This window comes from Lutra lutra, chromosome 4 (genome assembly GCF_902655055.1).
Source record: "Lutra lutra chromosome 4, mLutLut1.2, whole genome shotgun sequence".
NCBI lineage: Eukaryota > Metazoa > Chordata > Mammalia > Carnivora > Mustelidae > Lutra > Lutra lutra.
In genome coordinates, this window is record NC_062281.1 from 8,927,996 (window position 1) to 8,999,290 (window position 71,295).

The 71,295-nt window shown below is 50.0% G+C and overlaps 1 protein-coding gene across 1 annotated transcript; it reads right to left on the minus strand.

Annotated features, from left to right (window-relative positions):
* Nucleotides 1-279: 279 nt before the first annotated feature.
* CCN4 (cellular communication network factor 4) lies at nt 280-33,737 on the minus strand. The gene is made up of 5 exons (XM_047724437.1): nt 33,487-33,737; nt 13,145-13,424; nt 6,348-6,608; nt 2,809-3,002; nt 280-1,183 (listed from the first exon to the last, which is right to left on the minus strand). The coding sequence occupies exons 1-5, from the start codon at nt 33,553-33,555 to the stop codon at nt 884-886; spliced, it is 1,104 nt and encodes a 367-aa protein (XP_047580393.1). The 5' UTR covers nt 33,556-33,737; the 3' UTR covers nt 280-883.
* Between the last annotated feature and the right edge of the window lie 37,558 nt (nt 33,738-71,295).

Below are 71,295 nucleotides of genomic sequence, written 5' to 3' on the forward strand. Positions count from 1 at the left end.
AGTTGGGCTGGTCTGGACAACGACGGGGTCTCCCAGGGCTCTGCAAGAGCAGAAATGCCCTCGGATGCCATTCCCAGGGGCCCCAGGGGCCATCCTAGGGGCTCTACCAACTCCCACGAGCCCCCAGCAGAGAGAGGGTGTGGATGCGAGGCCAAGCTGGCCGGCTGCCCTTGTCCTGTGGGTGAGCATCAGATTCATTGCTAGGGGCCGACACTTCTTCTGAAATTTTCCCATGAAAAAGAGTGAAAGTTATCAGATTGCATTTGTGACCAAAATGAATCCAATTTTTACCCTTTACTGGGCAGAGATGAAGACAGACTTAACCTCCACAAAGCCTAGGTTAATGAACACAATTTTCCATTAAATTTCAAAACCAAACAACCAAACACTTGGCAAATATTTGGTGACTTTAGGGTGCACAGATCTTCGAAATCCGAGCTCCGTGGGTGGGCTATGGTCAGAACTGTCTGTTAGGGTGCCCCTTGGCAGGGCTCAGATGATAGACTGGTCCAGGGTCCTACATCCCATCTGTCCTTGTGAATAGACCCAAAGAGTCTCATGGCTCCTGATCGAGAACGGAAATGAGTGATATTATTGCCTAGCTGATGCTGTTCCTCGGGACTCCGGCGAGATCCAGCAAGACTTCCGGTGACTTGGACAGGCTTGGGTTTTGTCCAGAATCTTTGGAGACGGGCGCTTTGTCTGGAGTGTCTGCAGCATGGGATATTCGGGTAGATGGAGACAGGACAGGGGGCCAAGGATCTGGACCAGGATAGTTAGAAGTCAGTGGGAAGTGGATGAAGAAGGCTCAAGTGTGGGCCTCAGAGGGCTGGCTGGTTTGCAAACGCTGGGCCAGGCCCCGAACTCTGTGTTTTGTGTCTGCCTAATTGGCAATTTCTAAGAAGTCAGGGTAGGACTCTAAGTCAGCAAAGATATCGTTGGGATTCCTACAACTCAGGTTGCAGAAGCAAGCATTAATCCACAGGACCTGGCGGGAGAAGCCGGGCCCATCGGGACATTGGAAGGAGACATTGATGGTCTTGGACTTGTAGGGGATGCAGCACCTGCTGTCCGTGCAGACCCCACAGTACTTTGGCCGGTAGGAGCGTGTGCTGATGCAGCCGTCGAGGGTGAAGTTCATGGGTGCCTCTGGCTGGTACACGGCCAAACACTTCTTCCCTTCCTGCAGAAAAGGTGGTTGCTGCTGGGCTGCTCAGAAGATGAACAGCCACCATCCTCCCCACCAAGCTCTCAATTCTCCCTCTGCACTCACCATGTGGGACCACTCCACCTTTCCTTCAGGTCTGTGGCTCCTTCAAGCTGGGAAGGACCTCCCCAAACACAGCAAGGCCCATCCACACTATGCAGGACTAACTGTGGACCTCTCAGGGCATTGTGTCATGGGGGGGTCCCCACAACCCCAGTGTCCTCTTGCCTACATTTCCTCGCCAATGCCTGAGACTCTGTCACCAACAGAGAATGCCTGTGTTGCTTTTCCAGTCCACCCAACACACCAGCTAGTGAGTAGCAGACCCATCCCGGGGCTCCATGACTGGGGGGATACACTTTCCCCCAACCTGTTCCTCCTCCATTCCACCTCCAGCCTCTCACACATACCCTCCTCACCTAATTTGTCCAACCAGCGTGTGTTCTGTCTCTCCACTGGGATGTGGGCCAGTCAAGAGCAGGGCCCTTTCTATGACTCTACAGTCCAAGTCCGTGCTTGGTACACAGTAGGCACTCACAAAGCTCATTGCAGGAATGGCTCTACTATGGACCGGTGCCATTTCAGAACAGGGAGGGTGGTGGTGCAGAGCCAGGCTCCGTGGGGGCTGAGGCATATACGGTTTGAGAAACCATCTGAGGTTCATAATTGTAAAACCAAAATTGGGTGGGAAGTGTGAACCAGCAGCAAGGACTTGAGATGTTGGGGTAGATCCTCGAGAGCCCCAGGCAGTCACCAGCTTAGGACCTTTGCTCCTGTTTCTCCTGCTGCTGGTAGCCTTTCCATCCATGCTCTTAGCAAAGCCATATCGGCTGAGTGCCTACTGTGTACCGAGCATGGCCAAGGTCACTGATCGGACAGGGAGAAGAAGAGAGAAGGGGAGAAGGAGAAGGACGAGGTGGAAGGATCCCGTTGGCCAGCACGGAGATCATGGGAGCAGGGGCGGGGGACAGCCAGCGAGGAGGATCTGGGGATGCTGAGTTGTCTTGTCTACCAGGCCCCCCTCTCCTCAGCAACCCCAAGACATTATCAGTGCTCCAAAAATGGAGTCAGTGCTGAGTTTTTCTTTTCTTTTTTTTCTTTTCCCGTCAAGGCAGATAACCAATCCTAAGACAGAAGTGAGGAGGCCTCGAGAGAGGCCAATCAGACTCATTTCTAACTGCCGTGACCTACTCTATCCCAGATCCTTTGTTTTAAGGATCTTAGACTCTGCAAGCTGGAGGAGATGCCTGAGACCAACCCCACGTTTTACTGATGAGGGGCCTGGGGCTCCAAGACGTAGAGAGCGGCCCCTGTCATGTGCATCGAGCAATAGACGGGCACTGAACCCCCACTGTCCTGAGCCCTGTTTTCAGCTCCCCGACTGCCCAGCATGGCTGTCATGCCTGTGCCGGGGGCCGTGTGGGCTGGAACAGGAGCAGAGGGGGAGCGGCAGTCAGCGAGGGTCCCTCCCTGTTACCACACATCTTCCCATTTCACAAAGGGCCCCCACAAGGAAGTCCAGGGGCCAGGCTTGAAGCAGGCTTGACTGTCTGCAAGTCCAACATGGGTCCCCCTTCCCCGCCCCCGGGAGGCGGACTGACCTTGATGTGTGGACGGATGTCCACGTCACAGGGCCGCAGGCTGCACAGGCGGCTCTCTTGCTCAGGCCAGCAGTGGCTGTTGACATTGGAGATGCGGCTAGAGACCCCCAGGCCGCAGGTGGTAGAGCAGGGGCTCCAGGGGCTCGTGTAGGTGAGGCAGTTCCTGAGCCACGACTCCATCTCACCCGTGGCCGCTGAGGATAGGGACCAGACCGCCCATGAATTTCCAGCTGCTGGCAGCCCCTCTCTCCCACCTGAACCTCCAAGGGGAGTGGGGAGGGCTGTCGACCCCCAGCCGGAAAGGGCAAGTCCGCTTCTAACCATCATGGGTCCCCTGGCAAAGGGGGACACTTTCTGAGCTCCTGTAGTTCTCTGGAGGAAAGACCATCTTACAGACAGGTGGACCGGAGTGCAAATCCTACCATCCTACTCAACTACCTATAAGCTATCGGGTTCCAGATAATTTCCTCTGGGTCTCAGTGTCCTCACTGGAACAGCCTTCCATGGCTGGTGTGACAATGAAAGGACCTGTTGACTGAGTATATATCAGGCATCTGCAAGGCACTGGGATTTGAAGAATGGAGGGTAATGGCCCTGTCCCTGCAGAGGTCAAGTTTAGATAGAGGAAATCAGAGGGAGCGTCTATACGATGGTGCCTGATATCTAAGCAGGGTGATGCTGAGAGCAGAGTGGATAAGGACACACACAGCCACGTCCCCTGGGTTCAACTCTGAGCAAAGCCACTCAGTAGCTGGAACTTCCTTAGCGCCCTCCTGCCTCCGTCTCCCCACCTGCAAGCGGGGTTTGGCGATAGCATCTTCCTCCCAGGGCTGTGGATCGGAAGACGCATTCACACCTGTGAAAGCCGGGAGCCATCCCTGGCTCAGTAAATGTGAACTCGTATGGTTTCTTGACTGTTAACTACAAAAGTCTTGTTTGGCTCTATTTTTTATTTTCTAAACTTTTTTTTTTTTTAATTTCTTTTCAGTGTAACAGTATTCATTGTTTTTGCACCACACCCAGTGCTCCATGCAATCCGTGCCCTCTCCAATACCCACCACCTGGTTCCCCCAACCTCCCACCCGCCGCCCATTCAAAACCCTCAGGTTGTTTTTCAGAATAATTAACATGGAGGATATGGGGAGTTGGAGAGGAGAAGGGAGTTGAGGGAAATTGGAAGGGGAGGTGAACCATGAGAGACTATGGACTATGGATTTGTCTGGCTCTATTAATGTATGAATCACAGCATCTAGAACGTGGCGAGTAGTCTCTGAATAATGGAAAAATGGACGGAGCTTGAGACGGAGGCAGATAAAAAGCCAGGAAGGTAGAAGATGGATCCCACAGAAAGACCATGAGATACACAAGAGGAGGGTCTGAAGAGGACATCAGTCAGTCCAGCCCTGACACATGCACATGCACGCAGCAGGTGGGCACTCACGGGAAGCCGAGAAAGGGACAGGCAGAAGGAGAGAGGAGGAGAGACAGAAGGTAGGGTACAGGAGACGGGGAGGAAGGGGGAGAAGGAGAGGGAGAAAGCATGCTTTGCATAGTTTATGGGGGAGAACAGGAGGGGGCAGGAAAGGAATAAAAGAATGGGGAAGGGGCAGAGAGTGGGAAAGGGAAATGTAGGAAAGAAGAGACCCTAATGGAGTTGGAAGGTGGGAGGAAGGGGAAGGGGCAGTGCTGGATACCCACCCCCACCAAGGTAACAGGCCTGCAGGGAATAGGGCTGGATGAAGGCAGGAATGAATGCGTGAGGGGAGCTTTGAGAGACTTGAGAGATGGAAGAAAACAAGGAGAAGCATTTGAGGACAGAGGAGAGTGGGGCTGGGATGAGCGAGGTGTGAGCGCAGAGGAGGGAGGTGGAGGGAAGGATTTGCCTGGGAGGATAAAAGGGCTTTGGTTTCTGGGTCGCCCACAAGCAGGCGGGGGCCCTGCTTGTACTGGGTCAGAACGGGGTCACTGGGCCACATACAATGGGCAGACAGCCACTGCCCCGCCCCCAGTGACCCATATGTGGCTCTGCCAGTTGGGGAGTGTGGCGGGCCTGCTAGGGACAGAGCTTCCCCTGCCACCTCCTCCATGGACATGGGACGGCCTCTTCATGGGGCTGGCTCAAACCCTGGGAGCCACCCCAAACCCCTCCAGAGAGACTGTGCACCCCTGAAGGGCGGGGAGGGCAGGATCACCCTCCTCCCCCGCCCAGGCAGAGCCACTGAGGGCACGCAGCTTGGAGGCGGGTCTCCATCGCCTGGGCTGGTCCCCTCGCACCCCAGCTTTCCAGGGTGTTCTCTGGAACACCTTCTTCACTTGGCTCCTGCAAAACCTCTTTCTCCTGTTTTCATCCTGCCTGTTGGATTTGTCTTTCTTAGCTCTCTTCTCTCCCTCGCCTTAAATGGTGGTATCTCCAGGGCCACACGTGTGGTTCTCTCCCAGACGATTGGGTGCCCCAGGGTACAAACAGCAATGTCTGGAGGTATTGGGGGTTGTTGCTGCTTGGGGGGGTGGTGAGGTAGAGGCCAGAAGTGCCACTAAACATCACACAGTGCACAGGGCAGGCCTCCCCACAAAGTCTCAGGTTCGAAATGTCTGAACCCAGGCTGAGAAACGCTGCTCAGCACAGCCTCCTGGAGCAATCTCATGCACTTACTAGCTTTTTAAAAAATTACCAGCACCCTCAGAACTCCTCTGGGCCATGCCAGCCTCAAACTCAAGCTGTTTCAAACAGTGCAATTCTTCATCCCCAATGTGTCCCTCTCATTTTCTCTCCCAGGTCACAATGAGCCCCGAGAGTCACTGTCTACCCCTCTCTCTCCTTCATTCCACAGAGTGGATTGAGGCCATGGCCTCAGGCTTACTTCTCACGCAGCGTCTCTCACTTCTGTCCCTTCCTTGCCACTTCCACTTCCATTGCCCTAGCTCAGATCCTCATTGGCCCAGCCATCCATCCATCCATCCATCTGCCCATCCATTCATCCATTTATCCATCCCTAAGACAACTATGGATTTGGTACCTGCTAAGAGGCTGGCATTGGGCTACTGCAGCAAGCATCGGTAAAACCAGTGGGCTTGTCCCTGTCCTTCCTTTCCAGGACTTCCCTCTGGCCTGTGTACCTGGCTGCAGCCTCACCTGCCTATCTATCCTCCATCGTGAGGGAAGCCACCTACCCCCTCTCCTGCTCTTATACCTTGTATCCCTGCTTCTCCTCCTCGGGTGCTGCACACGCCCCAGTCTAATCTCTTAAGTAGGATAACAATGAATCCCACGGATCTGGCTTTGTTCTTTATAAAGCTCTTCCTCATTTTGTGTTGGGAGGACCTCATGGAACAGTTGGGACACATAGAGAAGTAGGGTCGCAGAGGACAGGTGGCTTTGCCAAGGTCACACATCTAGTGGGCAGAGGTCTGGGGACTGGGAGTCATTGCACTTGCGTGCCAATCATAGGGAGTCAGGGCCCCGCCCTCTCCTCCCCCTCCCCTCCCCCCTTCTATCACCACCCGCTCCTGAGCTCTGTCCAACCACTCCTCGCACCCACCTAGAGCACCGGTGTGGCGCTGTGCTGTCTTGCGCGGCCTCCTGGCGTCGTGGTCGCATACCCACTGCTGGCAGCAACGACCAGGGATGCTGACCCTCCGGGGACGATGGCACCAGAGGCGCGGGGGGCGTGCGCGCAGGCACAGGGGTGTGCAGCCCACTGCGCCATCCACGCACGTGCAGTTGTACTTGCAGTTGGGCTGGAAGGACTGGCCGTTGGTGTAGCGCACCCCATCCAGGACGCAGCCCACGCCGACCACCTCTGCAAACATATGTGCCACTCGGGTCAGGCCCGCTGGGCATCGTGCCCTCACAGGGACACGGCCCACCCCTGGACCTGGCCCCAACCCTGGGGAGTGCCCACCCTGGGGGCTGGCAAGCCAGCAAGGCAGGCAGGGCCCAGCCAGCTCCCCTTCTCCCTCCCAGAGTGTGGGGTGCGACTCAGCCACCAGCCATCAAGTGACCCTGGGGCCAGGCTGGCCATGGTGAGAAGACCGAGTCTGGTCGGGACTGGAACCTGTGCCACCTGTCCTGTCTCACCCGTCCTGTCACAGCACATGGCACAGAGCTAAGCACTGATGAAGACCTCCAGGGCCAGGGTTCTGAGGGGCCAAGTGTAAAACCTATCATAACTTGGGAACAAAGATCCCACTCATTCAAGGCAGGCATTTATGGAAGGTTCTGGGCTCTGGAGATACAGTGAACAAAATGGACAAAACCATGCCCTCATAGAGCTTCCCGTGCAGTGGGTGCCACTCAGGAAAGATGAAGAGATCATACAGAGAACTGAAGGCTACCAGTGTCAGGGAGAACAACGAAAAGGAGGGGTGGATGGGGCGGGAGGTAGTGGCTGATTAAGGCAGACCCCTTGCCTGTGTGATGCTGCTTCAGCAAAGGGGGAAGGAGGTAAGGAAGTTCGCTGGCACTGGTGTTGGTGGGGGGATTTTTTAGGGAGGGAGGGAAGAGACCTGGGAGGTTAGGGGGTAGCCAGAGATGAGGTGAGAGAGGTATTCCTTGGTAGCTCAGAACTGTTAGCAGCTAGATGTGCAGTATGTGCTTCGTAAGGAACTATTGAGTCAACTCGTGCTTCACAAGAGCCCAGGAGCTACTGAACAGAACAGGGAGTACGGACAGTCAGGAGGCCGCCCCTATAATCCAGGCTGGGGGTGGCCGTGCTCACACCCTGGAGGGACTGGGAGCTCAGCTTCTGGGTGTGTTTGGAAGGAATCACCGCTGGATGAGATGTAAGGAGCAGAGGAGATGAGTCAGGAGACACTCCTCATCCCATAACCTGAGCCCCAGCAGGGAAGAGATGGATGCTCTGTCCTTGGAGGAGCTGGTTGTGGGGCGAGTGACCTCAAGAGTTTTTCCTTAGACATGAGGTCTGGTTACAGAAGCCTGGAGGGCGGGAGGGACCTGGGGCTGCTGGGCCTGGGCAGCGCTGCCCCCTGGATGCCATGTAGCCTTGAGGACAGTGTCTGGAAATACAAACATAGGGCTCCCAGGCAGCAGGGGTATCCACCCAAGGAGGGCTAGTTTGGAATCCTAAGTCTGCCCAAAGCTCCGGCGTATCTTCCGGATTTGCTGGCAGGCGGTCATTGATAGTAATAATCCCAGTATCTAACAGGAGTGAAGTGTTCCTAAACTCTGTCTCTGTTCTTGGCCACCTGACCTGCTCTGTGACAGACTTTCATGCATTGCTGATTTCGTCCTATAAGGAAACACCACCCCATTTTCACATACAGCAAAACTGAGTCTCAGTGAAGTTGAGTCACACTCCGAAGACGACACAGCTAGACGCAGAGTCTCAGCGTGTGGGCATGCTGGCATGATGGCTGTTTGTCCTGGGAGGTGATTGTGCAGGGAGGAGGCCGAGAAGGAAAGGCACTACCGCTTGCAGGCCATCTGATCTGATCATCATCATGATATGTTATCTCATTCAGTGCCAGGCACCATGATATGTTATCTCATTCAGTTCTCCCAGTGACTTCACCAGGAGAGTTTTCTTTTCCCCATTTGATGGACAGGGAGGTCGAATGATTCATCAGCTCAAGGTCACCCAGCTGGTGATGACAGAGCTGCACCTCGGTCACCGGGGATCTGACTCCACAGCCCATTTCCTTCCACCAGACACCAGGAAAGGAGGGGAAATTGGGAAAAAAACCAAACCAAGGCAAAACAAAACAAAGCAGAGGAAACACTGGGTGAATCACTCATCCTTTTGTTCTGAGTCACACACCGACCACACCCTTGCTCTGGGAAGGTGTGAGCACATGTGTGTGCACATGCATGAGCACGCTGGTGGATGGGGAAAAGGGAATGTGCTGAAGCCTGGTCTCTGCCCCTGTTGGGGGAACTTTGGGTGGGCAAGGCAGTACCGGGTGCCCGGGAGCACTTAACACAGTGACATCACCTGGGGAGATTTCAAAAATTCTAATGCCCACACCATGCCCCAGAATATGGGGGTGGACCCGGGACTTGATATTTTTGTAATTTTTTTGACTTCAATATTTTTTAAGATTTTATTTATTTATTTATTTATCAGAGAGAGAGAGTGCACACAAGCAGAGGGAGCAGCAGGCAGAGAGAAGCAGGCTCTCCTCTGAGCAAGGAGCCCTATGTGGGACTTGATCTCAGGACCCTGGGTTAATGACCTGAGCTGAAGTTGGACGTTCAATCGACTGAGCCACCCAGGCATCCCTGGCCTTTGATATTTTTTTAAAGATCTCCAGGTGAATTCAGTTTGTAGCCAAGATTGGGAACCACTGCTTCCAAAAGCTACTCCCAGTCTCCTGGGAATTTGGGGCAGGTGGGGACAGTGGTGGTACTGGTGGCCCTGAGCAGCCTGCCCACCATTGCCTAGAGTGAGAGTAGGGTAAACGACATGTATGGTGGCTGGACCCACGGCAGACTCTAATGCCCCCACATCGCTTACTTTTGAACTAATGGAAGGACCAGCTCCTGGTGAAACACTGTATCCTATGTAATCTCAGGCTTGCAAGTACCAGAGTAGTGTGGTGAGCCTTCCTCTTACCAAAGGACCCATAGGAACTCAAATCCCTGGTTCCACCATCAAGGTCTTCACTTTCCTCCCTTCCCTAATGGACTGTCAGCTGCATGGGAGCAAGAACAAGGGATCATGCCATGTTGTAACCCACCTATTCATAACTGTGTGAATGAATCAAGGGATGGAGGAATGGATGGATGGATGGATGGATGGATGGAAGGGAGGTGGGGTGAAACTTCATCTGTATTGGGCTACCATGTGTCAGGTTCTTGACATCCCAACCACACAAAGAAGTATTATTTGTCACATTTCCTTGATGACAAAACTAACACTTAAAAGGTTAAGTAGCTTGCCCAAGGTCACCATATCAGTTATGACGCTGGGATTCGAACTTAGATTGTCTATCTCTAAAGACCATGCATAAGCTGTCTACTCCTTTGCTCTGGAAGGAGACTGCCTCCTCCTCTGAGGATGACCATGGGCAAAGGTGAGATAATTTTTACAAGGGAAGGTTAAAACAAAGCAAGTAAAACAATGACCCAGAACAGCCAGTCACATTTGAGGTTTTAATGTGGTCCCTTGTTTATTCTCAACAATTGCATGAGGTTGGTTTGATCGAGCTCCTTACATGATGTGCCCAAGGTCACGTAGCTGGCAAATGGCAGAGCCAGGATTCAAAACCCAGTTCTGTCTGCCTGTAAACTGCATGATCCTTCCAGCAAACCACACTGCTTTCAGGCCTGGCCCAGCTGTATTAAAGGCAGAGTAATGTTTGTACAACAAAAATAGCCGAAGAGTGTAATTCAGAGGTCACTCTGCCCATAGAAGTTTAGTTTGGCCTACAGAATGTTTTGAAGACAAAAAAACTTTTTTTTTTTTTTTGGAACGTGTTGCCAACATTTACAAAACATACACAAATCCGAACTTTTGGATTCTCTTGAAAATTGAGTAGACTAGACAAGACCAAGCTCACTTTTCTGCCTGGCCACAGTGTCTGGTGCCCAGGAGCAGAGACCCCTGGTAACCAAAGCTTGCATTCACCAAGTTGCCATGATTCACCTTTCTCTGAGTTACATGTGTTGGTGTTGTGACTGCTCATTCTTATGACCTGTCTTTTCTCAGCCTAGTTACATGCACAGCTCCAAGGACAGGTTTAACCTGTCTTGGGGACCATCCAGTGGTTGAGTTGACCATTTGCCACAAGATTATCTGTGGGACTCTTCTTTCTCTTTCCCCCTCAGACCCTGCCTGCTCCTCCATCTTGCCTTAGGGTCTCATGAACTCAGACACCGTGGCTGCCATTTCTAGGAAGATGTTTCATAGAACACTAGCCAGTTGTGTGTTTGTGTGTATGTGTACACACATACAGGCATGCAATGTGTGTATCTGTGAGTGTGCACATGTGTGGTGGGGTGGGTGAGTGGTAAAAATCTACCTGGACCAAACAATTCCCTGTGCAAATAAGTTTCAAAAACAAGGGCTTCTTATATCTCCCAATTTTAGAATTTTGCAGTGGATGTGAACATTTAAAACATCTCAGAAATTGTGTAACTTTGTTTATTCCACTATCTACAAACTTATATGACCAGGGAAACATTGGCAAGTCTAATACCTATTAAAATCTGTGGACCAGTTTTCTTTCCAGGTAAAAAGGAAAGGAAATACATGGGGGCTCATGGTGAGGTGAAGCTAAGAAGCTATAGTGAGTGAAAGCAAGACCCAAGATACAAGGAGATACATGTTATGGATGGATTGGGAAGGTGGTTCTCCAAGCGTCTGGTGGAGAAGGGCAGGTGCGAGAGGCAGTTCCAAGGCCTGTACAATCTCTGGGTCCATGAGAGAATGTCTATGAAGACGTGGTGCCAGACATCAGTACAGCTTTAGAGATTAGTAAGATCACAGTGAACTTAGTTATCTTTTTAATGACCTTGAAGAACAGCTGTAAAGAAGGAAAGAAATGATGAGACAATCTCCGATAACAAAGGGATTTGAGTATAGGAGGTCTCAGCCAGATTTCTTCACCTGGGTATGATGAGAGACTATATGACTTTCTATATGTATGAGCAGTTAGTCTCAAACTTGTGTGTAAATGAGAATCATCTGGGCATCCTGTTAAAGGTGTAGGTGCCCATCTTCACTTCTAGAGAATTTTATTCGGTTAGTCATGGGTGGGGCTCCAGGATAACATTTTCCACCAACACATCAGATGATTGTGTGCAGCGGTGGTGCAAGTTCTGTCTGAGCACACCATTGTGTGGGGCTAATAGTGAGTCTGAATAAAAGGGGAAAAGTAAGGGATGGGAGGATCAAGCGTGGTTACTTGGAAAGCTAAAGACAGATGACTTCGTATGAAAGTTGAAGCATGAATCAATGATAAAAGAGCAGAAAGTGAATTTAATTAACTGTAAACGGGCAGGATTATCTGACTTGAAATTATGGTCATAACCTTTAGCAACCGCCTACCTCAGGAGATATGATAGGTTACCTGAGGATGAGAGACTATGCTATGTGTGAACATATAATTGGGTGCATATGGAGTCATAGTTAGGGAGAAGTCTTGACTCAGCACTAAGGGAAGAAAGGTGTTCTTGGGTTTATGAGGCTTTGTATGTTTTTTTCAGAAGTTAAGCTACTGTGTCATGATGCCTAGTTATCTCTCTTTATCATGCTGGGTCATGTATTTTGGATAAATGGTTAGACGATTCAAGCTAAGTGACTACCATTCCAGATAGAAGCATGAGATCAAAAAGTCCCTGAAGGGAGGTGTCTTGGAACAAAAATGACATGATAGAGCACTTGAAGAGCAAACAAACAACAGCAACACTTGTTTCCCCAGCGTGTGGATATTTTAAAGAGCAAGAGTAAAGAAAAAACAAAAGCAATTAGAACCCCAGGAAAAACAAAAAGCTTCATGAGGAATTGGAGATGCAACGTGAGAGGTTTGGGGTGTAGGAAAAGAATAAATGAAACAAGATGGGATCAGGAGGGAGACAAACCATAAGAGACTCTTAATCTCACAAAACAAACTGAGGGTTGCGGGGGGGGTTACAGACATTGGGGAGGGTATGTGCTATGGTGAGTGCTGTGAAGTGTGTAAACCTGGCGATTCACAGACCTGTGAATAATAATACATTATATGTTTATAATCATATAGTAATAATACATTATATGTTTTATAATGGGGCTAATAATACATTATATGTTTATAATCAAATTTAAAAATTATTTAAAAATTTTAAAAAATTTAAAAATAAAGAGAAAATTCAAACAAATACAATACCTCATCCTTCAGCAACATTATTTACGTATTCATAATATTATAAATACTGATTACTGTATAACCAAAAATTATGAAAATAATACTGAAAGATAGGCAATGTGTCAGGTGGTATTGAGGAGTTAAGTCATCAGGTGTCATATAGGAACATATCTAAAATTGGTGTTTTAAGCCATCTGAGTTATAAAAGAAGACATGCATTATATGGTGAAAACTACAAGAAGAAATGAAAACCAAAAGAGAATGAAACCATGCTTAGGTCTTTCCCGGTGGCTCCCTTTTCCCGAGTCAGCCATGGATGTACCTCCAGGACCAAGAAGAGAGTGGGAAGCCAGGCTCTGGAGACAAGAGGAATGCAGGCATCCCTCCCTCTTCGGGAAGGGCACAACTTCTGACCTCTAACCACGGACTGGAGTCGGAGGGGGGCAGAAGACTGGCTAGGGGAAGGGCTATAGGGGAGGACTAGAGCTGGGGTGCTGGGGGCTGGTCAGAAGGTAGGGAGGGTCTCACTTACGTGCACACACTCCTATTGCGTACCTCGGGCGGTCCCCACTATAATCGCAGTAGAGGCCCCGGTGGGGGTCACAGATGGCTGCCTCTGTGCAGTTGTCCCCGAGCTGCTGAGCACACATTTTACAGCATTCACAACCATCTGTGATGAGGCTGACCCCCAGCGGGCAGCGGGGGGGTGACGGTGGGCACTCACACGGCCACTTGCAGAATTGGGGGCGTGAAGCTGTGTCCTCCAGTGGCACTGGGGTGAAAGCCATGGCCGTGGAGCCTGGAGAGAAGGCCTGTGGGGGAACAGCAGAGATAAAGGACTGCCAGGCAGGGGTATTAAAGCCCAAAGGGCCAGCAATCACCTTCTCATCTTCCTGGTGTTAAAAGGCTTGTATACAATTATGTTTCTTCTACCATGTTTTTAATAGCCAGAAATCTCCTTTCTCTTCAGTAAAACAAATAGGAGCAAGGAACCAGGAGGTTGGAGAAGTCAAGCCAATTTTCCCCAGTCCCCCTACTGGAGGTTGTGGGGCCCCGATTTTATGTCAGAACTCTGGCCACGCTAAGCCTCATGTGTGTCTCCTTCCATTCTCAAGCATCCCACAACCTGGGTCGGTGTCAAGTTGGTCTCATTTCACAGATGAAGGAGTTGAGGCTTTGAGCAGCAAATGCCTTCTCATGAGTCACACTGTTACCTGTTCTGTACCTATTGCCTTTCCTCCACAGCCCAAAGAGCCACCTTCTTGATGCCACTGTGCATCCTTGGGAACTTGCAGAGCGAGGTGACTCATACTTGACAGCAGGTTTTAGCCAGATGACCTATTATTATTATAATTAGTTGCCCTCTGAGCCCCATTAAAGGCTATGGGTGGGTGGCAACCAGTGACCCCTGCAGCTGGCCCTCTCAGCCCCTCTAGAGGGGAGTTCGGCCCCTGTTGCTTGTGCCGGGTCTGCAGACAGGAGTCCCCCAGCCCACACACCTCCCATGGCCCCATTCCCATCCCCATCCCCCAGGTTTGTCGTCATCCTGAAAATATGATGGACGCAACACTGGGAAGCTGGGAGGAGGGGAGATAGGCCCACAGAGTCGTCCCCGCTGGGAAGAACGAATAGATAGAATGCAAGGCTGCTCTGGGGTATCTTTGAGTTTAGGAGGTTCAAGTTGCCTGTATCTCTGGGAGCCAGTCACATTCCCATGCCCTCTGGGTGCTGTCCTGAACCCCTATCCTGCCCCTTGATCTTTACACTGGAGGAAGCAGAGGCCCTAGGAGCAAGGGACTTGTCTGAGGACAGAGTGCACAGCCGGGTCTCAGCCATTATCTCCTTCCCAGGCCAGTGTGGTCCCTGCCAGGGAGCATCCCATCCAGGGCTTCTCAGATGTGCTCTGGAATTCCAAGGTCAGCAGGGGTAGGGACCAGGGTTTCTGCAAGCGGCCAAGGTGGAGCCACAGAACCCTCCCCACCCCGACCTCAAACCCGAGAAACCCTGCTCAATGGAGCTTAGAGATCTGCCTTCCATCCTTGGAATGACACATGCTGACATATACAGATTCTTCTTCCCTTTTCCCGAGGAGGGAACTGAGACCCAGAGAGGCGGAGGGACACGGCCAGAATGACCCACTGTGGGTCAGGACCTAGGCACAAACGACTCTTGTAACTCTCATTTCTACACCCTTTGCCTTTGCCCTCTGGGTTCTTAGAGTCGCACAGCAGATGTTTGCTGAGGTAGCCCATAGCCTCTTGAGAACTTTAGTGTTTGAAGATGAATTTAAAAATTCTCTCAGAAAAAAAAATAAATAAAAAAAAATAAAAATTCTCACAGTTTGGAGAACCCACAGCTTTTGGGAGAGATGGACACGAGAGGTGGTTTATTAGACTGCAAAGCTGTATGCAGAGCACTGGGCGTCCCAGGGGGAGCCCCAGGAGCTCCCTGAAGGTCAGAGCAGGAGTCTCTCTGTCCAGGGGAGTGAAGCCCACCCTTGCACACTTGGCCAGGAGCGATGATCCCGGTCGAGAGGTTGGATTCACTGGGCTCTTTGTTAGGGGCTTTGCATGGAAGCCTTTTCTCTGTAATTATTGATTGAACTTTTGAAAATCCAACCGGCAGACCTGGATTTGAGGCTTCTGTCACCTCTGGGCTTGGTTTCAGGGCTCAGTGGTGCCCACTCCTCTCCCACCGCAGGACCTCAGCCCTGAGTTCCCCGTGACCAGAATGTCCTTCCCGCTTCCCTTCACTGGGGCACTGGCACTCAGGCCCTACCTTAAGGGCCTCCCGCAGAGAGCACGCTCCTGGCCTGCTGACCACATTTGGTAGTCAGACTTGTGTGTGTTCGGGTGACTAAGCCAGCCCATGGGGAGGAGGGCAGAGCGGGGCCCTCCACAGGGGACCTGGCCCACAGCAAGGCACCGTAGGGAGGCTGCGGCTGTCTGCCATCCATTTCTCTAGATGCCATGGAACCTCTCCCTTCTTTCCCTCATTATCTTCTCTTCACTGGGGGCTTCTCTGCTAGGCCAGAAACAGAGACCCAGAACAGCCAGGACAATCATGCCTGTGGCCACTTCCATCTTCCATGGGTGATGTGGCTTGGCAAGGCCTTGCTGGCCGGGGTCCAAGAACTCTAGGAGGTCGGCAGTGCTGGTTCCCATTCACCAGGGCGATCCGCTTCCCTGCCCCTGCTATTCCTTGGAAATGCAACGAGACACAACACAACCTCAAACCTCCTCATCAATAAACCAGCCAGATGTGCACACATGCACGCGCACGCACACACACACACACACACACCCCTCTCTTTCTGAATCCGTGGAGAGAATTTTCCTCATCATTCTGTGATACTAGAAGGTTCAGAGGTTCGTAAGCACCCATAAACTACCTCCGACCAGTCCCCAGGCCCATAATATACATATACTCTTGGCAGAGGAAATTTTAAAAAGCCTTTTCCTCCAGGAAGCCTTCCATGCCTTCCCCAGGTGGCGTTAGAGGGGGTCCCTTCCCACTAGATAGTGAACTGTAAAGGCCTTAGTGCCGTCTGTGGGCCTGAAACACGGCCCATGGCCCACGGCAGGACTGTGGAAGTGTTGCCTAGTGGAATGGGCCATGGGGGATTGTTGATTACAAGGGGCTTTGGTGTCCTTTCATACTCAGGACCTCTGGTCCTGGAACCTTGCCTCTCAGCTTGGATTACATTTGAGTGTCTAAAAAAAGAACATGGGACCTGAGTGTGTTCCTTCTGTGTGGCCCCGGACAAGCTTCCTAACCTTTCTGGGCCTTGACATCCCCATCTGTGATCCAGCCACAATAATGTCGCCCTCTGGGAGCTATGGGGAAGGGGTGCAGCCCTGTGTATGCAGAAGACTAGCAGGGCCTGGCACATGGCAGGCAATCAAAAGCATGACATCTCCCTTGCATTTCTTTGTTGGGGGTCCTCTCGCATGCCCATAGGGCTCAGCGTGGGGCTTGCGGGTTTAGGTCCTTTGAACTGAGCTGGGATGGGATGGGCTGTCATCTGGCAGATACCCTTCTCCACATGGCCGCCGTCTAACCCGGGGTCTCCAAGTTAAAGCTCCCCAGACGGAAGCCTCCTTTCCAATACCTGCCTGAGCCCTAGAGCACACAACTCCTTAGGGGAAGCAGCTTAGGGGAGCTGGGACATTGGGGGATGGGCTCTGGGCCTTCAACTTAGCCCTGCTCTAGCTGTTGGCGCCATCTGCTGGTGGGAAACCTTCTTGACCTCTGTCCCGGGAAGAAGGTAGGGGGAGAGCGTGGGTTGGGGGGCACTGAGAACTCCTGGGTTTGATGTGAGACCCTTGAATCCTTGCTGTCTTGTCCAGCCTTGACACCACAAAGGATGTGACTGCGGATTCCTCCTGATGATGAATTTTCTCTGTGTGTGCACACAGGGAAGCCGAGGGGTGCCATGTGCTTCCTGCCCTCAAGGGTAGACGGTTTTGTTGGGGAAATGTGCTCGAGTCTTTCATGCATTCTATGGACAGACACTTAATGAACACCAACCATGTGCCCGGCTTTGTGCAAGGCTTGAAGGAAGCAAGGCTGCATGGGACACAGCCCATCGGCTTCCTAGTCGACCACCCCTTGAGGCCAAGAGATGTGAGCACGGTAATTGTAATTCAGTGTGATCAAGGCTGTAATGATGGCACCACACACCCCTGCCCACCCCCCTTATTCGCTGGGTCACCAACACACCTCTGGTCAGCTTGCCCTTTGTCCAACTGCTGCACTCAGTGCTGGGCAGACAGTGGAGGATACCACGGGGAGACAAAGCTGACCTGCCTGTGTGAGCACTTAGGAGGGTTGGCCAAGTCTGCTGGGACTAGAGGGGGCTTTTTTGGGTGTGGGTGTGGGGTGTGGGAAGAATAGCGGAGGGCAAGCAGGAACGTTGCAGCAAGGAAGGGCACCGAAGCAGACGCAAAGGCCATGTGCAGGGCATGTGTCTGGGACAGGGGGAGAATTGCCGTGAGCTGGGGCAGACAAGAGGTACAAGGAGATGGAGGCTGGACTAGATCACAATGAGGTCATTGTCAAATAGATCAAGGAAGGCCCTAAATGCCTGGCTAAGGTCTCGGGCTTTTGGCTGGATTCTGCCGCCAACCTTCGTTGAAGGATTTTGGCAGAATGATCAGGACAGATTTGGAAACATCACACTGTGTCAAGCCTAGTCTTTGCAACGTACTGTCCAAGTGACTCTGGGAGTTCACTTTCTGAGCCTTGGTTTTCTCTGCTGTTCCTGCTAGATACACCCACCAAGTTTCTGGAGCAAGTACCAAATGAGATCATGGCTATGGCTTCAACTTGTCCTAGCCATTCCATCTGCAATTCCATTGCAGACCTTAGCTCCGGTGACCACTAGGGGCCAATCTTGAGCTACATGTCAGTTTCTGGGGCTGTTCTTTTGTCTCCCCACAGTGGTCGGTGTCATGAGCTCCGGTGTATAGATCAGCAAAGTGACTTGTTCATGGCCAACAGGTAGTAAGTGACAGAATTTGGGATTAAACTCAAATATGCTGACTTCATGCTTTTCCCACTACTGTACATGAAGGAGAATTTTCTAATGGAAGAAATCAGTGGTAAGGTAGTGAGCACATCTTCAGTGGAGGTAATCAAGAAGTAGCATCATCTGGGCTGGGGGATGCAGAGGAGTTTCAGGTCTCACAAACCCTGTTACATAGTAGGTGTCAACAGGCATCTGTGAATAGAATGAATGAGTCAATGTACATTTTCCCCCTGTTGCTGTCCTCCCTTGAGGGCAGAAACCATATGCCATCCATTTCCCTTACATCATAGCTAATATCTACCAGTGTTTGTTGTATATGGAGAACTTAAAAGATTTTTTTTCTTTATTTTTTGAGAGGGAAAGAGAGAGAGAGCAAGTGGGGGGAAGGGCAGAGGGAGAGAGAGAAAGAATGTCAAGCAGGCTCCATGCTCAGCTCAGCACAGAGCCCAATCTCATGACGCTGAGGTCATGACCTGAGCCAAAATCAAGATTCAGACACTTGGGACACCTAGATGGCTCAGTTGGTTAAGCATCTGCCTTCTGCTCAGGTCATGATCCCAGAGACCTGGGATCAAGCCCTGCATAGGGCTCTCTGCTCTGTGGGGAGCCTGCTTCTCCCTTCTCCCACTGAGCTCCCCCTGCTTATGTACGCATGCTTTCTGTAAAATTAAAAAAAACAATTTTAAAAAGAGAGTTGGACGCTTAACCAACTGTATATGGGGAAGCATTTTATGCCTATCTTATACAGTGCCCCCAACAAAACACAAGGCAGACCTACTAATTTCCCCAGAGCAGAGGAAACGGGCTCAGAGGGGTTGAGTGATGGTCTAAAGCCACACAGCTAGTCACGGTTGGGGGGTGGGGGGCATAGCCAGGATGCAGCAAAGGTCTGCCTTGCCCGAAGATCTTGAACCCCTCACTCTTCTGCAGTCTGTGGTCACCCTCCCAGGAAAGATGGCGCACCTGTGGTCCCTGGGAACACACTCTCATCACAGCAAATATCCAGATGCTGGGAGCTCCAGGAGAGGCTGTGGGGATCCTTGTGTGACCTGTCTGTCCCTTCAGGATCGCATTTCGTGACATGAGGAGACCTCAGGTGTTCGTGTCACTGCCAAACCTGAAGCCCAGCGGCCCAGAGCCCTGTTTCAAAGTCCTGTTTCCTCCAGAAACTCTGGCCTGAGCTACGGTCCTGGGGTTGAGCAGGCTGGAGAGAACAGGAGCAGGAGCCTGCTGCCTAGCGAGGAGTAGGGAAGGGCTTAGGACCAGCCTTGTTCTCAAGAGTCCTGGAGGATTCCAGCTTGGGGCGTCTTAAACTCCTCTCTGACCAACCTGTCCATTTGAAGGAGAATGTGAAGCCCGTGGTTTCCTTTCTGCAGAGTATTTATTGAATATCGGCAGCGGGGCAGGACCTGTGGGGGATGGGTTGGAGCAGCAGACCCAGAAGGCTCACTGTCCTTACAGAGCTCACTCACTGCACTGCCTTTCCAGGCTCCTGACTGCAAGAATTTCGACTTCCATTCCAGGAGCTCCTACAGCTGATACCCGCCCAGGCAGGGGAACTTGGTCATGAAAGCCGTGAAATGCGCTAGAGACAGTGCGTTCAGTTAATGAATCCTCCCACCATCCCTTGGGGGAATAACTACCCCACCCCCACTTAACCAGTGGGGAAACTGAGACTCGGGGAGTCTAGGTAGCTGCCCAGATGCCCAGGTAGTGATAGGCAGAAGGACTGAGCCTGCAGGGTCTGACTCCAAGCTCTGGGCTCGAATCCTCTGGTTTTCCTTCGAGTCACCACCAAAGCCACTGTCGTCCTCCTGCTCCACTCAAAGCCATCCCCTGAGGTGTGCGGTGCTGATGACCACTTTTGCTGTGGATCCTCCCCAGGCAGGGGATACTTGATGACATCAGGTTCTAGTAAAATGCCTGTCTGCGAAGTCCCAGGCTTCGGGACTTCGCTGGGGTGTGCAGGTGGGGTTGGGGACTTCCTAGGGGGTCCAGTTAGTCTTGGGGGCCTCCGGTCCAGTAAGTTCCCTGCACCTGTGTCTATCCACCTGTAGCCTCCCGTGCTTCACGGGGCTGAACCAGCCTACCTGTGGGCATCTCCCTGAGGTTCCGCTCAGGTGCGCCAGCTCCCTGAGATGCCAGATAAGGCAGTGTCTGTCTGTCTGCCTCACAGGCATTTTTTTCCTCTTATACACACACACAGACTATCAGCCACCTTGAATGTCCAGATTAGCATGGTATGTCCACCTGCCCTTGGCCATGATGCATGGCCTGTTGTCATAAAGACACGGGCTCTCTTTCTCATGTGAACATGAGGGAGGCGCCTCAGCCAGAGAACGGGCAGAAGCAGTTCCACAGACCTTTTCTTCACTGGCTTCCTTGGGAAGTCAGCCAAACCCCAGGGCACGGCCCCTCGCCCTTCCCGTGACCGGAGACCTCGCCCCTTCCTCCACACTGTAACACCGTCCTCCCTGTTCGGGGTGCAGTGGTAGCGGGTACTTGTGCCGAACTTGAACGAATGGGCAGAGTCCCGGAACCGGCCAACTTGGGCCGCTCTGCCATGTTGGGTCCTTGTCTCCGTGGACGATGAGCACAGGACTTTTGTGATGCCCTGTTTTTAAACCAAAACCTTATCATTCTGTTTTTCAGCCCGTTTCAAGCAATAGGTGCTCAGGCACACCCCACAGAGCGCAGAGAGTAATTCAGGCAACTGGCAAGAGAGGAGGGATTGGAGGAAGTTCTGTGCAACCTGGAGCAATCGACCAGGGGGCCGTTGTGTCCGCCCAGAGATCTCTCTAGGTTGTCTGGAATGGGGCTTTCCTTCTGCGGCCGAGGCTTTTCCTGGAACCCCAGGATGTTTGGCTGGGCCCCTGGGACAGCCCAGGGCTCTTACCAGGCTCCCACTTTCTTTTTGATTTTGGAGCCTCCCCCTGCCTTCCAAGCCCAGACAGGAGCTGGTCCCTGCCCTGCCTTCCTTCTGCCTGCCTCCTTCCCCACGCCCTGCTGTTATCCTTCCACCCACCCTGAGCTACCCGAGCCAGCGTGGCTGTGCCCATTCTGCAGGTGGGGAAACTGATCCTTGCAAAGTCACTACCTTATGGGGCCTACATCAGATTTTCTAACATCAGAAGCCAAGAGGGGAAAACAAAACAATCTTTGCTTTGCTTCCCCCAGGTGCGTGCTCAGTGCTCCCTTGGTCACAGCCTGCTTCTGGTAGGTTCCACCTGCTCAGCCTCCCCAGCTCTGCCCTGACCCAGCCACCCCTCCTGCCAGCCAGGGACAACATTACAAGTAGAATCACTTCCCACGGTGGCTCCCAAACTTTGCCGAGCCTCAGAACCATGTGGAGGTTTTAATAAACTCTGAAGCGGGGCCACTGTCCCCAGATAGCCCAACTTAAATGCTTCGGGCAGGAGTGGGGGCACAGGCACTTTTCCAGGCGGTTCTGAGCCCAGCAGAGGGGGAGAACAGCTGTGACCTACGGACCCTGTTAGAATCCAGACCCCGACCCCCACATCGAATACTCGGCCTCGGTTCCTGGAGGCCGGGCGGAGACTGCATTCTGGCCTGCACCTCTGGGGAGTCTCATGGGAATGGGAACCCTGTCTTCGAGAGTGTAGCACTTGAAGGTGTGGGGGCTCCGGGCTGCTTTCCTCTCTGTACCTGAACACGCCCTACAGGTCCATGAGGTCTAGCCCTTGACGGTGAGGTTAGTGCCCTCCTGAAGGAGACCTCAGAGAAGCCCCCACCCCTTCCTCTGCATGAGGACATAGTGACAAGACACCAGCTATGGCCCAGGAACAGGGTCCTCATCAGAACATGGCTACATGGGCACCTTGAACTTGGTCTTCCAGGCTATGGAATTGTGAGAACACATTTCTGTGGTTCAGTCCCCCGGTCTGTGGTGTTTTGTTACAGATGCCTGATGGATTAAGACAGTATCAGACACTTGCCCCTCTGGACAGGCAGGGCGATCATGAGGCGGGGTTAAAGAAAGGAGTTGATCCCTTCGATGGAACTTACTAGACAAACTTAAGCAAATGAAAATTGGGGCAAAAAATTTAAAGCCCCTGTAGGAAATGCTACAAATGGAGCTTGGAGATGCTGTTTAACCATGAGCAGTAACTGTGGATTTTATGGTGTTTTCCAGCCTCTGAAAATGGACTGGAGAACAAGTGAATCTACAGTTTGACTTGCATTATCCATTCTCCAAGAACACATGGCAACAGGCAAGGGAGCGGAAAGTAGGAAGCCGGCTGGGATGGGGTGGGGCACCCAGGGGACTGAAATGTTCTGCTTGATGACAGAGATGGACACCATTGTCTTCTGAGTGTGTGTGTGTAGCTCATCGGGGACAGGAGCACTCATGGGAGAGGAAAGGGCACAGCATCAAGACTACCCCACCGGGTGGTGAGGATGCTAATGGGGTCGAGCCCAAGTCGCCAAGGACCCCAGGAAAGGAGATGGGAACCTCTCACCAGAGGGTTTTCAAGGCAGGGCTGTCTTTCCCGCCTCCTCAGTGCCCAGGAAGGTGCCTGGCTGGGGGATGAGGGGAGTGCTCAGTTCCCGGAGGGGATGGTCCTGGAGCCTGGCTGCTCTGCTTTTGGGAGGCCGCAACGAAGTGCTCCACAAGGGGGCAGCCTTTAGACAGAAATGGTCTAAGCAGATCCCAGCTGTGATCTGGGGGCCTCAGGAAAGGGCTGCCCTGTCTGGAAGCAGTTTCTGTTCACCTCTTTACAGAAAAGAGGGCCCTGGGATCAGCAGAAGACTGTGACCCTCTCTGGCCTGTGAGGACCCCCACAGCCCACCTGCCTTCTCTACCACTTTGTTCTCATGTCTGGTACGAGGGACAGGAACAGTCACACTGTAAGCCGGTGGACCCCTATTTCCTGAGCTCCTTGTAGGAGAGCACCCCTAGGAGCCTGTAAGCCATGTTCCTGGTGGGGCTGGCTTCAGGTGGGCACTGTCTCAGAAAGATCTTAGTTCCCCACCCCTAATGCCACCATGCCTGAGTGAGGGGAGGACCCAGCACTGCCCGGACCCTTCCATGCCCGGCTCTGGCTCCCACGCAGAAACTGAACGTCCCGCAGATGACTCAGTATCGGCCAGGCTGCAGGTCACAGGGTGTGGAAGAGTTTGGGCGATTTTTCTGCTAATTGGTTTTATAAACATGCCGTCTTGTGAGCTTCTGGAAGGGGTGGGGGACTCGACTTTATAGGACAGGGCTGAAGGCTCAGGAAGCCAGCCTTCTTTCCAAATAACAAGCCCTGTGTGTCCGTTCATTCGTTTGTTCATTCATTCATTCACCAAGCACATGAAGCATCTCCTAGGTTCCCAGTACGAAGTTTCAAGGAGCACCCCGCCTTCTGAGGAGACAGGACTCTAAAAGGGGTGACTGCGTCCAGAACAAGGATTGGAAATTGCAGCCCATCCACCACATCTGGCCCACTGCATTTTGTAAGGGGGAGGATGGATTTCCCATTTTCAAAAAAATTTGTGAAAAACAACCAAAACAAAGAAGAATATTCCGCAGAGACCTTCTAGCTCACGAAGCCTAGACTATTTACTGTTCGATCTCTTACAGGCAGTGTTTGCTCGTCATTCTTTGTGAGAGATAGGTGTGGATATTCACCAAAGTCGGGAGAATAATCCAACCTCTCATACCTTTCACCAGCTTCAGCGATTATCAACGCTGTGTGGATCTTTCTTCATCTGTTACTCCCGGCTACTCACATGCGTTCCTTCCCTGAGGATTTCAGAGCAAATCCCAGACACCGCGTGATTTTACCTGAGATTCTTGAGGGTGCACGAAAGTACGAGAAATTTTTAAAAAATGTAACCCCCATACAATGGTCACACCAATAAAATCAGTTATAGTGTCGTGATTTTCTCTGGTTAGTACCTAGACCTTAGTCCTTATTCAAATTTCGTGGATGTGTCTCCAAGATTTCTTTTTTTTCTTAATGGGATGGTTTCTCTGAATCAAGGTCGATGCCAGGCCTATATGGAGTTCTGCATGTTGCCTTTTGTGCCTCCTAATCGTTTTCATTCTGTATAACTCATGACAACCCCAAGAGGCGTGTGGCTTTTGCAACCATCTTTCCCAATGTACAGATGCGTAAACCGAGCCCCAGAAAGGTCAGATAATCTACCCAAGGCCACCCACAAATGGCAGGGGTGGGATTTTAACTCCAATGGCCACACCATGTGCTGTCTCAGCAGAGTCTAAATAAGGGCTTTGAGAGCAAGATGAGAAGGTAAGAGGTGGGGGCATAGGAACAGGGAGTGCTTCTTGGAGGAGGTGTCCTGTGCACTGTGTCCTGAAGGATGACTGAGAATTGACCAGAAGGGCAGAGAGAGAAACAGCAGGAGCAGGGTGTGCTGGTAGCAGTGATGCAGTGTGGCACAGGAATGACCTGTGGTCAAGGTTGGGGCTTAGGGTTCAGGGACACGGAGAAGGTAGGCCAGGGCCATGGTCAGAGGACCTTAAGAGCCACGCCTGGGATATGTGCATCCCTGGAGGAAATAGTCTTTCATGACTTAGCCAACCCACTGTGCCAGGTGATGATCAAAACAGCCCTGTGAGGTCAGTCCTCATGGTCTCAATTTGACAGATGGGGAAACCGAGGTCCACAGAAGTTAACACACAGCAGGAAAATTACACCCTGTGGTCTTCGGACTCTGGATCTCATAATCCTCCAGTGACCTGTAAGCGACCCTTCTCTTGTCCAGTGTCCAGTTCCTGCAATTCACCAAAAGGAACTGGGGGGATTCTCTGTCCTAGGTCTAGAAATGGTAGTGGCCATGGGGTGACCAAGGACAGGGCTAGTCTGGGAGCAATAGCCGATAGCAACGAGGGTGGAAAAAATTGCCATCAGCTGAGGTTAGGCCTGTTCTTCATATAGGGGAAGAGGGAGCAGCTGCCCAATGGAGCCAAGAGAAAGTTCTTTAGCTCTTAAGCCCATACCTGGAGGTGGGAGGCCCTGGGCTCCAGCCCCCAGGCTGAGACTTGTGGCCTTGGACCACCCTTTGCTCCCCCGCAGGGCAGGCTGGGGTGACGCAATCTTCTGGCACCTTCCAGCACTCTTGGCTGGCCGAACTGGGCCTCTGATAAAGGTAGTTCCTCCCTCCAGCATCCAGAACCTGATCTCAGCTCCTTTCCCCCATCCTGGATCGGGTCCAACGCAGGCTGGGAGGACAGACATCAGCCGGGCTTTTAAAGTCCATTTTATGAATGAAAAGCTGATGTTGCGCTGAGAAATGGCAGAGCTGGTTCTCGCCCTGGGCTGTGTGCCGCCGTCTGCCCCCAGCCAGCACGCCATACAGCACAGGCAGCCCAGGTTTCTTGTCTGCATTTCAGATGGAGAAACGGGGGCTCAGAGACTAAATCAGAGCCTGATAGGACCACGCCTTTGGATTCCTTGTTCTGAGCTCAGGAAGTCAGTCCATAAGTGCCTGCTCCCCGTTCAGCCCTCTTAGCATTCAGGCCCAGTCTTGTCAGATTCCCTGTCCCCTTCCCAGCGCAAAGCCTCTACCTTAAAGGTCAGTGTCATAGCTTCTGTCCCTCCCTTCCCCTCTATACCCATCCTGCCCAGCCTTTCTGGCTTTATTCATTCATTCATTCATTCATTCATTCAACCGACCAACCAAGAGTATGTATTGGCCACTTCTAATATTCAGCCACACTGTTATCCATCAGGAAGTGTCAGGTCCAGAAGAGGAAAGTGTGCTCAAGGCCGGGGGGTGGGGCACAGCATGTGCCAAGGTCACAGGTGTGTATCCTTGCTGGAGGTAGGGGCATGAGGGAGGATGGCTCGTGCATGGGGTGGGGCCAGCAGAGGACTCCGACACGGTGACATGTTTCCTTCTATGTGGGCGAGAACAAGGACCCATGGGTGCCCACTGACTGCTCCACCTGGGAGGAAACCAAAGGAAACTTTCTAGAGGGTGCCAGTTCCAACAGTATCAATTTTAGCAACAGAGAAGAGAGGGAAAACATTTCAGGCAGAAGGAATAGCAGGGGCCTATGACCAGGAGAGAGGACACTTGTGTATTTGGGACAATGGTCCTTGAAGTAGGGAAGAAGGTGAACGAAGGCAGTCCCAGAGGATGAGGATGGAAGGCAGGATTGGCCAGACTCAGAGTGGGGAGGACAGCGGTGTTCAGGGCACGCCCACCTGCTTTGGGCTCTGTGTTTGACCCAGCTCGTCTCCTGGCACAGTGACATTCAGGAGCAGATCCCTGTGTCACAGGACACTGAGACTTAAAAAAGCTAAGTGAGGTGCTCAAGATGAGCCCCTTTCTAAATTCAAACTCCATGGTTTACTCTCGATCATCCTGTTTGTAGAGTTCACTCTCTTCTCTCCAATGTCCGTGTGTGCACTTGAGCCTCTAGGTCAGAGGAAACCCCTGGAGGGCCCAGAAGGAGGGCCAGCTGAAGGTCACAGTTCTCCCGCTGGCAGCTGGGAGGAGTGGGGGACCTGAAGACAAGGGTGGCCTCAGGGGCAAATGGAGACTTCCTCACAGAGATGGGGAGGCAGCTGGGGACTGAAGTCCTCCAAGGGCACTGTTACCCACCAGGATGCCTCCCGAACTTTCAAGGCCTCAAGGTTCATCCATGGTGGGAAGTGTTAAACCTCTGGAGTCCTGGATCCCTGCCCAGCCTGACTCAGTAGGCCTGGGGAGCCTGGGATTGCTTTTTGTAGGGAGTACTTGGGGATCCTCGGGACTGAGACTGATTGGGGTGGGATCCTATGGAGATTAAGCCGGGGGGTGTGCTTTACGGCTTTATGAGACCAGCGATACACTCTGAGGGTTGAAAGACGAGATGTAGGCAAACAGTAAATCATCTTTGGACACCTTAAGGGGAAGAGGCATATCTGGAGGGTCATCCCAGAGCATGGGACACCCCTTTCACTGTCATGTCCTACAGCAACAACATGAGAATCCCAGCCCATGATCTCTGTTCCTGGTGTGATGATCGGCCGCCCAGTGAATCTGTGAATGGACCCCAGGACTCTGGTGGCTCCAGCTGGAAGCAAGCTTAGGAGTCAAGTCCAGTCTCCTCAGTTTTAAAACCAGATAACAAGCACTGAGAAGGTAAGCAACCAGGCCAGCCCACCATCTGCCCCAAGACAGAGTGACACATCCTTGCTCTTTCAGAATACTCCTCCACCCTTCCCCCCCCAGACCCACCCTGACCTGGGCAGGCTCATAGAACACACCTCTTCTCTCACCTCCAAGGCTAAATGCAGGATTCCCAGAAGGGCAAGGCTGGACCCCTCCCTTCCTCTTCTTTGGGCCCCAGACTCTCATTTCCTCTCACTCCCCTTGCCCACACCTACTGGGCCTTAGCAGTCCCATAGTCGATGTCCCAAGCCTGGACTTCACTCCAGGCTGATGGCCTTGGGGTGGGTGGGCACAGATAATATCACATCCCCTGGAATGTCCATTATTCATGCTTTGAGAGGCACAGTTCCTTCTCCGAGTCTGTCTCTCCTTCCTCCTCCACCTCCCCCTTTCACAGAGAAGCACAGGAAGACAGTTGGCAGATGAGCAGAACGTCAAGGCTAGAGGAGAGACAGCGGTGATTTTTGAATTCAGATGTGTGTTAAGAATCACCAAGGTGCCAGTTAATGTGCATGTACCTGGGGTCTCTCCCCAGGAAATCAGGTTTAGAGGCCCAGAATTGGTGTTTTTCTCCTGAACCCCTCTGAGCTTCCTTTTGGATTCCTCAACATGCTCCTCTCTGCTAGCATAAAAGTCTATCTCCAACACATGAACCATTCTTGAGAGTGGGACAGAGATGACCATTTATCACCATGTCTCTAGAAATAGGAAGGGGCTGAGTGCACAGCAAGACTGTGAACATCCATGGAGTGAGTAAGTGGATGGGCTATCAGCATCAAGGGATTCAAGGTTGTAAGACACAAGTCTCAACTACAAACACCATAATTCATCAGCACCACCACCATCAGCACCATCATCAAGACCACCATCGTCTTTACCAACTTCACCCCACCACAACCATCACCATCACCATCATCTCCATCTTCATCACCATCCCCACCATGACCATCTTCATCACCACCACCACCATCATCACTATCATCACCATTAGCCCAACCACCACCATCATCACCACCACCATCACCACCACGACCACCACCACCACCACCATCACCAACACCATCACCATCATTACCACTATCATCACCAACACCATCACTGTCAACATCACCGTCACCATCATCACATTCATCACCATCACCATCATCATCATCACCACCATCACTAACACCATCACCAACACCATCACTGTTACCATCATCATCATCACCATCATCACCATCATCACTACCATTATTACCACTATCATCACCATTACCACCACCACCATCATTATCGCCAACTTCATCATCATCACATTTATCACAGCACCACCATCAATCAGCTCCATCCTCCTCATCACAGCCACCACTAGTATTTCTCTCTCCTACATGATAATCCAAATATGTTCCTTGACTCCCTCAAAGTGTACTGGAAAGCTTGCCAGGATGGGGAAATCTTGGGAGCTTTAAGAGACCAACTCAGCCCTGAGCCCTATACGGCCCACAGGTAAGTCTGCCCCTCCTCTCGCCCACCTGCTGCTGAGTCTGGGGTCTTTCTGAACCTCTGCTCATTTGTTCAGACCTGGCACTTGTCGGTGGCCAATGCTTCCTCTCAAGCTGGGATGTGAATCATGTCCCCACCTCCCCTTGCATGTGCTGGGGGTTCGTGGGCTTTATCTCTGTTTCATTCTTTAATCTTGTCAGTAACCCAAGGAAACAAGTACAAATATTACATCTTTTCACAGATAAAGAGACTGGCTTGGTGGAGGTCCTGGGATTAGAGCACTTTATATCTTTCTCTCTCCACTTATTAAAATCAATCTATGCACAATTGCGTCTTTCCAGGCCAACAGTATCTAGTAAAACACAAGATGAACCATATATGGAATTTTATATTTTCTAGCAGCTGCACTGAAAACCAATAAGAAACTAGTGGAAGTTTAACATTCTATTTGTTTAACCCAAAGTATTGAAAATACTCTTGTTTCAACATGGAGCCAATAGAAAAATTTACAGTGAGCATGTGATGTTCTTGTGCTCATACCGAGTCTGAAATCTGATGCGTGTTCTCCATCTCACATGGGATGAGCCACACTTCTGGCACTTGGTGGCCTCACATAGTGAGTGGCCACGTTGGACGGTGGAAGGAGAAGGATGCTGCCTGCTTCTTGGGTGTGGTTTTCAAGTGAGCTGATAGATACAGGTGCGTAGGACACTGTGAGCATTTACAGAGTGATTGCTTTCATTATCATCAGTGTTTCTGAGACCTGGGGAGCTCCAGAGGTGTTGAATGAATGTACCATGTGCTGAAGCCTTGCTCTCAGACATTCGCAGCATTCTGTGGTTCTTGCTCAAAACTTCCTTCTTTGCTTTGCTTTCCTGGCTGTTGGTAAGGCTCCCAGCCCCTGTTGGGACCCCCGCCTGGGCCATTCCTGTCTTACTTTCCTTGCTCCCATACGGAAACCCGTGTGTGTAGCGGCCCCTCCCAGCTGCCCAGAGAGATGGCTGAGGCTCCTGGGAGGAACCCCGGGCACAAATCCTTGTACAAAGCCAAAGGCTGCTTCCTGGCATTTGGCTGCTTTGTTGGCATGGGGCAGGGGCCTTTTCTAAACGCTGGGGGTGGTGAGTCTGCTGACGGGCCAGAGGTACTGCCCCGCCCCTGGCCAGGATCAGGTTCTCCAAGGAGCACTGCTCCCATGCCCATTCCAGATGCTGAGGCTCTGCCAAGCGCCGTGCCAGGTGGGAAATGCCTGCCCGTGCTGCACTCACTCCAGCAGCCCGGACAAGCGGCGAGTGGGAGGGGCTGCCACTGTGAGCAGAGCAGCGAAGCTGCAGGAAGAGGCTCCAAGCAGGGACCGGGGCGGGGGGGGGGGGCGAGGGGGGGCAGATTTGAAATGCTGGCTCAGGTCCAAAGTTATGGACAAGCGATGTAAAGAAGGCGTGTCACTTCTGTTCTCACATTTTTTTAAATTATTATTATTATTTTTTTAATTTTATAAACATATATTTTTATCCCCAGGGGTACAGGTCTGCGAATCGCCAGGTTTACACACTTCACAGCACTCACCATAGCACATACCCTCCCCAATATCCATAACCCCACCCCCCCTCTCCCAACCCCCCTCCCCCCATCAACCCTCACAAAGGGACATGCCGCATCCTGGGCCGCAGTGCCCGGCGGTTGGTCCTAGGAGTGGAAAATGAGCGTGCGCCCCATACCCCACATGCGCATCCATATGTATTCACACACACCAGGCCGATTTGTACACTCAGACAAGCTGCAATCTCAGACACACGTGCACGCGCACACCTGTGCCCATCCCCACGTACATTCACAGGGGAGAAGGGGCGTGGGTCTCCTCCGCACACTATCACAGACCCAAGGTGTACCTAGGAATTCCGGGCACGTAATTTGTTTACCCAGTCCCAGGCTTCTGGGCAGCTTCCCTGACGCAGTCCTGTGGTCATTCCTCAGCCCCAGCAGGGAGCTGGGTAGGACCGAGGTCGTGAGCCCCGATTAACAAGAGAAGACAGAGAGGCCCGGAGTAGTTAAGGGTCCTGCTGAAGCTGGCACAGCCAGGGGCCGAGCCTGCACCCAGCCTCTCCCTCCTGGATGACTCCGTCCCTGCTGACTCACTTCCCCACACATGGTGGCTGTCACCCGTCTCTAGCCCGTACCCTCTGTAGGGGCAGAAACTCTGTGCCTCTCATTTCTCTCAAGTACCTGGACCAGAAAGGCAGCCGGCTGCATGGCAAAGCACGTGACCTAGGTTCAGAGTCAGCTCTGCTGATCACCAGCTGTGTGACCTTGGGCCAATAACTGACCCTCTCTGACTTTCAGTTTGGGCATCTACAAAGAAGGGTCATCACATCCACTCCAGGGTTTTGCGATGAGGATTTCAGGTATTTGATGAATGCCCATGGCTGTTGGATGATTCGAGGAAGGTCTGGAGCACCTGGCAGGGCATGGGAGATCACCCACTAAAGGTAGCCCCGTTCTCGTGGCACAGGCTGGGTACTCTCCACATAGGAGGAAGAAGAGAACAAAGAGATGGGAAAACCGGTCGTATCTGTAGTCACCTTTATCACAGATATCACGTTCTCAAGTCGACTGGCTGAGTTTCTGAGCGCACTACCCTGTCCTCCTCAACGTTTCTCTCCCTGGTTGGCATCTTGCTCCTTCAGTCACAGATTCACTATCCAATAGGGCAAGTCTTCCCTCAGAACGCTATTTCCTCAAGTTTTCTTGGCAATTCCCACAAACCTTGTCTTCCATATGAACCTCTATAATCATTTTTCCATTAAAACCCCACTGGGCCCCTAAGGGAACTTGCATTCCTATTATATACTAGTGAGCAGAGGACAGCTACATATGGAGTTTGGCTAGAAAGCAAAGCCCTGGTCGCCATCTGTCTCCCAGCCCTTGCTGGGAACGTTAGGATGCTCTGAGAGCTCTCATGCTGGGAGCGCCTTAATCTGGATGCAGTGTAGGGTGGGGCGTGCTGGGGGCCCAGAGAATGTCCTCTGGGGTGAGGGTTGGCTACACAGAAGAGAGGAGCCTGATCTCCTCCCAGGAGCCTCCCCTCCAGCCTGCTGTCCGGATCTGTCCAGGCTCTTGGCTCCCTGGCTACATGGCCCCATGGCTGGGCCCGTGGATCTGGACCCCTCTCTTCCCCGGCACTACCTGCTATGGGAGGTAATGGGCTCCAGGGTACTTGGCTCTGCCATCAGCTTCTTTCCTTCTTCTCACTCACACTCCTGCTACCCTACCCGTCTCACCTCTCCTCCATCCACCCCTTGTCCTCCCAGCCATAGCAACCCCCCAAAAAGGTTGCTATGGCTCCTCGTGGTTGCTGCAGTCTGTAGGAAATGCTCGGTTTCCCCTCAGCCAGGAAAGTTCTAGAAGGAAGAGTGGGATTTGATCTAATCAAAGGGGAAGATCTAAATTGGAGCCCTGGTCACTTACTCATTGTGAGACCCTGGGTAAGTCCCTTGCTTGCCCGGAGCTTCCGTTTCTTTCTTTTATAAAGTGAAGTTAGTATCTCTTTTTGTAGCGCGGCTTGGTACCCATCCTGGGCAGTGACACAAGGTTCAAAGGGTTTCACAACAAATCACACAGGTACACTCCCTACCTTCCTTAATCTTACTAAGGTGCTTGGATGAAGCTCTCCCCCACCTCACCCCCAGGTCCAGAGGCAACCGGGCTGCGGTCAGCGGCCAGCTCTTAGCCTCAGATCTGGTTGAATCAGAACCCATGTCTTTGAGCCCATGGGTGAGTCACTTTACCCCTGAGCCTCAGCTCCCCCATCCACAAATAGAGCGCATTGATCCCCAAGGAAACCGTCATGGGGAGTTGGTGATGAAAGCTTCTCGCTGCCTCTGGGCACTACTACAGGCAGCAGGCGTTGGCCTGGGGCCTTAGGGTCTTGGATTCTGTTCTTCCCTGCTGCCCACCTCCTTTGCACCCTGGGTCTGCCCCGTCCCCACGCCAGTAGGCTGGCTGTGTGCCACCACGCGTCTTGCTCCCCTGGCCTCTTGGAGGTGCAGACCCCTCCCTTTTCTCTTTGGCGTGCCCTGGGCTAGAGAGAGGAGAGAGAGAGAAACCTCGGGATCCCTTGAAGCAGCAGGTGTCACGTGCAGGGCCCCAAGGCACACACTTCCTAAGCTGTAGAGGGCTGTGCCAGCCCGAGACACCAGCAGCTGGGGATGGAAAGCACGCCCAGGCAATGTTTGCTTAAGAGAGGCACTTGTGTTGAAAGCTGGCATTTGCCTTCCCAGGCTCTCTGGGTGTTTTCTGACTCCTCTCTCTGTAGTATCCCTAGCACTTGGAAACTCAAGTTCCAAACCTAAGACTTCACAAGTCTCCTGCCAAAGTCTTCAGTTAGTGCTGTGTGGGGAGGAGTGACTGGCCCAAGGTCACACGGCCAACCTGGGCAGATCTGGGACTGGATTCCAGGGCCCTGACTTCCTGCTCCAACCAGTGTCTTTCCTCTGAGTTTCAGGGGGGAAAGAAGGGCGTGGACCCCCTGTTTGCTTGGTCCCCCCACCGAGGGCTTATTCCTCCCCCCATTCCTCCAGGATCAACCGACCCCACACAGTCCCCCTCCTCCCTCCCTGGGATTCACTTGCCCTCACACTTCCAGCCCCTCTTGATCTGCCCACCCATGTAGCAGAACCGGCTGGAGAAAGGGATCTGGGTCCCCTCTGCAAGCCCCTGCCGGCCGGACTCACCGTGGCCGGGACGCTGCCCGCGGCTGCTGCTGTCACTGCTGCCAGCGTCCAGGGCAGGAACCACCTCATGCCTGGAAGTCAGGGGCAAAGGCATCTACCAAGCAGCCTCTCCAGGGATCCGGCCGCCTCTCGGGGGAGCTGGGTCGAGAGACTGGCCCAGCCCATCAGGAGCAACAGATATGCCTCTTCCCACAGCCCTGTGGGGGTTTTATTAAAGCAAGATCTGACGTCAGAGTTAAGGACAAACCCTGCATTTTCCTCTGAAAAAACTTTTCCTGCCTCTCTCCCTTTTTTTTTTTTTTTTCCCCTTTCTTCCCTCTGTCCCCACCTCCAGCCCAAGCTTGGCCAGCCTCTCCCACTCTGACAGCTCTTAAAGGGAAAGTTACAGGGCTATGATTTCACACTGGGGCAGTAAATTCTCAGAGAAGGAGCTGGGGTCATCCTGCCCAGCTATTTCATAAAGTTGGGGAGGGGGAAATCGGGGAGGGCGCAAGGTGGAGGTGGGGATACTGTTACCCTGGGCGGGCGGGGGGCTTTGAACGCGCTCCCAGCGGAGGGAAATGAACTCCCTCCCATTTCTTCAGACTGCTCCTACTTCTGGTTTTCATTTGCCATCATTCACTCTTCTCTCCCTGGCTGCAAGCGAAGGAGGATGGCTTTGAGAGCAGCCATCTAGAGATGATAGGAATTTTCAAATGAACTCAGCTCTGGGGCTTGGGTTCTCATCAGCCCTCCACAACCAACTGAAGCCTTGGTGGCCAATTTACAGGTGTCGCCTCTCCCTACCACCAGCCCAAGAGGCCCTTCTGGTGCTAACAGCTGTCTCCCCACATCTGGGCACTTGTTATCACTGTCAGTTTTGGGTGCCTCGCCTGGCCCCTGCTGGACATTGCCACACAGGTGAGGGGTCTCCTCTGGGACCCTGTCTACCCTTGTCCAGCCGCCTCATCCTCATGGGGATCTCAGCAACCGCCTCCTGACTGGTTCCCAGCCTCCCCTCCCGATGCCCATCCTCTATGTCCTCTATGGCTTCCCAGAGCCATCAGAGTGAACCCAAATTGAACCAACTTTCCAATTGAACCAATTGAACCAATCTCTCCAGGCTACAGGCTCCCTGAGCCCGCCCACTGATTTATGCAGAATTCCCAGTGCTGGTGAGGCATCTGAGACCTCCCCGCACACTTCTCTGTCCTCTCTCCCTGTGCTACACTTGACCATGCTGGCCGCCTTGCTGTTCCCACCCACACCCCAGCAAGGTCCCATCCCTGTGGTTCCCAGAGTAGTCACTCCCTCTCTTCTCTTTTCCTGCAGCCTCTACAAGGGGATGTGGAGCATGCATGGCTGCTCAGTGTGGTGTAGGTTTGTGACCATGGACATGACCCCTCAAGAGGTGACTCTGGTGAGCTTTCCATTTATCGATTTGGCCTCTGTCCTGATTCTGGCCAGTAAGACATAAAGAAACATCTGCTGGGGGCTCCTAGAAAAGACTGAATCCCTTAGAAGGAGAAAATTCTCTACTCATTCTGTTTTTACCTTGTGTGCAGTTGATGGCTGGAGTTGATGGCTGAGCTGCAGCAGTGCTGTTGAGTACATGAGGCACAAGCTTGAGGATGAAAAGCCAGCATGCTGAGGACGGTAGAGCAGAAAGAGGAAAAGAGGCTGCGGCTTTGGGATTTTATGGCGTTCCTAAACCAAACCTGGAACAGCGACCTCCAGACTTTCTGTTGCATGAATTAACTCAGTGACTTACTGAGCACACTGAAATTAGGTATCTTATTCCTTGGTGCCAAATGCCTCCTAACTGCTATATGGGGCTTTACAAAAATCATGCATGTCAAGTGGCCAAGGAGGGGGGTTATGGTACATGGACACTGCTCAGTAAATGTGAATCCTTGCTTCCTTCTCATGAACTTACTTGCTGGTCTTCAGAATAAGTCCCATGAAGGAAGCTCCATCAACAGGTGTCATTAAAGGAGTCATGCAAGGTGTTAGGTGCTAATCCACGTTCGGTGACCCTTTGATGAGCACCAAGTACAGGCTGGTCCCGTGCTACAAGATATCTGATGACCATAAGGGAGACAGTGGAAACTCAGAGATGCTGGCTGATTCTGGGCGTACACTAAGTTAGTGGCAGGCCTGGGACAAGAACCCAAGACTCTGAATTCTGACAAGGCCGAGCCAGGACCCGATATTTCCAAGCAAGTGAGCTTGACCTGCCAAAGGCTCTGGATATTCTCTGCCAGGAGCCATGCAGAACCCAGAGAATGCCGGGTTGTTTTGGGAAATCTGATGGCGACGGGCAGTCGGAACAGATACTGCAAAGCATGGCACGGTGCTGACCACTTGCCCCTGCGGGGGAAGCCTCAGATGGCCAGCTGGTCCTGCTGGAAGCCGCCATCCTTCAGCACCAATGACACCTTGAGAAAGGTGACATTGTGACTCAGGCAGAGCGGTGCCACTTACGGGAGGGCCTTGGACAACCAACGGTCTCTCTGTACTTCAGTTGCCTTTGCATAAAGAAATAAGACGGTGTTAGTGCCTACGGGGTCATCAGGAGGCCTGCCCGAGACAGGGAGGTGTGTCTCGGCATTTGTGAAGGGCGGCGTCAGAATGGACCAGTATGACCGGATAGCCCTATGCACATCCTGTTTCAGGGGTCCGGCTTCTTGAATGAGCTCATGGAGCAGCCTGGGTGTGTGGCTGGGGTCTGCCTTGGTGGGTGGGGGTCCGGGGCCAGGCACTCCCCTCCCTCCAGCTGAACAAACTGTAAGCTGCTGGCTGGTGGTGACTGGGACTCTAGCTGCCATTTATGGGACATTCACCACATTCCAGGAATGCTCGCTGTCCCACCGGGTCCTCCTCTTAGTTCCTGTTTTGGCACAGCCCCGTCCTACAGATGAGGAAACTGAGGCCTGGGGAGATCAAGTACCACGTGGCAGCAGAATTGTGATCGGAACTCAGACCTGAGCAGCTTCCAAACAAGGCTTTCGTCAAGCAGACCACGCGTGGAACAAACAAATGAGTCAATGCAGGAATGAATGAATGCAGTTAGATGGACAGACGGATTGACAGATGGAGGAATGCATGCGGACATGAGTCTGCTGTCTGGAATGTTCCAGTTCCCAGGCCTTCCCAGCCTGGGCTCCACATCTTTGTTTTCTGCATCCACGTCTCCTTTCCCTGACCACTCTGCCAACACAGGTCCTGGTGGGTCTCATAGACGGTGAGGTCCGAGGGTGAGATCAGCCCATCTTTCTCTCTGTGCTGTATCCCAGCAGACACACAGAACCTGGCAGAGTGCGGGTCTAAGATACACGGTGAGTGAGCAGCCAGGTGCGTGAGCAGAGCACGTGAAGAGGTGCTGGGCGGACGTGTGGACGATGAGGGAAGGAAGGAGAGAAGGGGGAGGGCAGGTGGGAAGGAAGTAGGGAACGGGAACGTGTGTGGGAAGGAAGGTGGGTGGGAGGGAGGGAGGGAAGGAGGGAAGGGAGAAAAGAAGGAAGGAGAGAAGAAGAGAGAGAGGGAAGGAAGGAGGGAGGAAAGAAGGGAGGAAAGGAAGGAAGCAGAGAAGAGGAGAAGGAGGGAATGAAGGAGGGTGGGAAGGAAGGAAGGAAGGAAGGAAGGAAGGAAGGAAGGAAGGAAAGGAAGGAAGGAAGGAAGGAAGGAAGGAAGGAAGGAAGGAAGGAAGAAAGAAAGAAGGAAAGGGAAGAGGGAAGGAAGGAAGGAAGGAAGGAAGGAGGGAAAGAGGGAAGGAGGGAAGGAGGGAAGGAGGGAGGGTTACACAGGGCCCCATCCACACGTAACATTGTCTCCTCACTCCCAATGTCCCCTGTCTCCATGCCTCTCCCCACCCCCCACCTCCAACAGCAAGGACCTGTGTCCTTGAACTCATGCCGTCCCTATGTATCTTTGTAAAATACTTAGTGAGGGTTTTGATTTAATAGTCACGTATGAAGCATGAACTATGTGCTAAGTTCTGCTCTGAGCATTTTATAGGGAGGGAGGTGCTGATTTCATCTCTCTTTATATTTGGGGAAGTTGAGGCACAGAGAGCTGAAGGGTCAGCAAGTCACAGCGCAGAGTCAAGGGCAGAGCCTGGGCTATGTGTGGGGGGCACTTGAGAGCTCCTCCTGCAGAAGGGTGGGACGCGGCTTCCTGGAAACTTCCAGTTCCTATTTCCCACTCACTTCTGTGGTCTTCTGATCCCTCCACTCCTTCCTGGCATGTGGTTTCTGCCTCTCCTCAGTTTCCCCAGGGTGCAATCTTTAGGTTCTGCTTCATCCCATCACCCCCGTGAGGGGCCATCACGTGACCTCCAGCTCCCGCCCAGCAGGCCCAGTGGAGGGTTTCTGTGTGACCTGGGCCTCACAGTTAGATGTCACTGTAGCTGTTGCCATTCCTGTGTAGCTAATGCACAGGCCTGGGTGGGATCCTGCCTCCTGCCGTTCACCTGCTGTGTGTGATTTCTCTGGTTGGCCTGCTGATCTCTGCCTGTAAATGGGGATGAGGGAGGTGCTGATCTCTGGCCTGGAGTCAGGGCTGTGTGAGCCTGTGTTCCACAAGCTGAGCACATCATCAGGGCTCCATAGCACCCCTCATCTTAATGAATGCTCTCACTCGGCCTCTGCTGGGAGCACAGAGCAGGGTCTGGACAAGGTCAGCTCTGTGACCTGCCCCCAGGCCTGACACACAGCAGCACTGCAGACGTGTGTGTCGGAGGACAGGGGAGGCTGCTTGGGGCAGGCTTTGGCTGGAGCCCCATTACCAGAAGCCTCTGCTTCCGCCTCTCCCAGCATCCCTGTCTCTAGCTGTTTGCATGTTCTCTCTCAGCCTGAGCACAGCTTTGAGGGGCCTCCTCCAGCAGATCTCCCAGAGCTGTAAATACATTCCAAAGAGGGGCTGGAGGAGAAGGTTCAAGAACAGAGGCCATCGGAGAGGATTCCGAGGCCAAACAGTAAGAACGCTTTGACCAGAACCAGATGCACAGAAGATTCCAGACGCTCAGCACCAGACATCCAGGAAGCCCCAGATCTGCTCACAGCCCATTTGTCATGTGTTTGTCCCATGAATGAGCACGGAGCCCACATTGTGTAGGCCACACAATGCCAGTTCCTGGGGCTCCTCAGACCCACAGAACACACCCCTGCCTGGGAGACCGAGGCCAGCTGTCTTGACCCAACCTGGCTGCTGCAGAGGCGGAAGTGGGTCTGTGGGGCCTCCCTGCCATGCTTGCTCAGTGCCCAGGGGGGCTCCACTCTCCTCTTGGGCCCCAAGCAAGAATGGAAGAACCCTCGAAGGAGTGACCCTTGGCTCCAGGACTGCCTAGATCCCAAGGGGTCAAGTTAAACCTCCCTTGTGCTCAGCCAGAACAGCTAGGTCTGCTCCAGGAGTCACAGGCAGCCCCTGGATGGCTCCCCTGCTTACTCCTTGGTTCTAGAAGGACGACAGAACTGGGCAGGAGAACACCTCCAGAGTCAGCCTTGGCCTGAGGTGTGGATCCCCAGGACTCCTCATTTTTCAGCTGGGAAGGTAGAGGGGAAAAGCAAGGACATTGGTGTGAGCCAGGTCTACAGCAAGCTCTCCCTTTGTTATGTCATCAGGTGGCAGATCTTGGGGAAGCCAATTCTAGTCTCTGAGCCTCAGTTTTCCTGTCTCTAAAATGGGGGTAACAATCATATCTATTCCTAGGCCATGATGGAGACTAAATTAGTGCTCAGTCCGTGGTAGATGCAGAGTATGGGGTTATGGTTAGTATGTATTTTGCTCTGCATCACAGAGACTCTGCCTGTGTCCCTGCCTGGGTCACCCCTAGCTCACCGTGAGTCTACTGTCCCCAGCATGGGTACAGGCTGGGACCTCATATCTCCAGTTCTTCTCTGTCCCTACCTCCTCCAGTAAAATCCCATAGTCCTCCCAGCAGTGCGTGGGTATCTGCCGGGCTCTTTGATGAAAATGAGCGGGGGGCCGGGTTCAGGGCTCAGGTACAGGCGAGGAAAGACAAATGGAAACAGTGGGATGGGGACAGCCTGTCCTGGCAGCCACCTAGGCTGACTGCTTCTTGAATCCCTGGTGGCATTTCGGGGCTTTCTCCTAAAGGGGTGGCAAGGTCCTTTGCCTGAAACCCCTTGAATGCAAATGCAAATGTGCCCTGAACTTGTCCACCCCCAGACCCCTTCCTGCCCAGACCCACAAGGTCTCTGGGAGCCCTTGTCCTGGAGCATCTGCGCCATCTTCCACCTGGGATTCCCAGCTGGCTGGGAGGCAGCTGCTGTGGGTGGGAGCAGGGACACTCTCCAAAGACCACACCACACCTTTCCATTTCTGCCCCTCTGAGCTGACGCCGTGCCTTGCTTGCAACAGTGACTCTAGAGATGGTCATTATAAAAAGAAACACAGTCGCCAAACTGTGGAAAGAACCAAGATGCCCTTCAACGGACGAATGGATAAGGAAGATGTGGTCCATATACACTATGGAGTATGATGCCTCCATCAGAAAGGATGAATATGCGACTTTTGTAGCAACATGGACGGGACTGGAAGAGACTATTCTGAGTGAAATAAGTCAAGCAGAGAGAGTCAATTATCATATGGTTTCACTTAGTTGTGGAGCATAAGGAATAACATGGAGGACATGGGGAGATGGAGAGGAGAAGGGAGTTGAGGGAATTTGGAAGGGGAGGTGAACCATGAGAGACTATGGACTCGGAAAAACAATCTGAGGGTTTTGAAGGGGCTGGGGGGGTGGGAGGTTGGGCCAGCCTGGTGGTGGGTATTATGGAGGGTACGTATTGCATGGAGCACTGGGTGTGGTGCATAAACAATGAATTCCGGTTCACTGAAAAGAAATTTAAAAAATTAAAAATTAAAAATAAAATAAAAAGAAAACTTCTTCACCCTCTTCCAAAAGGACAATGCTATCTACTGCCTGGGATTTTAGTGAGTCTTAAATCAAAGAAAATGGGTAATGCTCTGTGTCTGGGATACCTGTGAGAGTTGGTGACATGCGTTACTGCTCTGTGTTGGAAACTCACCCAAGCCCTCTGTGTGTGTGTGTGTGTGTGTGTGTGTGTGTGTGTGTGTGTGTGTGTTTCTTTTTTTAAGACTTTAGTTTCTTAGTTTTAGGTTTAAAATAAAGTTGAGAGAAAGGTATAGAGATTTCCCGTGTGCCCACTGCCTGTACACAGACACAACCTCCCCATTATCACCGTCCTCCACCACCATGCCCGTTTTCTACTGAGGATGAACCAACACTGACTCACGATCATCACCCCAAGTCCACAGGCACGTTAGGGCTCATTCTTGATGTTGCGTGCGCTACGGGTGTGGACAAGACGCACAGTGACATGCATCCATTAACATACCCTCGAGTGTTTTCACGGCCCTAAAAATCTTCTGTGCTCCATCCACTCACCTCCCTTCACACCAACATGTGGCTACAGCTGATCTTTTTCCTGTATGCATAGTTTTGCCTTTTTCAGGGGGTTACATAATCAGAATCAGGCAGCATCTAGCCATCTAGCCTTTTCAGATTGGTGTCTCCCACATGCTGATATGTTTTGAAGATTCCTCCAGGTCTCTTTATGCCTTGAGAGCTCATGTCTCGTTAGCGTGGAATAATATTCCGTTTTCTGTATATACCATATATTTCTCCATGTACCTCCTGCAGGACAGTTGGGCTCTTCCCAAGTCTGGCAGCGATGAATCTAGTTGGATTAAACATCTGTGTGCAGGTTTTTGTGTGGACATTAAGTTCTCAGCTCCTTCGGGGAAACACCAAGGGACACAATGGTTGGATCTACCGTAAGAGTATGTTTCTTTTTGTAAGATGCCCCCAAATTGTCTTCCAAAGTGGCTGCTCCATTTTGCATGCCCACCCTCAGTGAATGAGATCTCCTGTTGCCCCATATCCTTGCCTGCACTTGGGATTGTCAGTGTTCTGGATTTGGGCCATTCTCCTAGGTGGGTAGCTGTTTCACACTATTGTTTAAATCTCCCCATGTTTTACTGTTATCTCAGGTCCACTGGATGCAAACATCATCCCCATTTAACAGAAGCAGAAACAAGTTCACAGAGAGGAGTAAAGGGGTCAAAGTCAAGAGGAGGTTGGAGCTGGGGCTTGGGCCCCAGAATGTTGGGACCCTTACCCACATTTATGCCTCTCTGAGTGAGGGGTGTGCAAAGCTCCAAGGCTCATGCATAGTCGAGGAGGAAAGGAGAATGGTCTGGAGCCCTGGGCAGGCTTAGTGGGGAAAGCTGGTGCTCACTGAGTGGTGGGGTCTGTGCTGGGTGTGGCAGAAGTCAGCAGGAAGGGTGCAGGTTCCAGGCTTGGAAGCAGTGAGCTGTCTGGTTGCAGAAAAGAGCTTAATGTCACCCTTGCCCTTGACAGTGAGGTTTTTCAAAACCCCCGTGAAGGGGACCTCAGAGCAGCAGGTTCAAAACCTGCCAGAGACACCCCAGCCTTTGTGCCATGCAGGAGGCTAGGTTGGGCCGGTGATGGGCCTATCTTCTATCTTGAGCTCCTCGGTGTTTGGCCAGCCTCAGATGCAGCCCAGTGAGGCCTGGACATCCTCAAAAGTCACTGGACATGGAATTCACTTTTAAAATGTACAGCTTCCCAGGACTGCGACCCAGAGGTTCTGAGTCAGTGTGTCTGGGAAAGGCTGCAAATTTGCTTTTAAACAAACACTTCCTGGTAAGTCTGTGGGAAGGTTTCCCTGGAGCACAAGGGCAGAGTAAGCAAGCATGGGCCCTGGGTGCAAACGGGCCTGAATTGGATTCAACTCCTGCAGCATTTTGTCTTGGAAGAGCTGTCTACATTCTCTTAGCCTCTTATTTCGCATCCGTAAAATGGGCTGATGATGTGTTGTGTTGGAGTTGTGAGGCTGGCATATAATCATTGTGTTAGCGTGCTAGGGTTACTCCCAAAATGACCATAGCCTGAGTGGCTGAGATCTGCAGATGCTTTTCCTCTCAGAGTTCCAGAGGTCAGAAACCAGAAACCAAGGAGTTGGCCAGCCTGTAGTCTCCCCGGAGTTTCTAGCGGAGAATCCTTCTGCACCTTCTTCTGGCTTCTGGAGGCCCCAGGCGTCCCATGACTTCTGGCTGTATAACCTCCATGTGTGCCTCGACACTTGCCTGGTTTGTCCTCTGTCTGTGGATCTGTCCTCTGTGTGTCTTGTAGAGACACATGTCATTGGATTCAGGGCTCACCCAGAGGGTCCAGGCTGATCTCATCTCAAGATCTCTAGTTTATTTCCATTTGTAAAGACCCCTTTCCCAAATAGGGTCACATCCCTAGGCTCTGGAGGTTAGGGCGTGGACATGGCTTCTTGGGAGTCCCCTCTCAACCCAGCACAGTGACACTTAGGAAAACGGAGTGATTCCTGGGACGTAACCGGGGCTCCAAAAGCATAGTTCTTGTCCTCTCACTCTTCCTTCTCTCTCTTGGTAAATCCTGTCATCTCCACCCTCCAGACAAGGTGCAACCTGTCGTCTCACCACTGCCATAGCCATCCACAGGGCCTATGACCTGGGCTCACCAGGGACAGTGTCCCCTTGAGAGAATGGCCATCCTGAGAAGTGCTGGGGACCTCTCTGATGGTTGGAGCTGGACCCATGGGTGCAGAGCAGTGGTCTTTCTGGAACTCAGGCGGTGGGGAGGGGTGCCCTGGCTGGCCCTCAGGGCTTTCAGAATCAACCCAGCTCGACATTTCCTGGAGTGGTGGTGGTAGGAAGGCCAGTTCCCCGTTCATCCCCATCCAGGAAGGCTCCTGCCTGCAGCCTTGAGTCTCCATAACTCTGTATCCTAGTGCCCATCTCTGCTGTACAGGCTGCGTTTGTTCACGGGGAAGGGAGATTATCAAGGGCCTGAGTAGAAAGTGAGGTTTTCTAGATGTGAAAGACCGATGTCCTTCACCTTGTGCCCAGGACGGGCCCTGACTACTGTCCAGCCTCATCTCACACCACACACTTTCCGCTTCCCTCAGCTCAGGCCAGGCTGGAAATAATGGGTTCCATTGATTGCACATGGGATTTTTTTTTTTTTTAATGAAAATTTCAGGTATTAGAGCTTATACACAGGAGTCCGGGAAAGGGCTGTGCAGATTTGGGAGGAAGGAGGTGGAGGGAGTTGGAGATTCATACCTGCTAAGTTCGCCAGGTTTTGATTTTGACACTGCTGTCTGTTATGATAGTCGTGTCCACCTGGTCTCTGACAGTTGCCCCTCTGGATCTTCATTATCCTCGCTGAATTCAGAAATCTCATTGGCTGGAGCAGCTTCTGCTGTCAGCAGTGGCTTGCTGAAGATGTCCACATCAGGGCCCTTCCCACCACCATTTCCTAGGGCTTAGAGATATGGGCATCTCTGGGACCCTCCTGGGGGTACAACTCGGGGCAAGTGAGCAGATGTATAAAAAAATAGCCATCTGAGTAATCCAGTTTCCCTAAGTCCATCATGGAACACCAAAAAAGTTCTGGTATGTCAGCTTCATTCCATATGGGTCATCTTTGGGTCCAGGTTTCGGTGTCTCCACCAAACTGACCATTAGAACCACTCCCAGCCATTTGAGCTGCCGTGCTGGAACCCGGGCTTCTGGATCATGAGCTTGTGTCAATAAATAAGACTTGATTCAATATCCTGTTTCTTTCACCCTTGTCCAACAACCTTACAAATCATATCAACCTTATAAATCATATAGATGACTCAAGTGCCTGTCAATATAAACTAGCAAAACTTTGTAGGTTTTGGACTTTAGCCCCTAGTGCTGTTGGAAGTTGCATGCAGCTGTCAATCTGGGGGTAGGGAGAGGCGGTGGAAGTGGGTCCTGAGGAGGACCAGCCCTTCCTGACATGCAGAACATTCCCTAGTGGGTTCTACACATAGGGGAAGACGATCTTCTTAGATGGGGAGGGAGGGTTGTTCCACCCAGAAGAGGAAGTTTACAGAATTAGCATCTGTGGTCCTCAGATTCATTGAAAATGTTCATCTGTCCTCATCTCAGTATTGAGGGTACCACTCTCTCCATGCCTCCTTCCTTGCAAGGTTGTGGATACAATTTGCATTATCACTCAGCCACCCCAGGATTTCGTGCTGGGTTTGGCTTTCAGAAATCTCAACCCTTTGACTATCAAAGATAAGAATTTCTTTCAGAACCACAATAGAAACACACACACACACACACACACACACACACACACACACACACAGACACCCCTATTGGTTCACACATCCTGGCTATTGAGAGAAAAACATTCTAGACACACGGCATCCTGCTATAGGCTCAGTTCTCCGAGGCTCCAGCTGGGAATGGAGGTGTCTTCCGTGGTGGTCTTGTCTGTCAGCTGCTGTATGCTTGGGACCAGGCTGGGAGTCATTGCCGCCCGAAAGCACAACCACACACTGCCCCTGAAGACGATGCAAAAAGATAAAGTCTGCATGGCCATGCACCCCTCCCAGGACAGGTTGGGGCAGCCATTCTGTAGAGCCATTGAACACTGCTTAGTAATGAGACACACTCAGGCAACTGCCCTGTGATCATGCCTTGAGACATTTCCCTGGGGACCATCCGTGGGATCTAGGGGGAAACACTCATTCAGATTCTGCTCGCAGTGATGAGGAGCTGGGGGCAAACTTCCTTCCACCTCCAGGACATGGGGAGCTAAACCCTTGACAATGCAGGCCAGAGAGTCCTGTGTGGCAGTTAGAAACGACATGGTCCAGACACTTTTAAGGTCAAGGCTTGCTCTATCCTGACCTTATGACTCTAGACAGTAGAACACCCACTTCACAGCTGAGGGAGGGGAGGCTGGCAGGGATCACGGCGTGTCCTGGGCTGCCATTAAGAAGCACCACAGCCTGGGTGGCCTAAGGAACGGAAAGTGATTTTCTCACATGTGTGGAGCCGGAAGTCTGAGAACAGGGTGTGAGCAGGACTGGTTTCTTTGAGGTCTATCTCCCAGGCCTGTAAATGGCCTGCTTCTCCTTGTCTTCACATCACATTCCCTCTGGGCACGTCTGTGCCCCAATCTCCTCTTCTTGTAAGGACACCAGTCATATCAGATCAGCAACCACCCTAAGCATCTCCTTTTCCCTTAATCTCCTCTTTAAAGACCCCGTCTCCAAATGCAGCCACAGTCTGACGTTCTGGGGTGAAGGACTTCAACATGTGAATTTGGGGGGAAGCACCATTCAGTCCATAACATGCTGCTGGTAATCAACAGAGCAGGCCTAGTTATCAGGGCAGATTCTCCAGGGACGGGTGAGTGGATGTGGTGACAGGCAGGGCCTGGGGCCACCAGGCAGTGACTCAGACAAGCAGACTGTGGGCCAAGGTTACAGGAAGCCGGCCACTACTGGGTTTGCTGTCCTTCGGCAGAGCGTGGAGGCCAATAGCTGGGCTGCGGCTCTGTCCCCTGGGCACAACACTCAGCTTGCTTCAGCAGAGGGCCAGCCAGCTGGAATGTGATCCTGCTCCCTAGAGTTCTGAATGCCTGGGAGGTTCTAGGAGTCAGACAGTATCCCCTTCTTAGTGCCTTTTCCTGCCAAGACCATCTGGGACGTTTGGAGCTGGTGGTGGTTTCTTGCCTCTGTGGAGTGTTGTTACTCTCTGGGTGTTGTTGAGCACTACGTGGTCTCAAAGTTCTTCCCAGTTCCCCGTCCAGCTTCCAAGCCATAGATGGAGACACAGATACTGCTGTGGCAAAGTGATGTGATGCCCCCTTGTGCTCTGCCCCAGCCCAGCTGCACCCCTGATGGCCGAGTCTCTCATGAGCATCTGAGTAAAGGGAGTCAAGTGTCTGCAGACGCAACTGTGAGTGACTCCCAGGGGGTACCCCAAGGGGAAAGAGAGGACAAGCCGAGGTCCTGGCCACTGCAGGGCTGTGAAGGATCATGGTGTGTCCACGTGCAGCTTCCCCATAAGGGGGACTCAGGTCACCTGTGTTAGGGACAAAGAGAGCCAATCTAGGACAGCCGTTGATGGGTCATAAAGGGGACAGTGAGGATGAGTACGAGTCTGGTCACTAGGTGAGGGGGTGGGCGGACTGAAATTTCAAGTGGAGGAAGCAAGGCAGGTCTTTGCAATGCAAGCTTACATTTACTGAGATCTCTGTGCCATTTAAAGCACTTGACACACATTCACCCAATAATCTTCACTACAAAACAAAACTAGCTGTCTTTTCAGCTCTGTTTTATATATGAGTAAACAGAGGTGTGGATAAATTAAATTGCTCATTCCAAATTTCACAGCTAGTAAGTGGCAGGGATGCTATTGAGTATGGCTCCTGCTTAACACTGTTGCAGTCTTGCTGTCTATAGCACTGATGATGATTTTTCTGGTGCCAGACCCTGGAAAGAGCTGGGGTTATGGTGGTCAACACAGCTGCAGCCCCAAAGACAATAGACCAAAAAAAAAAGAAAAAATTCGATACTCTGCAATACGATGGCTTTGGAGGCAAATGCAAGGAATTATGGAAATACGGAGGAGACGGGTCACTCACCGTCTAGGGGTGTGGGATGTGGGGCCAGAGGTGGGTGGAAGTTTGTGAGTGGAGGAAGCTGAGATGGGAAAGGTAGACTTCATGAGGTGGAGCAAGGGAGCATGGCTTTCTGGGCAGAAGGAAGAGCAGGTGACTCAGGGATGGGAAAGGTCCCTGCATGTTGGTGGGGCTATGAGTTCAGCCTGTAGGAGACTCTGGGAGAGTGATTGGGAGACCTGCAGAGGGGCCAGATACCCCAAATCTGTGGCCCTGCATGTCCTTTGAAGGGCTGTGAGAGCCACTTAAGAAAGTATTACAGGACAGATGTGGTCAGAACTTCTAGAATGTTTTCTATGGCCCCTGCTGGGTAGGAGCATGGTGGAGAGAGTGTTGGAGGCAAGGAGTCCAGTCAGGAGCTGTGGGGCTATTGTGGCAGAGGTGGCTTGGCTCAGGCCACGCGAGGCAAGTCACAGAGGCAGACAGAAGTGATTTCACCCTCTAGGTAAGGAGCACTCCTAGGGCTGCTGAGTGGGGCTGATGTGATGAGGGATGGGTGAATGGACAAAGGAAAGAAGGGAGGGATGCTATGGCAGTGGTGTGGAGAAAGGTGTGAGGCCTTTGCCATACCCATATTCCTGGGGCACTAGGGGCTGACTTTAGAATATGAGTGCCCAGCACACACAGTCTCCACTTCTGGGATTAAAGCAGGTGTGAAAGGGTGACAAGAAAGATGAATGGCTCATTCAACCATCCAGCAGCATGCTGGGCACTGGGCACGGTTTGGGACAAGCCGACTATTTGCATGGTATGTGAAGCAATGATGGAGGGCAGAGATTCTACTGGAATAAGAGACAGATTTGCAGACCAGATGATGGCTCTTTAGCCACAGTTCCTGCAGCTTTGAATGCTGTTAGGTCTTCCCACTTCAGATGTTCTCCTCTTTGCAGGTTTCCCTGAACCCTCAACTAGAGGTTTCTCTCTCTTGCTCCCTCCTTCTCTCTCTCCCACCCTCATTCCTTTAACATTTTGTTTCTCCCTGTACAGTTAAAATGACAGCTATAGATTTTACACATAACATATACATGTCCTATGTGTAGTATTAGTTGGAAATACTTTGAACTCTCTCAAAGGATTCTGAGATGTCTGGGGGCAGAAGTGGGTCTTCATTTAGCTGTCTATGCATAGTGTTCGACTGTGTTCAGTTAAGCGTTTACAGGAAGGAAGGGAGGAATGGAAAGAGAAAGAGATGGAGCAAAGAGCAAAGAAGAACAGGAAAAGAAAGCATAAAAAGTGAAAACAATAGACAAAAAGATGACTGAGTTGGGAAAATGAATATATGGGTGGGTGGGTGGGTGGGTGGGTGGGTGGACAAAAAAATAGATGGGTGGAAAGGTGGATGGATGGGTATATGAATGGGTGTATAGATGGATGGGTGGGAGAACAGAAGGATGAATGGAAGGATGGATGGAAGGATGGATGGATGCATGGAATGATGGATTGACAGAAGGACAGAGAGATGAATAGATGGGTGAAAGAATGGATGGGTGGATGGATGGACAGATGGATGGATGGATGGAGGGATGGATGGATGGGTATATGAGTTGATAGAAGGATGGGTGGATGGAATAATGGATGGAAAGGATGGCTATATGGATGGTCGACATGAACTGATGGATTAAAGAGATAATTAAATAAATGAAGAAACAGGAATGCTGGAGAGCTGAAGATCAATTTGATTTTTTGCAAACCATTGGGATGGCAAGGCCAGCCCTACAGCCTACAGCTTGGTGGTCTTAGAGAATGGAGGTCTCTGGGCTGGGTGATGGAGGAACAGGACCTGAAGAACTGACCCCCAGCTCTGAATTCCGGGCTGTTTCTACTTATGAATCTGTGTGTGTATAAGCAGTAGGGGAACCTCAAATATTCCTGCTTGGGTGGTCTTGAGGCAAGTTGGTTAATCACTCGGCACTCAGTTTCCCATTCTGTTAAGTGGGTATATGGTGCTTATCACTGGGGTTTGGCCTCCATGTAGTAGTGAGTTTGTGTGCTTTGCCCACTGCTGGTGCAGAATTAGTACACCTTCCCTTTGTGCCCAGGTGTAGGGTGCTGGCTTGGGCAGCACACTCAGGCACTATCTCACTGTAAGGCCCCATGCTGGTCCTTCTCCTTCTGGGCCTCAGATTCTCATTCTATAAAATGAATGATTAGACTGACCATCTGAGGGAAACCTCCCCCTCTGACTCTCCCTGAGTTACTCAGAGAACCTCAGCACCTTCCTCAAGTTGAGGGGAATTGAGGACAGCCCCCTTGCCTGGCGGGCTGGCAGTCTCTGGCTGGGATGGCACCCAATTCATTTACCCTGCAGACTACAGGGACATCTCTGGCTCTGAGTGGGTAGCCTTGCCCCAAAGGCGCCTGGTCCCCATTGTCCCCAGCCTACATGCCTTGCCTGGGCACAATGCTGCCTGTCTTCTCTCTTCAAGATCTGGGTTAGATAAACCATCTGCTTTATTCTCTCTCCTTATTTTCTATGAGTCTCAGCAAATTCTGCCCCAGAGAAAGCTGCCAGATCAGTGGGAACCTGGTGTTTGTCAAAAATGAGCTCAACGTGATCTTCCACAGGAAAAACAGCCCAGACTGGTTTCCAAAACAACCCACCCCAACCCCAGATGGGACAGGTTTCCGGGGTGCAGGGAGGGCAATGAGGCTCAGGGCCCCCTGGAGAAGAATCAGTATAAAACCAGACTTTGCCCCTCAGCAAACACCCCTCACCTCTCACTTGTGGGATATCTTTGAATAAGCTACTTAACCTTCCAATTTATTCTTCTGCAAGTGAAAATTAACTAACAATTGACAAGAAGGGCTTTTATGAGAATTAGCATAGAACCTTTATGAAGAATCTGGCCAAATGTCCACCACGTGAAGAAATGCTGGACATTTTTCATACTAACTTATAAGTGTGTGTATCCCTGTGTGTGTGTAATTTATATATTTTTAAAATAATATTTGCTTATAAAGTATACTTATTAAAGAAGAAAGTCAAAAGACATATAGTAATTTAACGCCTAAAGTGAAGCTACCATTTTGAGTGACTTCCAGTTTTTTTTCTATACATACGTATATATTACATATATATTTAGAAACCAAAGTCATGTTACTTGTATTTATTCACTTCTTATTTGATATTTTAAGCTAAATTATTTTTGTGCCTTCAGCATGCTGGGAGGGCCTGGTTTGAAGTGGATAAGTGACATCCTGTATATGGGCCCACTGAGATTTAGGCAAGCGATTCCCTATCACTGGACACTTAGCTTGTTTCCAGCTTTGTACTACTCTAGCTGTGCAGGCTCAGGATTTGAACCCAAGTCTGCCTGAGACCAAAGCCCAGGATGATTGCGTGACCCACGAGGCTTCCCAGGGGCTGAGTCTGCAATTTCTGCCAGTCTCTGAAGTTTCAAACTCCACCTCTGCCCAACTTTACTCCCCCTGAATCCTCCCTGCACCTCCCTCCAGAAACCCAGTAGCCTGATTGCCACCCACATCTCACTAAGGAACTACAGATGTGCCCTTGTTAGAACCTGTACCCATTCCCTTCCCTTATGGCCTGCCTGGTGGGAAGGTGGGGAGATTAGGAGATTTAGGGGGAAGAGGGGTGAAGAGACATGCTGAATAAACACGGGCAGGAAGGGTGGAATCTGCTGAGAATGGTTTTGGTTTTATGTTTTGGGTTTTTGTTTTGTTTTGTTTTGCTCTGTTTTATCCTTTAGGGCTTGGCCCAAAGCTTCAAAGCCCAACTTCAGAAGTTTCTCTTGTAAATCTGTTTCTGTTTTCCTAAGTGCAAGAAACACAGCACCATGTGTTTCTGGGCCTGTTTACTCTATGTTAAGACCACATCGCAAGGGGCTGGGAAGGGAGCAAGGTCGAGAGAGCAGTGCGTGCTGGACGTGGCCCCCGGCTTCTCCTGTGCGTGCACACGTTCCTAAAACATAGCTCAGGAGGAGAGATGGCCCGTAGAGGTCAGAGCATCCTATCTCCCACTTTGCAGAAAACACCCCTCAGATCTCCTCGCAGCTGTCCTCCCCCACCTCCTCCTGTCCCACATGCCAGAGCTACTGGCCTAAAATAGAAACCTGACCATTGCCCTGTCTTTCCTTAAATCCATCAAGTGGTGTTTTTGCTCTCAAGGTAAGACCAAGCTTCAAAAGTCTGGGGCCCTGACCCTTCTGGGATGGGTCCTCTCCTGACCATCTACCCCCATGCCTTTCCACATCCTGAATCTGACCCAAGCAAGCACCTAGAGTCTCTCACACTCTTTCTCTTTTGTTCCAGACCTTGCTCATTCTGTTCTCTTGGCCAAGAAGACCCATCTTTGATCTTACTTTCTTTCATAAAGCTCTTCGCCTGCCAGCCCCTAAGGGGAGGTCTCAGTCGGGTAAGCTCCAGGTCAGTCAGTCTGGGTTTTCAACCTAGTTCTGCCCTGTGTGGTATTTGGCAAGTGACTGAACCTCTCTGAGTCCCACTTTTTTCAAATTAAAATGTGGCTGATAATTCTACCTCCTTAGAGGGTCAGGATGAAGATTCAGGGGGTTGTTACATATGAAGTGCTCAGCAAAGGGCCTGCCCTGTACTATGGGTTCAAGAAATGTTAGTGTATCCTTGAGCTCAGGCATCCCCACTTTGGGAAGATTACAGATGGCTGGGATTCTTTGGCAATCTTTTAGTGGAAGGTAAAGTCGATCCCTACTCCCCTTGAGATTGGACTGGTTCCATCAATATTTTCACTAATAAAGTACAGCAGAAATCACTCAGTTTGGGGCCTGAACTTGAAAGGGACAGACCCTCTCCTGTGGTCTCTTGCAGCCTACCAGAGAGGGCCTGAGACTACATGTGAAGCAGAGGTACCCACCCAAGCCCAGCCTTCCACCAGCCCTGCCAAGCAGCCATCTTGGATATGGATGTTCCCAGCCCCAGTAGACACCGTGTGGGTCAGAGATGAACCACCTAGCTGAGTCCCTCTTGTATTCCTGAATCATAAAATGGCGAGCAAAATAAAATGGTTGTCTTAAGACACTGAGTTTGGGGTACTTCGTTATGTAGTAATAGATAACTGAAATGTTTCTCTAGGAAGCTTCCTTGAATTTCCAAGGTTTGGATGTGTGAGTCTTCTGTGCGCTGGGTCCGCGTACACCCACAAGACTCGGTCTACATGCTTCACACCTGTGTTAACAATGACTGGCATTTATCTGAGTGGGTCGTTCTTCATGATTCTGGGGGTGGAATTATCTGTGGAATTCCCACAGAGAGATGTGGACGCCGATGAGCAGAGAAAGGAAGAGAGCAAGAGCCCACTGATTCTTCTCACCTGGGCAGGTTGTGCAAAGGGGCAGAGAGAACAAGTTGCAATATGCTGGCAGAACGTCCTCTGCCTGGGAGGCAGTCAGGAGCTCAGAAAGACTGCTCTTCTGCCAGAGAGCACCACCTCCAGCTGTCACTGCCTTCGGCCACCTCTGTGGGCTTGTTCTCCATTCTGTATCTAGTCTTGGGATGGACTCAGACTCAGACTCTGCCCTCGTCTTCTCTCTCTCTCTCACACACACACACACATGCACCCAAACACACAGGGCATCTGTCTGTAGCAGACTTACCAGAAAGCTTATAGGGCAGGCAAGGAAGTTCATTCACCGTAATACTAACAAAATAACCTTAAACTAAACACATCTTTCATCTTACGGGTCACGAGCTTCTCTGCTATATGGCTTGGCCTCTCTCTTCTCTTTTCTCCTTAAACCTGAATTCATCTTTACATCTAATACTTCCTGGTTCCTTGTCTCTACTTATTTATGCCCACAAGTCCCCCCAAATCAATCCCAAGTCGCTGATCAAAGTCAGTCCCTGAACAAACATGTGTGCTAAAATGGCACCTTCTGAGAGAGACTTCTGGGAGCATCTTGTTGGAAATGGCCAAGGTCCCTCCTCTACCACTTTACCCACCTTGATTTTCTTCAAACATCCACCCAATACTCTATATATTTTACATTTGTGTTGTCTCTCTCCCATCAGAATATAAATTCAAAGAGGCTAGAGGCTTGGTTATCTTTACTGTTAGGATAAATTTTGTAAGAATTTCAGTCCATGCTCGCTCTGTGGTTTGCCCATGCTGCTTAACCTTTCTGAGCAACATAAGATAATATCAGCCCTTCCTTCCAGGAGGAGAGGATGGAAAGGTCACTGATGTTAAGAAAGTCAGCAGCTTTTTGAAAGCTGCCTGTTCTCTCAGTCCTAAAGAATGTAGGCATAGCACTAGGGTTCCATAAATATTTTTGCAAGTATGAGTATAAGTAAATGAGTGAATTGAAGGGACTCTGGTGCCAACTGTTAGTATCTTTGTTTTTTTTTTTAATTTTTACTATATTTAAAAAAATATTTAAGTAGGCTCCATGCCTATTTATGGACCCTAATATGGGACTTGAACCCACAATCTTGAGATCAAAAACTGAGTTGAGATCAAGAGTCAGACACTTAACTGACTGAGCCACCCAGGTGCCACCCACTCCACTATTGGTATCTTTAAAAAAATCATTCTGCTGCATAATTAATGATCTGGAGCCTAACATTGTTAGAAACTGGGTGTCCACAGGTTGGGTCTGAAAAATCAATCAGAATTGGTTGAGGCAATCTTGCCCAGGAAAGATCTGGCCTGGACAAGGAACTCGAGTGAGGAACAGGGTAGCCCATGGCACCCGCTCTTCCCTTAACCCTTTCCCACTGCTACCCCAACTCTGTGATGAGACTCCCTTTTCTCCCCTCTTGCTGCCTTCACTGTTTTCAACCTAACCATGGCCAGGCCTGAGGTTTGGCTGATAATGCTTCACAGCTAACATTCTCCAGGCTTTGGCATCTTTACAGCAAACCCGTGGTCTAAGGCCATTCCACACTCTGGAAGATGGAAGTTCTCTCTCATGGTTGAACAATGTACTGGAGCAATCTGAGCCAATCCCGTGGTTTCCCCCATTGCTCAGCTGCCATGAGCTCACTTGTGAGCCATGCCAGTGCCATGAATGTTGGTTGAGACAAGGCTGCCTTGAGCTTGGGATAGATTTGTGGTTGGTTGGTGTCACCCAAAGCCAGCATCTGACCTCAGACAAATCCCCCAACAGCCTCATGTACTAGAGTTGTTGATTTTGTTTCTCTGCCATGAGTAACTCTGGAAGAACAACCAGTCATTCCAGGAATGGAGAATTGAGTGTCAGCCCCGTGCGTCCTCACAGGTCATGGGCAGTGTCTAGACCATCGACTTGTTTCAAAGATGGGAAAACTAAGGCCAAGAGAAGGTAAAATCAAACTAACTCGGAAAGCTGTCTTAGGTGCTACGTCTCTCAGGCTGAATGTAATACTGAGGCAAGGTGAAGTCGAGGCCCGAGTGCTATTGTTAGCACTAGTTGGGTACAGTCATGTCCTGCTCTGCCACTTCTTATATGTGACCTCCAATCAGTCAGTCGGCAGCTCTGAGGTTCAGCCTTCTGTAAAATGGAACAAAAACACTTACTGCATAGTTACTAACTGTTGGAAAGATGAAATGAGAGAATAGGCAGCTTTCAAAAAGCTGTTGACTTTCTTAACATCAGTGACCTTTCCATCCTCTCCTCCTGGAAGGAAGGGCTGATATTATCTTATGTTGCTTAGAGAAGTTAAGCAGCATGGGCAAACCACAGAGCTAGCATGGACTGAAATTCTTGCAAAAAATTGAATTCTTGCAAAAATTTGAATTCTTACAAAAATACTATCTATCTCCATACATGTGAGTAGTTATTAAATCATAGCTCTCATTTTGCTATTAGTAGACAGTCAACAAAGGTTTATTATGCACATCCCATGTGTCAGGCTCTCCTCTTCACACTGAGGATGCAGAAGTATCAGAGGCAGACAGAGTCCTACCCCTCAGAAAGGAAAGGCAGGTAATGAATATCTACCTAAGTAAATAAGAAAATGTCAGAAACTAAGTGCTGGATGGAGAAGAAATCAGGGAATATTGAAAAGAGGGTTTAGAAGCATCAAATTCATTTGCCAAGTTCTGGGAAGACAAGAGAACAGCTGTCACTTGAGTTCTGACCTGAATGATGAGAAAGAGGCAGAGATGTGACAGTCTAGGGGAAGATTGCCCTGGGCAGAGGGAACAGAGAATGCAAAGACCTCAAGAGGACCATGGGATGTTTGAGGATGCAAGGGAGGTGGGTGTGGAGAAGCACAATGAAGGGAGGGAGCCTGGAGGGAGGGGATAATATAAAGGTAGCTGGAAGCTGACCACAGAGTGTCTTTCTGGCCCTAGGGCTTGGGTATAAGGTTAGGTCCCATAAGGTCCCTATGAGGGACAGCATGACCAATTTCTTCTGTGGCAAGAAGATTTTGGCTACTGGATGGAGGATGGAATATGGAAAGGGGACACATTGAAATTAGGCAAATCAGTTATTGGCTTGGTGCAGGGCTAAATGGCACTGGTGGTGAGACATGGTGAACTTGGGATATACTTTGAAGGCAGAGTTGTCTGTGTGGGGGTAATAAAGAATGAGAAAATAATAGATGAGTCCTTGGATTTGGGCTTGATCAATTGTTGGGGGAAGAGGAGACTCGGGGTCAAGGGTATGCTACGTTTGAGACAGTTTTGGATACTAAAGAAAAGACGTTGAGGGGTGCCTGGGTCGCTCAGTGGGTTAAAGCCTCTGTCTTTGGCTCAGGTCATGATCCCAGGGTCCTGGGATTGAGCCCTGCATCGGGCTTTCTGCTTGGCAGGAAGCCCTCTTCCTTCTCTCTCTCTGCCTGCCTCTCTGACTACTTGTGATCTCTGTCTGTCAAATAAATAAATAAAATCTTAAAAAAAAAAAAAGAAGAGATGTTGATTAAGAAAGTATGCCTGAGGGGCGCCTGGGTGGCTCAGTGGGTTAGGCCGCTGCCTTCGGCTCAGGTCATGATCTCGGGGTCCTGGGATCGAGCCCCGCATCGGGCTCTCTGCTCAGCGGGGAGCCTGCTTCCTCCTCTCTCTCTGCCTGCCTCTCTGCCTACTTGTGATCTCTCTGTCAAATAAATAAATAAAGTCTTTAAAAAAAAAAAAAAAAAAAAAGAAAGTATGCCTGGTTTACCAATAAATGGATGTCCTCAGCTTTTGGAAGACATTTGAAGCCATGAAACTGGGTGAGATCATGAGGAGACAGTGTTGGTAGAGGGTAGAAGATAGGCAGTGTCCAAAACCTATGGACGCTCTGTGAACAACTATTCCATTGGTGGCTCTTGGTCAACCATGGTCCCTGGTCCTCATCCCTTTGTACCTTTCTATCACGTTGACTCTGGGCTTAGCCATGTGACTAGCTTTGGCTAATGGGATATTACCAAGCAGGGTGCAAGTAAAGGCTTTTTAAGTGTTTGCCCTTGGTGTTTACTCTTTTGGAACCTTCAGCCTTGGAAACTAGCTGCCATGCTGTGAGGAAACCCAAGGAGCCACACGGAAAGGCCCCCAGCTGGCAGTCAGCACCCACAGCCAGCCATGTAAGTGAGGCCATTCTGGATCTTTCAAGTGTCCCAGCATCCCCTGGAGACACCACAGGAAGCAGAAAAATATCTTGATCTACTAGAGAATTGCAGTATAATAATTAGTTGTTTGGGACCCCCAAGTTTTGGGGGTGTCTTTTATATAGTAATAGATAACCAAGGTATTTACCTCAACATTTATAGGTATAAGTGGAAGGAGAAGCAGCAGCAAGGTGACTGAGAAGGAGACACCAGTGAGGTAAGAGGAGAACCAGGTGAGAAGTACTGCAGAAGCTTCAAGAAGAAACAGAAGTGTCGAGAGGCTGATTGAGATGAGAATAGCAGGCATCACTGGTGACCTTGTTCAGAGCCAACTCATGGGGATAGGTGTCCTACTGGAGGGGAGAATGAGGAGACAATGTAATCCTCTTTCAGAATTTTGCTGTCACAGAGAGGAGAAAAATAGAACACTAGAAAAGAGTGACCCAAAGTTAAGGAAGTGAGTTAAAAGTTTAAATGCCGGGGCGCCTGGGTGGCTCAGTGGGTTAAGCCTCTGCCTTCGGCTCAGGTCATGATCTCAGGGTCCTGGAATCGAGGCCCGCATCGGGCTCTCTGCTCAGCGGGGAGCCTGCTTTCTCCTCTCTCTCTCTCTCTCTATGCCTGCCTCTCTGCATACTTGTGATCTCTTTCTCTCTGTTTCAAATAAATAAATAAAATCTTAAAAAAAAAAAAAAGTTTAAATGCCAATGGGGTAGCCCGGTGGTGGGTATTAAGGAGGGCACTGGGTGTTATTGCAAATAATAAATCATGGAGCACTGCATCAAATACTAATGACATACTGTATGATGACTAACATAATTTTAAAAAATTGCTAATGGGGACTTTGTTGCTGTTGCTGCTTATTTTAGTTGCCCCTTCTCCCTGCTCACTCCTAATCTTTTTCTTGCTCAACTTATTTTTTTAATCATAAAACCTCTTACAATGTAAAATTTCCTATAATTAGCTTATTTATTAATCTTATTATTTATCATTGTCTCCCTCCCATTAGGCTGGAATACGGCTTTTTTGTTTCTAAAAAAGGAACCTAAGCACTCAGAACTGTGCCTGGCATAGAGTGGGTGTTTAGCACATATCGAATGATTAACTGAGTGAATAAATGAATGAGTGAATAAGTGAATATAACTGTGATTATGGGAAGGGAAAATCATAGAGGAGAAGATTCAAAGTTGGTTAGGAACAAAATAAAGAGAATTGGCATAACCTTCCTCTTCAGCAACTGACCTGAAGATTCTAGAAGATTCTGAAGTTTCTAGTTTTTGCTCCCCATTTTTCACATTAACACCAGAAGGAACAGAAAGGGCTTTGCAGGAGATTTTCTCTGGCTGCCCCAGTCATTTCAGATTCTCTGGAATTCTCCGACTTTTCTAATGGAGGCTTGGGATCCTTCAGCTGTAGCTTACTCGGCTTGGCCAAGTGTACAGTCAGTATAATATGTTCTTTGGGTTTATCAGGCAGGATCCAGAAGCTGGTACCACAAGTGGAGAGGTGCACATATAGTGGAAACTGAATGCTGCTTTTTGAGACCATTTTCTTGCACAGCTGGTCTACTGTTTCTCTGGGGGAAGTGCATGATAAGTTATGGAGGTCACATTCCTGGCATTAGCGGTCTTAGGAAATAAGAGGGCTCATTACGGGGCGCCTGGGTGGCTCACTGGGTTAAAGCCTCTGCCTTCAACTTGGGTCATGATCTCAGGGTCCTGGGATCAAGCCCCGCATCGGGCTCTCTGCTCAGCAGGGACCCTGCTTCCCCCCCCCCTCAGCCTGCCTGTCTGCCTACTTGTGATCTCTCTCTGTCAAATAAATAAATAAAATATTTTTTTTTTAAAAAGAGGGCTCATTACTTAATAAATTAATTTAACTTATGCTTCCTCAGTGACAGGCCTGGTTTTTAATTCTGGAGACCTGGTGATGAATAACATGTGACTTATTAAGGAGCCTATAATTTCATGAGGAGGACAGACAAGGAAACCAACAGGAATGACCCAAGCCTCCTGGTTTCTACCAGCTTGTCCTAAAGCTCTCTCCAGGTGGCCCATCTTCATGGACTTGGCTCTCACTCCACCCCAGTAAAACTGTCCTCTACTGGCTCCTCTAGCAGAGGTGTGGTAATGATGTCTGTTATTGCTTGGTCCCTGTACTTTGACATCCCTTCTTTACAACTCAACCAAGTGTCCCTCCAGCTTCAAGTCCCTCAGGAATGTGTTTTGTATGTCCTGCAAGGAGCTAGATTGATGTGTATGTGAGGGTGTATCTTGATCATCGATTCTCTAGGTTAATAAGCATTTGTTGATGTCTCCTCTGTGGCAGGCACTGTGGCAGATCCTGTGGCCATCACTGGAAACATAAAATCTGCTAAGGTCTGGCTTCCATCTTCACAGAACATGCAGACCTGCCAGGAAGGGAGCTAATGAACTTCAAGAACACAGCACAGTGTTGGGTGTCAAAACAGCATAATAATGGGACCACAGAGGAAGTGGCATCTCAGTCAGATGAGGTGCAGTTGCAGGGGGAAGCCAGGGAAGGATGAGAAGGATATAGCTGGGGGGATAGGCATAAAGCAAGAGGATCAACATGCGGGTGGAAATGGAGGTACAGGAAGGCAGTGAGCATTAGGTACATGTACTTTGCTAAGACTGAGGTGAAAGGTATGAGAGGAAATTGGGGAGGTAGATGGGGAGGTAGGCAGTGGCCATGATAGCTAAAGACCTTGGAACTCATCCTGAGGGACTAGGAGGACCCTGGCAGGGTTTTATGTTATGGAACCAGAATGAGATTTGTGGATTATATAGGGCAGCATTCGGAAGAGAGATTGTGGTGGTTGGGGGAGAATTAGGTGGTAAGTCTCCCAGCGAATATTCCCAAGCAAGGATTGCTGGAGTGGATGTGGAGAGGACAGAAGACTCGTGAGCAACACCTCAGGGAGGCAGAGTCCACAAAATTGGGAGACTCATTGACTGGGCAATGTGGAAAGGGACAGAATCTTGGTCGTTCATCTTTACTTTTTGGGTCAAATGATTTGATGAACAATGACATCATTAAAAGAAATTAGCAAGACTGAATGAGGGTTTGCTTTGGAGAAGAAAGCATCAGGGATTTTGTTTTGGCTATAGTAAGTGAGAAGCCCATGAGAAGGAGGCTCACACTGCTTTCCTCCCTCTGCAGCGACCTCTGCCTGCCCTGATACCAGAGCCACCCCAAATTCTAGGTCCACCTCACTGGACCCATTTATTCTGGTGCTGAGGCTTTCTGCAGACTGAATCCTACAGACCTGGCTTTCTCATATCCGTTCTAGACATGTATGACTAATCCAAACTGAAGCTGTAGCATATGAGAAAGAAGGCAAAACCTTGTTGTAAAATCCTTATAACTTTTCCAGAACTCCGAGACCAAAGTCTCATTACCTTGGAGGGGAGAGGGAGTGGAAGAAGGGGGAGAGGGAGGAAGTGGGATCACAGGACCTGGCACCAGGAGTACCGGAGGACACATGCTTTCCAAGCTGGCTTTGCACCGTGTGGATCAGCCAAGGACCGGGGCCAGCAACATCAAACCTGCAGCCAAAGATGACTAGTGGAACCCAGCTCCATGGAGGAAATCCTTCCAAGTGTCATATATTCTAAAAATCTTCAAGGATATGGGTATTTTGTTTGGAAATAACTGAGTTGGGTTTTGAATTTTTTAAGGACCTCTTCTCTGTTTCATTGGTGACGTCATCTATTCCAGTGCCTTGAAGTGCCAACCACATCCCAACAACCCCCAGATGTACACCTCCAGCCATGTCTTCTCAGAACCCAGACTCAAATGTCTGTCCAATGGCTATGTCATAGACATGCCAAGGACAGCACGTCCTGAACTGAGCTTTTGTGGGACCTCCAAAATATTCCTCCCACACTCTTTCCATGTTGGTCAAAGTCACCACCATCCATTCATTTGTTAATGTCAGAAAAATGGGGATGTTTCCTTAACTAGCCTCTTAATAAACCATCTTGACTTCACCTCTTAAGCAGATCTTGAATCTAGGGACTCCTCCCTTCCTCATTGCCATTGCTCTTGTCCAAGCTTCCTGCACATGTCCCTGGATGCTGGGAGCAGCCTGTTAACTGATTGTCAGAAAGAGGGACAGAGTAGAATTAGCACTTGAGAATTTGCTGGGACTTGGTTAGAAGGATAGGAAACTCCTTTGAAGTTTATTTTGACCAAAGATACATTTGATATATGGAATTGTATATCTGTTAAGTGAATTTCAAGTGAAGTAAGATTTCAAGTGAATCTCTAAATGTACACAGTTTGAGTGATGAACTTTATAGTTCCAGAATATTGGGAAAATGGCATATTCTAGTCATTTTAAAATGCTGGTTAATTAAGAGTTTTGGCATTCATCATCCCTTAGATGATCTCTCTCACTCTTTCTCTTTAAGAAACTAGAAAATCAATGCTATAACTTTAAGCAAAAAAAAAAAAAAAAGAGAGAGAGAGAGAGAAAGAAAGAAAGAAAAAAGTAGACTATAGTTTATTTATGTCACATGATCTCAACTATAGAGAAAAGCCTAGAAAGAGAAACATATTCTAGTTAACAGAGACCAGATAGTCGATGGCATCATGGCTCAGTTTTCTCATTTAATTTTTTATTTCAAAATTTTCTATAATATCTGGGCTCTCTACTCTGTTTCACTGGTCTATGTGTCTGTTTTTATGCCAGTACCATGCTGTTTTGGTGATCACAGCTTTATAGTAAAGCTTGAAATCAGGTAACATGATGCCCCCAGTTTTATTTTTGTTTTTCAACATTTCCTTAGGGATTCGGGGTCTCTTCTGATTCCATACAAATTTTAAGATTATTTGCTCCAACTCTTTGAAAAATACCGGTGGTATTTTGATTGGAATGGCATTAAAAGTATAGATTGCTCTAGGCAGTATAGACATTTTAACAATGTTTATTCTTCCGATCCAAGAGCATGGAATGGTCTTCCATCTTTTTGTGTCTTCTTTGATTTCTTTCATGAGTGTTCTGTAGTTCCTCGAGTACAGATCCTTTACCTCTTTGGTTAGGTTTATTCCCAGGTATCTTATGGTTCTTGGAGCTATAGTAAATGGAATTGATTCTCTAATTTCCCTTTCTATATTTTCATTGTTAGTGTATAAGAAAGCCAGTGATTTCTGTACATTGACTTTGTATCCTGCCACGTTGCTGAATTGCTGTATGAGTTCTAGTAGTTTGGGGGTGGAGTCTTTTGGGTTTTCCATATAAAGAATCATGTCATCTGCAAAGAGAGAGAGTTTGACTTCCTTCTATTTCTTTTGTAGTCACAAAATAAAACAATTTAAAATTATTTTATAAAATCGTAGAATAGACTGAGCATTCAAATACCCAGGGGCATACAGTTCCGTAAGGATTTCAGGATAATGCTCCTGAACGTGGATTCGCACTGGCTGTTCCTTGACAATGGTGGTAGATGGTGGAGGAGTGAGCTAACCTGGATGCAGCTTTTGGAATCAGTTGTAGAAGATAACCTACGTACTTACTTTGCTATCAACGAGAGTCTTCATTTTTCACTTATTCTCTCCCTGGTGTGTTGCTCTGTCCACTTAATAACACTTTAATTAAAAAAAAAATCATGAGGGCCATGGGTTCACAGGGAAACAAAAATTCAAAGAACATACAAAGCCCATACCTTGGAAATTACTATCTTGACTTCTTTGTTCATAGTCCTTATGGTAAATAATCCCATAACATTAAGTAAAGTGCCTGTCCTCCATTTTTATAAATGTTAAAATATCTGTATCATCTCCTCCTGTCTCATCTTTCCCTTCTTTCGTTCTACCCTTATCACACTGCCTTTTTTTTTAATTTTAAGATTTTGTTTATTTGACAGAGAGAGAGAGAGAGAGAGCACAAGGGGAACAGCAGGCAGAAGGAGAGGGAGAAGCAGACTCCTCCACAGAGCAGGGAGCCTGATGTGGGGCTCCATCCCAGGACCCTGGGATCATGACCTGAGCTGAACATAGTCATTTAACCAGTTGAGGTGCCCCATGCTTCTTGTTGATTCTAGAACATTCTGGGCTTTCTGGGCTCGGGGCCCATGTACATGCTGCTCCTCTGTTGGGACTACACTCCTCACTCAGCCCTGCCTACTGTCACCTCCCAAGGAGGCTTCCTCACAGGTTGCATGACAACTGCTCACCTGACGCACTCCACCCCACCCATCCTTCACCCCCATCACCACCCAGCTTTCTCGCTCATACGAGTGTGTCATTTGTTTCCTCCACAGCAATGGAAGTGCTACAGATTTGTGCTTTGGTTTTTGTTTTAATTCTGTATTTTCCCTCCCAGCAAATGCCTGGCACAGGGCAAGTGCTAAATTTTGATGAGGTGAATTGATGAGATGACTACTTCCTTAGTGCCACTCCCCTTCCTCTCCTACCCTTACATATTTGTTGGTTATATTTGTTTCTTAACTATTTCTGACCTGTTACATTTCCATGGTGTCTATTCATTCTACTGTTGAGGATGAGAAAACCAGCACCCTTGAACTCCTATACTTCCCTTTGTTCCTCTCCTGCTTCTGGCTTCTCACGGCTTCCATTGACCATTCTACTACACAGAATGTGTCCCCCTTCTGTGATACCGATGATGCCCCTGCTGTCATTTTCCCCGTGACCTGCTCCGCAGCATGGGACTGCGGACTGGCCTGGGACTCACCCCTCCAGGCCAGGTGCATGCCAGGCATGTTTTCCTTGTATCTGCTCCCCCTTCACAGGGACTGTCTTCTCTGAAAGCCACCGAGAGCTCAAGTTCCACTCATTAGTATTCTCACTCTAGTTATTACTTTCATTTACTCAACAATATAGGGGATCCTTCCGTGAAGTCAGTAGGTTATACACCTGATGGAATCTTTTATTTTTCGTGACCATCTTTTTGCATTTAGACACGTGCACATACCTAGGGTGTATTGCACTTGATTTTAGTCTCGGCCCTGCTCTTTTACTTTTCTCTTCTGCCTTCCTCACCCTCCTCCTTACCCTGTAACCTACCCCTCCCCACCCTGAGCAGCTGGTGTTTTCAGTCTGGCATGTACCCCTTCTGCTGTCCACTCTGCTCTGATGACCATCCACATTTGTTGGTATCCATGTACAGGCTTTTTATTTGAATCATTTTTTGCTTTACCAAAAATGACATAATGTAATATAAATATACCTCTTTGTCTCTTACTTTTATCACTCAATAATATGTCATAGAGCCAACTGATAGAATTCAAATATATTCTTTAAATAATCCCACAACATGCCACGGTACATTGTAGCATTATTTATGGAAACATTCACCTAACTCTGTGTGTGTGTGTGGGGGGGGGGGTGAATGCGTGGTGATGCTTTTATTTCCATGGAGTTGGATCCTAAAAGTGGGATCACTAGATTAAAGAATATATGATCTAGAGTCTGAGTAGATGTTACCTTGTTGTTTTGTCATCTTGCTATAGCAATTTGCATTTCCACCAGCAATGTGTGCAAGCCCGATTTCCAGGGCGTTCCCCCCAGCAAACAGTGTTACTATTTTTTAGATATGCCAGTGGGATGGATGGAGATGTAACATCTCATCGTTATGTAAACTTTTATTTCCCTGACGTCTAGTAAATTTAAGGATCTTTCAGCAGATTTGTCATTCGTTTGAATTGTTTTCTTTTATAATTTTACTGATTTTAAATTGGGTAGTTTATGTTTTCTTATTAATGTACAATAAAGATCTCTATATATTACAGATATTCATCCTCTCTCTGTCGTCTTTATTCTTGCTGCAGTAAAGTTTTGTGAATTGGACTAAATTAATATTCCAATGAGTTATGCATTGGTTAACCCAAAGAAAAATGTTCCGAGTCTCAAACCTCTATTTCCTTCCCACCTGTCTACCTGCACTGGCTTTATTTTCTCTCATTCTCTAGGAAGGAACTGGATAGGGAGAAAAGAGGACATTGACATTTAGAAGCGTATTCTATATGCCTTATATAGGATACATAATTGATATGTTACTTTATTTAATTAAATGAGGTTTTTAAAAAGATAATCATCATTTTACCAGTAAAAAACAGAGAGTCAGAGAACTTAATCTAGTTCTCAATGTCATAGAAATGGCAGAGTCAAGATTTGAACCTCTGTCTGTCTGGTTTGAAAATCTGTTCTTTCAAATACTCTCCAATGACTCCTAGGCTCATTTGAGGCTCATGGCCACCCTGTGAGAGTATGAGACAGGCTCTATTACCCCCTTTCCTTAGACTTAGAAGAGGTGGGTTTCTGTCACCAAATCTAGAACCACTTCAACTTCGGTGCCTGCCCACCCTGTTCTCTGGAGCTGTGAGCCCTGGGACAGGATGGCTGGAGCAGCCATTAGGGGATCTAGGGTTGTTCAGGGAATTCTCCATTTTCCAATGGAGCAGAGGGGCCACCAGCTTTGCCAAGTTTCCAAGAACTCCGTCTCTTCACTAGATCTCACCCCCTCTACCCCGGGGGCTCAGGTGGGTGGGAGGTAGAGGAGAGACATGCATAAAAGGTGAGACCCTGAAATCCCCAGGACAAAAATAACTTCATTTTCCCCCACCTCCTCTCCCATCCACCATCCAAGGGGAGGAACGGCAAAGTTTCAGAAACTCTGAAATGACTAGAAGCAAAAGAAAAGTATTCTGGTTGCCCAATATTTACATAAAAAGCTGCTTACATTTTCCTTTCCTGTTTTTAACTTATGAGCTGGCCCACAGACAGGGACACCCACCCCCACACATACAGGGATGTGTGCCCAGATACATGTGTCTCACACATGCAAGCTTGATGTGCATGGGAACCCATCCCCACACACCACGGACAACAGTGCCACAGGGACACATCTGTTTCCCTTCCCAGGCCCGTGTCTTTGTTCTTCATACAAAGGAGTCTACATTTGGGTTTCTCCAGAAGAACCCCAAGATAAGAATTCAAGTGCAAGGGATTTATTGGGGGGGGAGGGGTGATTTGGAAAATACTACTATGAAAATGGTCAAGTGTGGCAGAGACTGTAAGGAACATTAGCAACCCACAGTGATGACTGTGGTGGACAAGGGAGTGATCCAGCTCCCCTGGGAAGTGCTGGGGGAGACTATGGAACCTGAGAATTATCGAAGAATTGTCTCAGCCCAGAGGGAGGGATGCTGGAATCTGTATCCCAATCAACTTCCTTTCTGTTATGGTTGATGGCTAATGGAGAAAGAGAAATGACAACTTCCATATTGGTGTGTCCAATGTGCAAGTGCAGGACACAGCCAGGCTGAGAAACTTGCCCATCCATCATGAAAAAAAAAAAAAAAAAAAAGGTTCCAGTCCCAGCTTTGTTCTTCCTCATTCAATACCTGGGAGGATTCCTTCCTTCTCTCTGAACCTCAGTTTCCCTCATCAGTAACATGGGGAGAACATGGCTTCTCAGAAGATTGGCGTGTAGATTCTGATACTGACAACCTTCTGAGTTGGCTCCCAAAAGGGACTGGTCTTCTGTCTCGCCATCTGAGCTCTTAGTCTCTTTCTAACCTCTACCTGCCAGAGTGGTCCAAGACTCAGTTCCTGGGCCTCTGTCTTCTCTAGGACACAGCCTCTGGGTGTGAAAACCTTAAATATCATCTAGAGTGATGCTCAGGACTCCCCTATTCTTGTGTTCTCTCTGCCTCCTTCAAAACTGATCTGGAATCTGGCACTTCTCACCTTGCCTCCTGTCACCCTGGTCCAACTTCCCACTATCTTTTGTTTGGATCATTGGAATAGCTTCTTACCACTGTTTTTTTGTTTTTTATCCCTCTTCCCTCTAAAGTATTTTCTCCACATGAAACCAGATACGTTCTTTTATAATGCAAGCTGCGTTATGTCACTCTGCTCAGAGTCTCCCAGTGCCCTCCTGTCCCATCTAAAGGAAAATTCCAAGTCTTTACCTTGGCTTCTAAGAGTGACCAGACCGCTGCCCTCAAATCAAAAATCTCACCTCCTCCCCTTCTCTTTCTGGCTCCGTTTCCCCAGCTGCTCCTCCCCAATTCAATCACCCTCTCATTTAGGGACTTTGCACATGCTGTTCCCTCTGCCTGAATGTTCTCTCCCAGGGAGCCATCCTGGTGCTCTCCTTCACTTCCTTCAAGACTTTGCTCAAATATCACCTTGCAGAGAGATCTACCTAAAGCACCCCGTCTCAGATAGAGATGCTATCCCATCTTACCTCCTCTCCATTCTGCTTTGCTATTCTTCATGGCATTTGAACAATTTGCTACATGTAAAATGCTTGTATTCATTTTCTTTTTTGTCCATTTTTGACCCACCGACCCCCAGTACCATGTGATCCCATGAAGACTTTCCTTTCTGCCTGTTCTGATCACTAATCAGATCGATTGAGAGAGCTCATGGTATAATGGTGGATGTTAGAAAACAAAAACTCACTGAGAAAAAAGGGTGAAAAGTACATGTAAAGAATTAGTATAAGTACGTAACTCTATATACACCCACTCAGGAGACAAAAGGCCAGAAGAAAATACTTCAAAATCTTTATAATGGTTATTTTTGGGATTCCTGGAGAGATTATGGGTGACTTTCAACATTTTTTTTAGTTTATACAATTTTTTACATTTATGTAAAACAAAAGCAACAGTTTCCATAATGAATCTGTGTGATTTGTACAACTGAAAAAGCCATGACCATTTTAAAAGAAAAAATGAAAAAAATCGGGTCTTCAATAAAATGTGGCTGTTTCCTTTAGCTGACTCTTTTCAACCCTAATTTATTTTCTCAGGCAAGATGTTTCTGTTCCTTCCTTCCTTCCTTCCTCCCTTCCTTCCTTCCTTTCAACATTTAGTTATTTATTTTAGAGCGAGAGTGTGGGAGCAGGGCAGGGGTCAGGAGAGGAAGGGCAGAGGGGGAGAGGGGGAGAGAGGTATGCTCCCCACTGAGTGTGGAGCCCCACAGAGGACTCAATCCCTAGACCCAGAGATCATGACCTGAGCTGAAATCAAGAGTCAGATGCTTCACCGACTGAGCCACCCAGGCACCCCTCAGGCAAGAATGTTTTTTTTTTTTATAACATTTTAATTTTTGTGTCAGAGGGTTCACATCCTTATTTGCAAATTCACATCTGTCCTGTCTTCTCCAGAGCCCACATTCCAACTACGTATCAGGTAGCACTTTCTATATATTGAGGCAAAGTCTTCTTGACTAACTTCCTTGAAATTGCCTGTATTACCATTGGGGATTAAAATGTAGAGCAGCCAAAAATAATATGTAGGATGCACTCCAAATCCAATGACTGATCGCCTTCTTTCCTTGTAACAGCCAAAAGGATTTTGGGTTCGGCCAGGGAATTCTGCCTCACACCTTGACCAAAACTCATTCAGCCACTGTTTCCTGAGACCCCAAACCCAAAGACCAAGCCCTGGAAGAGAACGTTTATATCCGGTGGGTGTCATTAGGGGACAGATTGGGACATGAACCAGATATGCAGCCCCCGTCAATGCCCTGAGACTCCAGAATTCAGATGTCACCTGAGGTAAGAGGCGGAAGTGTCACCTCACCGTTCACCCCAAAGAGGTGGCACATGAACTCGCAGCGACTTAGTTTGTTAAGAAAGAGCTAAGCTGTGTTTTCTGTTTCCTGGCAAAAATGGGGGCTCAAAATCGACGTCAAAGTATATTTTTGTCCATCCACTTTGGTGACAGTATAGTCCATGTTCTGCTGCATTAATAATCAGAAATCTTTTCGGGTGGTAATGAGCTTCCTGTCTGCGGGGTTTTTCGAGCAAGGGTGACATAATTGGAAAGCAGTCACAGCTGTGTTCTCTGGGCCCAGCTCTGCTTTCATGAGGCCGTGCATTCCTGGGCTATACGGAGGTCCACGCACCATTGCTCTGATCCTTCCACAGGGCATCTTGTGAACCCAGCAGCAAAGAGGCTTTATGCAGAAATCGGGGACAGATAAGGAGAGGAGAGATTGGGTTGTAGAAGAACAGAGGGCTAGGAGAGGGGATTTAGGAAGATGAAGGGCTGTGTGGTTTCCCTTTGGCTCTGCTCCTGGTCTAATGATCCCAAGGACGAGGGCGCCGAGAGCAGAAACAGACAGTGTAGCCCACCCAGAAGAAATGGCTGGTCTAGGGAACCGGGTGCTCTGCAGATGTCTTGGTGGCAGCGAATGTAGGCAGGTGTGGGTGGGTGGTGGGTGAGAAGGATTCCCCCCAGGGGAGAGTATTGACCAACCGGCTGGGCAGGGGCACTGGCGAGTCAGCAGAGGCAGCCTCCTGGCTTGCTTGCCGCCTGTAAAGAATCAGCCCTGAGCTTTCCACACAGTCCAGCCACCTTCAGGATGTGCCACGACAGCTGGCTGTGAATGTACCAGAGCCGCCCGCCCTGCTGGTGAACGTGCTCCCCAGATATTCCCAGGCCTTGCCCCCTGCCCACCCACCTGGAGTCTCACGCAGGGTGACAGGAAGTTCTGGAAGAGGGGAGGTGCCTGGGTATTCCCTCTGCGGTATGAAAAAGCAATGTTTTTATGGTTTCCATTGGACACAGTCTCAGTGCTCCCTTCTCAGCAGAGGGGATGTTGAGTCATGTGTGCATGGCTCTGGGGTGGCGGGTCTCCACAGGGAATGCCGGTGGCAGAGGAAAAAAGTGGTCCTTGGTCCAGGACCAAGGACTTGCAAGAGCCTCTGGAACCTCCAGGGAAGAGCAGAGCAGCTGTAGTTGGGGGGACGTTGAACCCAAGCTGTGGAAATAGCAGAGGGGCTGTGCTCTGAGGAAAAGGACAGACAGGAGGGATGGAGTCAAGGTGACAGATAGGATAAAGGCTTCCCGTGGACCCCCCAAGCCCTTGGGAAGGCCCCACCTGAAGGCAGGGGTGAATGGGGAGCATGAGGGTCTGGCCGGCAGTGAGCAGTGAGCCCGCAGGCTTTCACTATGAGTCAGGGATTGGCTGCCGACAGTGATATTTTCCATCCCAGACCATATGGGCTGGTTCTGAGCCTCAGAGGAAACCACTTGGCAAGGAGCGGCCTGAGAAATCTCAAATCATATACAAATTTCTCCCTGTCCCACACCCCATCCGACCTCCAGCTCTAACATATGCAAGCACCACACCCCATCTCACACGTGCACACACACACAGACACACACACAAGCACACACGCTTCAAGCCCATCATACACTATACTCCCCCCACACACATGTAAAGAGAGTGTTTCCTGACTCATTCACACAAACCACAGCCAGAGGGGGACCCCACCAGATGAGGGAGCTTACATTCACAGTGTGGCTGGGAGGGGCAGGGTGTAAGCCCACCCCAGGGCTTGCTAAGGGATCCTATAACTGGGATGCCTCCAGAATGTCTTCACGTAGCTAACAATAGGAAAGACGGAAAGGAGGGGGTCACTAAAGATGGTGGGTGGCTCTTGGCTTAGAAAAATGCCAGAGGGGACCTTTTGTGACTAAGAGAGCAAGCTGCTCCCCACCCCCCACCCGATCAAGGACCGGAACATAGTCTGGCTATAGATGGAGATGACTTAGCTGGCAAGAGAAGAGAATTTCAGATGTTTTCTGATGGGCAGAGAGAGTATGGAGTCTGGGAGAGGAGAGGAGATGGGAAACCTTCTCGCTAGATCCATTGTTCCCTGACCCCTTGGCAGGAGGAGCCAGGCATGGTGCAGGTCACAAGTCAGCATTCCAGAGATAAACCAGCAGACAGTGGGGTTCTGTGGGAGCAGACAGGGGCGGGGAGAGGGATGGTGGACTTTGCAGGGAGGGGCTCGAGAGGCAGGTAGAAGGGAAGAAGAGAGGAGAACTTTCCAGGCTGAGGAGGACACCATGTGAGCCAAGGCTGGGAGGCACAACCCCAAGTCCACGGTTTGTCTAGCAGACTGCTTGCTGTCCCCACTGTCTCCTCTCGTGTTCCTGGAAGGCTTCGGTGCCTACTGGAAGAAATTCTGCACCTTTAAAACTTGGACAAGAAATTGAGGAGGAAAAATGTGACTCTCACAAATAGTGCCCGGCCAGGGGGTTAGGGGTCTATAGTCAAGGGGAAAGAAGAGGGTTGAGCAGGCAGGGACAAGCCTGGTACATCTGGCAGAGGACTTGGGGTCCTGGACGACACCATTGAGCACAGCGGAGGAGTGGGAACTTACCTCTGTCTGTCCCAAACTAGGAACTGACAGGGGCCTCCCCAGATGGAAATTCTCTCTCTGGACCTGCAAGGCTCACTAGAACTCTGGCCTGGAGTGAGGAGTTCTCTGTTCTAATCCCACCATGGCTTCTAGTAGGTTCTGTCCTGAGTGCTTCCAGAGAACTGGTTCCCTTTCCCCATGGTCTCATGAAACCTGGCATGATACGGTTGTTCAGGGGAAGGATACCGTGTTGAGAAATGCCCTGGAGCCAGCGGTCAGACAAGAGATTCACCAGAGACCCCCGGGGACCAGCTTTGTGACCATTATCTTTTCCAAGCCTGAGTCATCCCTGTGGAATGTAGGGGATGATCCCTGCTCTGGCCTCCTCTCCAGACTTGTTGTGAGGATCAGACAAGTTACACGTAATATCTGTGCACAGTGAACACTTACGACGTGATAGTAGTAAATCAAAGAATCGGGAGCGGAAGTCTGCAACCCACTTGGCCACTGACAAAGCACGGGCCAAACTACTTGGTAAAGCCATTTACGCCATCTCTGGGTTCCCCTCAGCCCTGCTGGGAGGCCCTGGTAACATGTGACCCGGCCACAGTTGATGGCCTTG

Coding starts and splice junctions, on each gene's coding strand:
- CCN4 (XM_047724437.1), bottom strand. CDS start 33,555: ATGAGGTGGTTCCTGCCCTGGACGCTGGCAGCAGTGACAGCAGCAGCC. Junction 13,425..33,486: donor CGGGCAGCGTCCCGGCCACG/GTGAGTCCGGCC, acceptor GTTCCCCCACAG/GCCTTCTCTCCAGGCTCCAC. Junction 6,609..13,144: donor CGCAATAGGAGTGTGTGCAC/GTAAGTGAGACC, acceptor ATATGTTTGCAG/AGGTGGTCGGCGTGGGCTGC.